This window comes from Pinus tabuliformis, chromosome 4_2, assembly GCF_031772625.1.
Source record: "Pinus tabuliformis cultivar Carrire ecotype Pingquan chromosome 4_2, CPIR1, whole genome shotgun sequence".
In the NCBI taxonomy this organism is placed as follows: domain Eukaryota; kingdom Viridiplantae; phylum Streptophyta; class Pinopsida; order Pinales; family Pinaceae; genus Pinus; species Pinus tabuliformis.
This window is the reverse complement of record NC_142304.1, coordinates 851,182,999-851,255,087: the sequence shown is the minus strand read 5'-3', so window position 1 is coordinate 851,255,087 and position 72,089 is coordinate 851,182,999.

The window sequence follows — 72,089 nt, the reverse complement described above, 5'->3', positions numbered from 1 at the left end:
TGGCAAGTAACCAAAACAAGCTTCAAACGGTGAGGTGTTTGTGGAAGAGTGCTTGGCACGATTGTAAGCATGCTGTATGTAGTGCAAATGTTCATCCCAAATCTTGGGATGCTTGCTGCAATAACCTCTCAAGAGGTGCACAATGGTTCTGTTCACAACTTCGGTTTGTCCATCTGTTTGCGGATGGAAAGCAGTACTTTTCTTCAACTTTGTGTCCATCTTCTCCCATAGGTTGGACCAAAAATTCCCCACAAATCTGCAATCCCTGTCACTAATAATGGAAGTAGGCAAACCAAAGTGAATCCATACATGATGAAAAAATAATTCAGTAGTTTGTTCAGTAGTTATAGTTTTCTTACAAGGCATAAGTATACACATTTTGCTGAAACAATCAACTACTACATATAAATAATCATGCTGCTTTCGAGATTTTGGCAAACCTCCTACAAAATCCATAGAGATGCTCTCCCATGGTCTATAAGGTACCGGAAAAGGAGTATACAAACCAAGCTTCCTGTTGCTAGGCTTGCTTGTAGCACATAATGAACAACCTCTTATGAACCTTGAAACAGAATCTACCATGCGAGGCCAATAGCAATACCTCTATAGATGTGCAACTATTTTGCTCACACCAAAATGGGCAGCAATAAGAGAAGAATGAGCTTCTCTTATTGCATTTATCCTCTCCCCCTGTGGTATACACAACTTGCCCAAATGAAACAGCAAATTGTTATGCATGTGATAGTCATTTTCCTCTACATGATTTCCTTTACTCAAGTTAGCATACACATCTTTAAAGTCATCATCAGATGCATATTGTTCTATGTAACTATCATGTACAATGGAATCATTCTTAAGTAAAGTAACAGCACCAATAATAGGCCTTGAAAGCATATCAACAACCTTATTCAAAGTACCTTTCTTATACCTTATTACCAAATGGAACTGTTGCAAGAAGCCCATCCATCTGAAGTGTTGTGACTGTTGTAACTTGCTTTGTGATTGCAAGTACTGTAAGGGTTGATGGTCGGTATGTATAACAGTTTCTTTGCCCATCAAGTAGTGTTTCCACTTTTTGACGCTTTGTACCAATGCATACAACTCCATATCATATGTAGGATAATTTACAATAGCACCATTAAAAGTTTCAGAATGAAAAGCAATAGGCTTACCATGCTGTAGAAGAACTGCACCCATAGCATAATCACTAGCATCAGTTTGTATCTCAAATGGCTGTCTCAAATCCGTTAATGCAAGGACTGGAGCTAAACTAATCTTCTCTTTCAAAGATTCGAAAGCTTTTTGCTGCTTTCCTCCCCAATGGAAAGCATGCTTCACACTTGTCACTGCATGCATAGGAGCTGCTATAGAAGAGAAGTTAGAGATAAACTTCCTCCAATATTGAGCTACACCCAAAAAACTTCTTACCTCTGTTATGGATTTGGGAGTAGGCCACTTCACAATAGCCTCAATCTTACCAGGATCAATTCTCAAAGCACCTCCTCCTACTATGTGTCCCAAATAAACCAAAGAAGTCTTTCCAAATTCACACTTTGACATTTTAAGAAATAACTGATTCTTCTTCAAAACATCAAGTACTTTTCTAACATGCATGACATGATCTTCTCTAGACTTGCTGAAAATTAAGATGTCATCTAAGTAGACAATAACGAAATCATCAAGAAAAGGATGCAAGACATCATCCATTACCTGCATGAAAGTTGCAGGTGCATTGCACAAACCAAACGGCATCACAAGCCACTCAAAGAGTCCTTGTTTGGTTTTAAAGGCTATCTTCCAAATGTCACTTTCTTCAATTCTTACTTGATGATATCCACTGCGCAAGTCTAGCTTAGTGAAATATCGAGCATCTTTCAGCTGATCTAGCAAATCATCTATCCTTGGGAGTGGGTAACGATTCTTGACCGTTATCTTGTTCAAGGCCCTGAAATCAACACACATACGCCAAGTGCCATCTTTCTTTGGAATCAATACAATCGGTGACCCACATGGCGAAGTACTTGGCCTTATGAAACCCTTGTCCAACAAGTCCTTGATTTGCTTCTTTATTTCAGCATTCTCCATAATAGACATGCGGTACATGCCTATGTTTGGAAGAGGACAATCTGGATGCAAATGGATTTCATGCTGAATCTCCCTCTTAGGAGGCAAACCTGTTGGCTCCTGAAACATCTCATGATATGCATCAACTACATCATACAGATCTGATTTAAGTTTTGGATCACAATTGTCAAATGACTCATGATTCACATCAACCTTGGGCTTAATCATAAGAAGAACAAAATTCTTACTTGAATTGACCAGCCTTTTTACCTGTCCTGCATTCACCATCGCTATATTTGTCTTCTTGCGATGAGCTCTAACAATGAACTCCTTGCCATCTTTGAACAGATGATATTTGTTTTCATGGCGATGAAAGATAGCTTTCCTATCAAACAAGTAAGGACTTCCCAAAACAATTCCTGCTATATCAAAAGGTACCACATCAAGTTCAACTGTGTCAATAAAATGTGCAGTAATTGCAAAGCGCAATGTGCACTTTCTTGAAACTTGTAAATTTGCATCCTTGCAAATCCATCCAAGTGGATATGGCTTCAGATGTGGAACAGTCTCAAGTTTAAGCTGCTTGACCAAGTCCTCTGATATAAGGTTTGCTTGTGACCCACTATCAAAAAGTGTGTCAATTTTAGTATGTTTTGAAATCGCCCTCACATGAAACAGTTCAATTCTTTCTTCCTCATTAGGAGCTTGTACATGGCAGTTTGAGGTACTAGTGCTGGCTTGAGTTTCAATTTCTTTTTCCTTCAATTTTTTCAAACCCATGGCTGTAATTTTGGTTTCATCACCTGAATCTTCCCCTAAATCTTGTGGTGTAGATGTAGTAGCAGCAGTTTTCTGTTTCCCTTTGGATTTGTTAAATTGAGGTCTTTTTTCAGGATATAATTTCCAACAGTTTTTCTCCTCATGACCTGGTTTAGAACAGTTTTTACAGATCACTTTCTCACTCTCCTGTTTGACAGATGCATTCTTTTTGCTCTTTCCCTTGGAGGTTTTCTCTTTGTTTTTCCCCTTGGGGGGCTTGTTTCTACCCTCTTCAAATGTGTTTTTTCCCCTTGCCTCTAAATGGATAGCTTGGACACAAACCTCGTCTAGGCTAGTAGGGTTAAACATCAAGATGGTGTGTCTAAGGTAGCTATGCAAGCCACCGATGTATTTCAGCAAGGTTTCTTAGGTCTGTAAATCTACCCCTAACAAGAGAGCTCTTCTCCTAAATTCTTAGGTGTAGTCTTGGACACTCTGACCCTTAAGTTGTCTGAAATTTTGCCAATTCATAATGGCCTTCTGCATGTGAGCAAGAGGATAAAACTATTTTTTAATGGCTAACAGAAATTCAGGCCATGTTAAGGTAACCTTACCAAATTTCTTGATCTCCTCTTTAGTCTTGGCCTCCCACCAGACCAATGCTGCTCCATCCATTCTCAAAGAAGCCAACTGAATCTTTGTGGCATCATCATGCATATTCTGGATCCTCAAGTAAACTTCCAACTGCCTAACCCAGTTGTCAAGCTTTTCTGCATTCACTTCACCATTAAACATAGGTAATTCGAATTTTACATCAAGCTTCAAAAAAGGACTTTTTCCAGAGGATCTATGCTTATGAACAGAAGAAGAAGAGGATGAAGAGGAAGAAGGTGAAGATGGGGGTGGTGGATCACCATTTCCTCCATGTCCTTTCTTGGAATGATCATCATCCTTCTTACCTCCTGAAGATCCCTCTCCTTCATGTGGATGTTTGGACCCTTCTCCAGCCAATTTCTCATTTCTTTCTTGGTACAATATCCTCACCATTTCAGTGAGGTCCAAGAAAGCCTTTCTGAAGACTCTTTCTTCTTCTCTTGGATCTGTCTCTGTAGGAATTTCTCCTTCATGTTCAGACATCCTTGAAGCTTCTGCTGAGACTCTTGAGGGTGAAATTGAAGGTGGAGGTGATGGCTCTCTGGCCTTCCTTGACTGAGGATTCTCTCGTTCTCTAGTCAACTGTCATTCCCTCTTTTAAGTTTCAACCTGGTAAGCATCAATACTTTGCAAGACAGTTAGAAGATCTTTGGACAAAACCCTGAGCTCTGATACCAACTTGATCTGAATTTGAAACTACTTGAAATTTGTTTGCAAGGTATTCAATTCAGAATTAAACAGGTTTAAAAGATTTCCATGTCTTGCAGAAAGAAAACACATGAAATTTTCAGCTGTTCATGACCCATTTAAGCATAGCAGAGTTATTTCCTTTTACTGTTTAACACATTAAAACGAATTTGATCTGCAAAGTAAATCAACCACAAATGCAAAAGAAGTTGATAAAGCAGTTCACCCCCTCCAGGGCTACGTCTGCTGGGTCCAAAGCTCCCAACCGGGCTTGTCCTTGTTTTTATTAAATGCTCAAATTGAAAATACAGCTGAATAGAAGCATCTACAAGAGAAATAGATGGTAAAAATGGATTTAGAACACTTGAATCCTTCAGGATTGACTATTGGATCACCTCCAATGGATACCTGCAACCCTATCCAGTCTTCACAAAACTGGGCCCTAATGGCTCCTAGAACTTTCACGGCTCCAAAACCTTTGCAAATGACCTCAGATGGACGTAAGACCTACACCAATGGCTTCAGAAGGTCGAAAATACCCAAAAAAAAAAAAAAAAAAAAAAATCATCCAAAACTGACTTTCCTAGCCAAAGTTATGGCCATTTAAAGTTTCTCCAGTTTGCCCCTAGAAAAACTCCAGCTAACTTTAGTTAACTCCAGATAGCTCCGCCAATTATGGCGGGTCCGCCAAATTTGGCACTCCTGCAAAAATTCCACCAACTTAACTGCAGTTACATTTAATGTTTGGTGGTTGCCTCGGATTTCGTGCCCGACGGAATATTCATTTTTTAATTTTTTTTGAAAAATTAAAATTTCTAATGTTATGGACAAATTCTTCTTTTTGCCATAACTTCCTCATACGGCGACCGTTTTTCGAACCGTTTGTGGTGCCGGAATCAGGAAGACGAGAAATTTCCAGTCATTCAACTTTGAACCAGTTCTAAGCACTTTAAATTTTGAGCATTTTACGACACTTAGGACATGAGCACCTGATCATCACATATCCAAAGTCTTGCTTCTTATCCTTAAACTTTTGCTCGATCTTGAAGACGTATCGGTACATTGTGCCAAACAAGGAAATGTATAGGAACTCCATCTCATCCTAGATGTATCTATGTAGGCAGCCACGGTACTTGAGTACCAAATGTTTCTCAGAATCCTTGATACCCAACTTTGTGCGAAGGGTATGAAAAACATTGGTAAACTCTGGCACATCTTGGTCCCTTCCCTTCCGCAGCATGGTCCACTTTATGTATTCGTCCTCATAACTCCCAACAAGGTAGTATTGCTCCTCGATGTTGTCTCGGAACGAATTCCAAGTGGAAGCGGCTAAAAACAATTAGGTCATACTTTCATCCTTCTACTCACAGTAGGTTTCCCACCTGTCCTTGACGTGGAGGGCAGCTTTGAGAAGAGAAAAAGTAATATTTTTTCCTTCTAGTAGATTTAACCATTAATCTATGTTGTCTACATCTATTTGGCCCTCAAATATGGGAATTTCAAAGTTTACTTGTACCTTAAAAGGTGTGTAGCCTCCAGAGTGGCTGCCGAATGTGGATGCACCGCTGGTGGGCAACTATTGAAGGATTTGGGAAAAGTTATCCATCATCCCGTTCCTTTGTTTGTCGTGGACCTGCTTGAGAAATATTTTGATAGGATCTCCTGCTCCCTCATCTTTCTTTTCTTTCCCCATGGGCGGACGTCGGGCTTTGCAAGGCTAATCTTACAAAGGTTCAACCAGATCGAGCCCTAACTCCTTATATCTCAATCTCATTGGGGACATGCAAAGAAAAACAGAGAAAGAGAAGACCGCTTTGATACCACTGATACATATTTAAACAGGAACACAACAAATTACAAATATAACCATAAATACAGATATTCAGTAGAAATAACACTTCATTTCATTAATATCGAATACTGAAATATGCTTATAACCATAATGTAAATAAGACTAGCTCGGGAAATGGTAGATTATCTCTAAGAAGAGATGAGGCGGCTACATGCCTCTGAATTGTATTACAACGAGGCTCAAGGTCCTTTTTATTATTGAACAATAAGAGAAAACCATAAACAACCAAAACCTTAACCCGAGGAGATCTAACACCAAGATTTTATGGTCCTCGTTGGGTTTAGCTAGGCAACAAAATTCTTGGGGTTGTAACTTGGTCATATTATCTTCGTTTGACGCATATGATACCTCAGTATAAAGATCTCTCCGTGGAATACAGCCGAAGTCACGATTTCCACTGAAATCATTGGAGGCATTTTTCCAAAAAAACATCGTTTAGGGTCTCAAAACGGCTACGAAAGTTCAGGTCCCGTAAAACTGCTAAAAATAGTAATTGTGCTACAGTTAGGGAAATTGAAAAAACTGAAAGAGGCAGTCGTGGGGGTCCAAGTGTAATAAGAGGGTGGCCACCAACATCCACCTCGATCACTTATACAGTGAATCCTTTGTACATGAATTCTAAACAGGATGATACAAATGATAAGATGGATGAGGAATAAGATTAATGATATCAAAATGTTGAAAAATACATTGAGGTATGTATTGATATCTTTTCAGTTGGTTTGTTCTCTTTCGTTCACCTTGAATTTTATTTTTATTAGTTTTTATGTTTGAATGCCACTGCATTTCTTTCAAATATATTATAATAGATAAATTGGGTAATGGGGAATCAGGAGTGATGTCAGGGCAGGGAGGGGCCATATGAGCTTCTACCTTCACGTGATTTTCCTTATTAAGTAGATAATATATTATTATTGAAATGAAGAGAAGCTCATTTAAGTTTATACTATAATTTTCAACTTTCACTTTAATGGTCCGTTAAGTAGATTTACTAGAAAAGTTGGACAACTGGTGAACAAATTGACACGACAGTTGGGTAGACATGCGAAGTAAGGTCATCGCATGACTTCCCATGAATTGAGTTCCCACCAGGGTGTATCATAATGATTTTTAGAAAATTGACTAAATTAATTTTTAGGTGTTAAAAGTGGGATTATAATTGATTTATTATGCAGCATGGACATACTAAAATACGATAATATTTTGTTTTCATTGATGATCTAATTATTTGTGTTGACTTATTTACATAGTAGGGTGAATTCCTACACCCTAGATGCACCTGCACGAAGGCGGAGCACCTAGAAAACCCTTAGGGTGTCACGATCTAGGCACGCCAAGACGTCCGCCCAGTAGGGGCACTCGTTCGACAAGCTAGTGGGTCGACCAAACTTGGAAAGGGGTGCCCAAATGAAAGAAGTAATATCGGCCCATGATTGGGTATGAGCAAAGTTCCCACAAAGGGATCTTATAATGATTTTTATAAAATTGACAAAAGTAATGTTTGGGTGTTAAAAGTTGGTTTATAATTGATTGATTATGCAACATGGTACTAACACATTATAATATTTTTTTGTTGATGATGAGTGAACGAAGCAAAGCGCTTGGACACCCATGGGGGCATCATGTGTTGGGCACGCCGGGGCATTGTGTGCTAGGCACGCCAGGGCACCCGCACAAAAGAAGTAATGTCGACCCATGACTTCCAATGAATAGAGTTCCCACAAGGGGGTCTCATAATGATTTTTAGAAAGTTAAGTAAATCAATGTTTAGGTGTTAAAAGTGGTTTGCAATTGATTATTGATCATGCAACATGGAAATAAAAAATGATGATATATTTTTTTCATTGATGAGCTAATGATATTTGTTCACTGATTTACACAACATGGTGAACACTCACACCTTGGGTGCGCTTGCACGAAGGCGGGGTTCCCGGGCACCCATGGGGGTGTCGCATTCTTGGCACACCAAGCGGCCCAATGCTCATGGGGGCATCGCGTGTTGGGTATGCCATGACGCCCAACGCCTATGGAGGTGTCTTGTGCTGGGAAAACTATGGTGCCCGATGCCCATGGGGGCATCACGTGTTGGGCACATTAGAGTGCTCAACGCCCATGGGGGCATCATGTGTTGGGCATGCTAAGGCACACTCCCAATAGGGGTGCCAATGTGATGTTTTGGTGGGTCAACCTAGCTTGGAAAGTGGCACCCGCATAAAAAAAGTAAGGTCACACCATAACTTCCCATGAACATAGTTCCCACCAAGGGGTCTCGTAATGATTTTTGAAAATTGACTAAAATATTTTTGGGTGTTGTTGACAGTGTTGGACCCATTCAAGGGATATCCCTGGTATGATGTCACAACTAGACCTCACACCGTTTGATGTAGGATTCCCATCCGGTACGATGGCCCGTTTCCATTATCTTAGAGATTTTCCTTAGCTCTTGTTGTTCAACACATGAGAGTGTGATGCTTGTAACTTCAAGAAAGCGAGGTGAGCTTTCCTAGTGAGTGTGTAATGTAACTCTATGTCTAGTTTCTCTTAATGTCAAAAGGGAGAGGTAAAGTGAGCGTCTTGATGAGAGGGAATAGTCTAAACCTAGGAAGAAACATACGTGAACAACAAGAAGGGTTTGTCCAACATCCAGGGGGAATAGTCCACAACGGATGCGGCAGTTGTGAAAACCAAAGTTCAAGGGAAAACACATGCATCATCTAGTGGAATTGTCGACACGGGGGTGTCAGTTGTTAACATCAATTAATATACAATATGGTATGCCTAATGTTCAACAGAGTAGTACACACAGACGAGACAATAGTGATAAAAAATACAACACATCTTCAACAATATGAGTACTAAAATAACCGAAGTAGTTCAACTATCTTAGTATAGTTTAATCAAACATGCATTACAAACACTTAAAGAATAGTCTTAGAAATGGATACAAAACATGCGTGAAAATGTGCTGGCTTGAGACAAGCTTCTGAATTAAGAATAATATCCAAGACACATCTGTACACCATACATCGCTAGTCCCAGTAGTGGGACATTGGAGCCACTCCTCGCTCCTCAAAGTACATACTATAGACTCTCAAGGCTATGTGGGAGAAGCCAAGGTGAAAAGTATTTTTCTTATATAATGAGGGGGTATATACAGCCAAGGGGGTATAACTGACCCTTGTGACTCTTCGACCTCCCTCATGACTGTTTGACTTCCTATGATGTTTTAACTTTACGTGAGTCTTAAACTTCAAATGCGGGTCTCTTGGACTTCCACTTTACATTACATTGATTACAACAATTATGGCCCATATTAATAATGTGGCTGAGAAAAATCATGACACAACTCGACATGACATTGCTCACATGTACTGGTTGACTATGATGTCTGTGTCGAGCTACTGTGCTGCTGAGTGATGGTATGCTATTAGTGTAATATGTCTTCACCTCTGCATGGAAAAGTGCATGGAGTTTTTGATGGTCTTAGTCTTTGCTTGATGGTGCATGTGAATGTGTCCCTTTTTCTCACTTTCTTGATGTGTTTCTTGTGTTCTGTTAGAGTCGGTCTTATCAGTCCTCCATCGGAGATCAAACTCTTTCTTCATTTCATTTTTAGGTGTCTCACTCCATTCGCTCAGCTGCATTTCGCTAGGGGCATGCCATAATCTAACAGAAGGGTCTTGCCAGTCATTACCCTTCATGCTTTGTACCTGCTGACCCAGGTCTGTTCATCAAAGTTCATTAAATGACAGTCAATATTTGGTATTTTAATGGGAAAAAATCATATCAGTCATAGGTCTAGGGTTTCATAAGTCGTGTTTTCAGAGTACCCAAAAGTGCCAGTAGGCCATAGGGAGGTCCAACAAGTTTCATGTCCAGATTTTCATCATCCATGATGCTCAAGGGTGATTCCTCTTCAAAACTCTATTTTGAAGAGGAAATCATCAATTAATGTTTATGATAAATATGTAAAGTTCTCCAACATGAAGCACTTGAAAGGTTGGTTCTGGTCATCCTTTTCCAAATGCCATGACAGCTACTCCTGCAAAAAATTGCCAAAAATTTCATCATTTTAGTCAGAAATCCAAAAAGAGAATGTGAAATACAGAGTTGTATTAAGTTGTGGAAAAAGTGCCAAAATGAAACATTGCAAAGTGGGTTTTGAAGAAACAAAAATCAAAACCATGACTCCATGCCTTTATATATATTTTCTCACAAGAATCAAAGTCATTTTACATGCCAAGGTTGGAGAGAAAACATTTCAAAGGAATGTGGTGAGCCAGCGTGCATTTTGGGTTAGGTTGAAGGTGTCTTGATAGGCGCGGCGCATACAGTAGGTGGCACAACGCACTGGGCCAACGCGGCACATTGGGCGCATTCCTCCAGTGTTAATTTCAATGGGCGCAGCGCACCGGTAGCGCGCGACACATACAATATAACACCCCAAAAATGCCCGAAAATCCTCCAAATCTCCATTGAATTGCTTGGACGTTCCAGGTAGTGTCGATATCTCTGTGGTTCATACATTTTGTGGGTTGTGTGATGGCGGTTTATGGTTCGAAGTATTGAAACAAAAGTTCCCAAACCCTACCTCTAAAAATCATTATGTCAATTGATGTTAAGGATTTCAAATTCATCATTGTGTTACCAAGTTTCCCCTTCCATCCCATCTGTCCCTTTGTCCTCCATTCCCTTTTTCCTTATACCATATCCCTTTGAATGTCATTACCCCCATCCCCTAAATTTACTAAACCCTTATCCCCATTCCCTTTCACCCATTTCCCAATGCAAAAACCCCAAACCCTGCCCTATGCAAAGTTCCCAAACCCTCCTACACTGCCCTAAATAAAATCTATCCTAATACTCCTAATTCCTTCATATTTTCCCTCCCCAACAGTCCCTGTTATATTGCTCCCTTGGTGACAGGTTTCAACATATCACAACAACAGTCCAGCATAGTATTGCGACCAGCATTCATTTCTCCAAGCAGTTTTCATAGCATCAATTATGTCATTTGATCATTCATCCGACTATGAGGAGGAAACTCACAGTGACTCACCCACGGAAGAACGTGCACCTCGGAGGCCTCACAAAAGTGGCAGACATGTTAGAGAAGAACCGACTACCCTCACAGAATTGCAGGCCTGCCCTTTTTCCGTCTCTTGTTTTCGGTTTCATTCATGCTATGAGTTTTGTGAAAAGGTTGCAAATGTTCAATTTCACCATGAGTTGGCACGCCTATTTGTTCTAAATTTACATGGTGCTCAAGTTACTTTGGAAGGGGTTACTTTCACACTTACACCAAACTCTATCTCATCAGCTATCGACATGCCTAATATTGGAGAGCCATGGAACAAGAGATAAAAAGTTGACCAACGACATTATGAGCCATATGTTAAACCTACTTTCTTGAGGCAGCTTAAGAGGGTATTTCCCTTCCGATATCTTAAAGATGAATATGCCCCTCTAATGAAGTTAATTATGAAGTATTTCAGTTGTGAAGGTCGTTTCTCCCGGTTATATGCTTATCACATCAGGTTGCTCATGCATTTCACCCAGGTACGCATGATGAACATCCCATATTTTATATGCCGAAACATAGAGAGGATGACCACCCTTGTGCAACACAAGACCCCTGAGCAGCAGTTCAACAACATTTTTCATTTTGCTGTCATCAAGATTTTGGTGATGCATCAGCTTGATTTACAGGGTATCACTTGGGATGATTTCATCTCTCGTGACTTATTCTGAGCTTCACAGGGACCTTCAGAGACTAGATTTGAGATAGGGGAACCTTCTCATCAGTATGAGCACCATGAGACCGCTAGTGTGCCGGTGTTTGTCATATATCAGAGGGGCACTAGACATTTGTTTGCAGCAGAAAAGCGAGTGTTATCTCCACCTGAGGTGGAAGGGGCCTCGCTTCCGACATTAGCACTACAGGTACATGATAGAGGTAAGGAGCCAATGCATGATGAGGGGCCATCAGGTGAACAAGAGACCGAATTCGTCGTCCTTCATGATGATGATACAGATACAGATCCGCAAAGTGAACAACTTAAAGAGATCATCCAGGAGCAGCAAATAGAGATTCAAGCCTTGTCCCTTGACTTGGAAAGAGCCAAATGGAATATGAAATATCTAGAGCAGAGGAACAAACAAATTGAGGATCGGCAAGCTGAGATAGAGTTGCAACTGATCAAGGAAAACCGACAACACATCATGGCAGCACAAGGTAGACCTATGGAGCAAAGAGATGAGAACTGGGAGTATGTTTTAGAGAAAGTGAACGTTCACTTGGAGCATCTGGTGGAGAAGGCTAATAAGGAAAAAGCAATGTTGAGGTGCATGACTCACCAATACATGGCCCGAAACATGAGCTCCAAAGCGAGAATCAGGAGCCTAAAGGCAAAATTGAGGAAGGTGACAAAAAGACAAAAGAGGAAAAAAGAGAAAGATTAGCTCTGAATCTTGGTCGAGGCTTCATTGGTCTAGCATGACATGTGATAGAGAAGGTACAGCCCAAATTTCAAGAAATTTGAAGCACATTTTTCCATTTTGAAATTTTGTGTACAAAAAACAGGTTTTTTCTCCCTGTGCGCCGCGCCACCTGGCGCACGCTTTCGCTAGGGAGCTTCAAATGAAAAAAAGTTTACATTTCTAGATTTTCCATGAAAAATCATGACTTTTTGTCCATGGCCAAGAAGTTTGGGCAGGTTTTGAGTCCTCAGGAGGTCAAAAACACCCAAAAAATGACCTCTCTGCCCCTATTTTGACACACAGGAAGCAGTCTTGGGAGATTGCAGTTTTGGAGGGGTAAATGGCATCCAAATTTAGAAATTCTACTTGGCTTGGAAATTAGACAGGTAGGGATTTCCAACAAGCACACTTGGTCTCAATGTGGACTTCGGGAAGTGCCTCAAAACCCACTCCAAAGTGGCGCGACACATACATCTTTCAGCGCGGCGCACAGAGATCCAAAGGCCAAAATCACTTCCACTCCGCGAGATTTCGATTTGCAATTTTCTCAAAATGGGCCCGCTCATTAAAAATAAATTTTCTTGGCATCAAAGGCAAATTTTAAAGAAAAAAAAAATATTTTCATTAAAGGTTGGCTTCTATCCAAGTGGCAAAGGAAGGCGAGCAGTCACCCAAAAAACCTACGCTACAGTTTTGTTTTTTTTGTAACGCGGCACCTGTCACTAATGGTTTGCTTTTCATTTCCAGTTTGTAATGATTTAAAAAAATCCCCAACTTTGGGTCAATCCATTTCCTGATGGCAGAGTCTATTTATTGTATGAAAAATCATTTGTAAAGGGTTGGTTGGAGTTTCTGGGAAACGGTGGGAGAGAAACTCAGTTACTCACTGTACATTTTGACAGAGAATTAATGAAAGGTTGCAGCTCTGGTTCATGAGATTCTTGTGGCATGAGTTTAGCAAATGTATTTTCTTTCTGTTTCATATGTATTTCGTTATGTTTCACAGTTCGTTCATATTCATTTCCAGTGAAAGCTTCTAAGTAAGAAAAGGTAGAATTTAGTTTATTGCTCTGCCTTGGGAAAGTTTTCACGTTCTATGTTTTCTTCTGTTGAAAAGGATTCATGTATTTATTCCCTTTTCACCCTTTTAAACAATCTCTCCACTTCATATTATTTCAAATCTAATTGCTAGACTTTTCACCTGTCTTGCCTCACGAAATAATCTGCGTCTTTGAGTTAAATTCTCTGCTCAGGCTATTCCTTGGCCCCATACATCCCAAAAAACTCAGTCATTCATCAAAATACCTCTTTCATATTTATTTACCTAGGTTAAAATCAGTTCTCACTTTTAAGTCATCTCAGACCCTATTGAGTATTTTTATTGAGTTGACCCGGAGAGAGCCCTCTCCTATCCTCGTACAGCTAGCTACGAGGCTGAGCGTGGTATGGTGTTATCTTGAATCCTGCCTTCCTTCATCCTAAGGCAGATTTGAGAACTAACATAGTGGCGACTCCACTGGGGAGGAAATTCTTTGTTTGTTAGTCTTCTTCATTGCGTAAATGAGAGGCTTAACCTACAAACACCCCATACTTCTGATAATTCTAAACTTCCGGATGCTAAGCTTAGGATTCGATAGGCTGAGTGAGTTGTTAAAGTCCTTTTGATTTTTTGAAAATAGCATGCTGGCTTCAAGAAGATATACCAGAGCTAATCTAGACCCACATCCCCCTCATTTCTACGAAAATCCCAATTTGATTCCAAGACTTCTCCATCAAGAGAGCTCTATAACTCCCGTGTTCAAATCCCATTCATGTCCTGACATTTTTGAGTATCTTGAAGAGCTTGATTTTGATGAGCAGTTTGAAATATCATTGTTTGAGACCAAATCCGAAAGGGTTTTTGACTCTACTGTCCCCAATCCACAGTTTCTTGTAGACCTAGAAACTGAAAGGGCTAACCGGTCAATTGATAATTATATTGCGACACAGCTTCAAACTGCAATTGTTAAGTCCCTACAAACTGCACGCATTCCTCCAACTCCTCCAAGACCAAACCCACCAAGAGTGATGGCTGCTCTTTTTACACCTCTTGTGCTGCCTCAAGTTTTAGATGATATGCCCGTAGATTATCAAAGCAAGATCCCTTTGTTTGATGGCGCTCCTAACAGCATTACCGCTTAGCAACATGTGGACAGAATGGCAGATTTATGTGACCTTCATGAGATCGATGCAGAGAGTGTGACAATGAGACTCTTTGTATAGACATTTTCAGGTGAAGTTAGGAAATGGTTCAGAGGTTTTCCGGCTACACGTATCGCTACCTTGGCCGACCTACAAAGACAATTTTTAGACCGCTGGGAAGTGAAAAGAATCCTCTCCAAATTCTGGCTGAATATGAACAAATCAAATGAAACGTTGGTGAGTCGGTCCAAGACTACTGCATTAGACTCAATTCTGTTTATAATGAAATTCCCAATCATCTTAGGCCACCTGTGGGACTAGCCATGATGAAGTTTCTGGACGGTTTTGATGCTAACATGGCTTATCAACTAAGAGAGAGAGCCAGCCACAATGGAATACATGTAGAAAATCGTGGTTATCATTGAAGCAAATTTGTTGACCAAGAGGGCTAGAGCAAAAGCAGAAAAGAAAGTCACAGTAAAGGAAGAGTCTTCCTCGATGGATCAACTACACAGGAAGGTAGAGCAGATGCTTGAAAGGGTGAAACTCGACAAACCTGAGCCACAAGTTAGAAATCCTAACTTCCGTGGCCAGCAGCAGCCACAATATAGAATAAGGCAGAGAGATCATCGAGCCCAAGATCAAACAGCACAGCAGCCAATACAGCCACCTCTGCAGCAAAATTTTGTGTATGGACCAGAGTCTGATCAGGAAGGGAAGGTAATAGGGGAAGAGAACCACTTCTTTGCTCCTGATGATTTTCCTATTTACATTAATGAAGAGGAGGAGTATGCGGAAATTTCAGCTGCACACAAAGACGTAGATTTCATTCTAGCAAGTGACACAGTTTTGGAAGAAGAATAAGATGAGTATCAAAGAGGCTATATGAATGCTATGTCCGCTCAGCAGCGGAAATATTCACTTAGAAACATAGATTTGCCGGTTAACCCAATTCAGAAGAGGAAGAAAGTTTCAACAGAAAATAATGATTCATCCGTTGCACAAAAGAAAGGCAAAGAGGCACTTGATCCTGACAGCAGCAAATCACCATCAGCAGAAAAATAAAATCAGCAAATTGTATCGAGAGAAAAGGAAAAGAAAGAAGTCCCAGTCAAAGAGGTAGAAAATGTTGGAAATAATACTGAGAGGGGGGGTGAATCAGTATTATCATATCAATATAACTTTTCACTTTCCATATTAAGATTCATATGTGATGCAACAAGTATATATCCAGTAAACATATGATTCAGTTAGTTGATCTCAAATGAGTGCATCAGAACATTATTAACCATATGAGCAGTAAACTGGAGCAGTAAAATAGAATAGATCATCACACACAAGAAGCACACATGAACACCATGATGTAAGGTGGAAACCCAATGTGGGCGAAAACCACCTGCTGCAAGTCGTCTCAATCTTCTTTAATAAGAAATACCTTTTACAATAGTTATGTACTAGTGCAGACTTATACCAGTACACGGGCTTCTACTTGCAAAAGGCTACAACCTTCTCTCGTTCTCCAGACTCTCCTGGAAGGGAGCTACAACCCCCTTTGCTCTTGTACTAGCAGATCTATTTACTAGTACACAGGTTGCTACCTGCTGAAATGCTCCAACCTTTACTTGTTTTCCAGCTGCTACTAGAAGGGAGCTATCACCCCCTTGGCTCTTGTACTAGCTGATGTACTAGTATGTAGGTGCCGACCTACCGAAGGCTACAACATTCTCTTTCTTCCTCCAGGTACCACGTTTCATCAATTTTCAGATTGGATACACTGAAACACAACATCATAATCTGAAAGGCCACGTTTCATCCAATTTTCATACTGGACCCAACAAAAACTTTCAAGCACAAGAACAATCACTATTGCAAAACCCATCAACTACACTTGCATCATCAATCTTTGATCTATCCAATACTGTAACACTGTCAATCAACACAGTCACATAACAGACAACAGAACTCTGCAATAATAACCAGATCCAACTGTATCATCAAAAACATGCATCAAAGTGCATACGCTACTTGGAAGTGCTGAACCTGTGTGTATACGCAACTTCACCAAAGTGAACTAGCGTATATGTCATCAATTACTTACTTATAACTTGATGCACTTCCTGACTTCAGACATATCTAGATTATTACTTGTACAAGGATAATATGTGTGTTAGCAACCCGATCTAGTCCATTAGATCACATAAATATGAGTCATTATGATCCTGATCCATTATTAGATCTCATCCATCAACACAATCAATCAAACTGAATATGTAGAATACTGACACCATTAAACAGTCATCAGAACACATCAACAACCTGAACCACCTGTAACTTTAAACATCATAGCTCAAATGGTATACACTACTACAATGAACCAAACCTGCGTACATACTCACTTTCACCAAATCCAACCCGCGTACAGATCTATAAATATTCAATCATGACTTGTAGCGATTTCAAACTTAAGTTATACCCAGTTCAAATCATTACAAGCATCAGTATACAGATCTAGAATAAGCATAATCAACTATATAGATATAGTTCATTTCAAACCATTTGATCCCAATCTATCCTTAGATCTTGTTCTCCATCAACCGGTGAGATCCCTCTTTAGCTCAGATCCAGATCTGCACCATAACCCAATCACAGTATTCCAGATCTAGCACTTTATCAGATATTCAATAATTTAGATTGATTCTTTGCCAAATGATCTCCTTCCTCTTTTATAGTCTTAGGCCTTTCACAATACCACTATCCAAAACCATAATAACACAATACCACGGACCCAATACTTGGGATCAACACTTTTGGATGCAATACCATGGACCAAAACCATAGGATCAAAAAATATCGGACTAATACCATGAACCAACCATGAAAGTGCGTGAGATCAACACTTTTGGATGCAATACCATGGACCAAAACCATAGGATCAAAAACTGTCGGACTAATACCATGAACCAATCATGAAAGTGCGTGAACTTTTCTCTTGCATGAAGGGAACTTTTCTCTACATGAAAGAAACTTATCTCTGCATGAAAGTGCGTGAACTTTTCTCTACATGAAAGAAACTTTTATCTTCATGAAAGTTCGTGAACGTTTCTCTACATGAAAGAAACTTTTATCTTCATGAAATTGTGTGAACTTTTCTCTACATGAAAGAAACTTTTATCTTCATGAAAGTGCGTGAACATTTCTCTACATGAAAGAAACTTTTATCTTCATGAAAGTGTGTGAACTTTGTTGCACTATAATTTATCATCTGAGATGAGTGGGTTGCCATCAAGTACAACATATGTATCATAATGCCAACAATCTCCCCCTTTGGACTTGATGGCAACAACAACCAATCACTCTCCCCCTTTGACATCAAGGGCAAAGGGCAGACCAAGATAATCTCTTTCCTAGATGAACATTCCGCTACCCATACTCCCCCTGAGTACCTGCTAAAATCTCTGAATGAGCTCCCCCTTTGTATATGCCAAGAAGTACCACTCTGTCCATGCTTCCTCTGAGTACCTACTGAAATCTCTGAATGAGCTCCCCCTTTGTATATGCCAAGGTGTACCAATCTGTCCATGCTACATGCTGAAAGCTCTGCTCTTGCTGAGTTGTGCTGTTCATGCTCCCCCTGAAGCTATGTCAGATGGTCTCTGTCAAACCCATATCAGACTCTTTTCATTCAGATCCTAGCCCACAGAATATCTTCAAATCAAAATATATGCGCATGTATCTTCATAAACAAGCGTATGTACGCAGATACCCTTCATTAAAATCGCGTACAACCACATTTCTCTGAAATAGGAAAGATTTAACAGCAGACTTCTGCATAGAAACAATCACATTATATCATATGTGAGAACCACCATAGCCATCAAGATCTGCATGAACCAAGTATCATCAATTGGGAATATCTGCATCAATCAACATATGTACGAAACAACCAACAATGCAACTTTGAATAATCATCCATGTATCCAGCCAACAATCCTCATCCATATATGTGCCAAGAACAATAGGAATCCTGCATCATAACTATAATATGTGATCTTTATGCATATGACGTCAACATCATATGAGTGACTCATCATCAAGTAAAGAAGATGTGAATTCTTATCCTTATGAAGATCACCATGTAAGCACCATTAGAGAATCAACCACAAATATCAACTATGTAACCCCAAGAATCATCTGAACAATTCATAACCATATCATAGCAAGATGAATCATTTATCCATATAAGCATCATCACCAAGGACTATTAACCATAATGCCAACAATGCATTAAAAGCATATGCTCCCCCTAAACCTGTGCCATCTTGGTTATTGTCAGATATGATCATGCATATCAGCAAGAAGACATCATCATTATCAAGTTAGAAACAAAACACTTCTAACCATCAAGTCATTTCCACACATCATCAACAAATTGTAACCATTATCAAACAACGCAAATAATAAACCAAATCATAACTGATCCTTTTCCTGAACCTGTCCCTACTGCCTTTCCTCAAACAATCATATACGCGACTATGCCATAACCAACTCGCGTATATACGTGACTTCTCTTTAAGAAACTTGCGTATGAGATTTAGGACACTGAAGTTTTACACTTCCAGCTCCCTCTGATTCTATTATGTCTGTATGTTGTGCTGTGCCGCCTCTTTCTGACTGTACTTCTTTCTTCTTCCACATCTTCAAGTGTGATGATGATGTTTTCTCCTTTTGGTATGGTGCCCATACTTTGTTCCTACATTCCTTAGCTATATGTCCAAGCTTGTTACATGTGTAACATCTTACATGTCTCATATTTCTTCTATAGCAATCAACAGCTCTGTGACCAAACATATTGCAAGCAAAGAAATATCCATTAAAGTACCTTGAATGTGATGATCTTTCTGCATGATGGTCTTGAACCCTTCTTCTTCTACATCTGGCTGCAACATGTCCAAGATTATGACATACATGACATTCAACATTATTCATAGGAGGAGTAAAAGATTTTCTTTGAAGAATTTATTTCCTTGGTTGATGATGAGATTGACCTTTCATCTCCTTATTGAGCATTTCAGATTTTGCAGTAGAGTCCCTTGTCTTACTTTGTGAACTAGATTCACCTTCAATAGATTCATGAAAACCAAGACTAGTTTTGATAGCAGGAGACCTTTGACTATTAAGAATATCATCCAAGACTTTAGTACTATCTTGAAATCATAAAAGCTTATCCTTTTCTTCTAATTTATCATTTAGAATATTTACCTCAACCTGAAGTTGCTCTTCCCTTTCACGATGTTGCTTCTTCATGTTTTCTTCAACTTTTCTTTCTTCTTCCAACTGATGTCTTAGTTCAAGAACTTCGTTTTCTTGTTTTTCAAGTGCTTGGAGTAGTTCTTTATTCTACTTCTTTGATTCTTCAAGATATTCCTTTAGCGAGCGGATCTTAGCTTCAAGACTTTCATAGTAACTGGATCTATCTCTGAGTTTCTTGATTGTTGTGCTCCTTTCATTGACTTCACTTCTTAAAGATGTCACTTCATCTTGCAGCTTTTGACATTGATTTTCCTTGTCCTTGAATAACTTCCTTACCTTGTTTCCTTCCTCTAATTGAGCTTTAAGTTTGGTAGTTTCTTCTTTGCAGGCACATTCCCTTTTGTTCAATAGATCTTGTTGATCTCTAATTTTATCTGTAAGCCCTTTAAATACTGCCTCTATTCGATATCTTTCTTGTTCACCCATAAGAGAAAATTCAGTTATTTCACCATCACATTCATCATCTTTAGATGGATAGATATCTCCATTCTAAAGTGATTCTGAATCTGAAGTGCTTCTTCCACATAATCCCCAATCGATTCTCCCACTGTCATAGTTCTTCTGAGATGTCTTCTTCTTCTTAGGTGCTTTCTTCTTAAGCTTCTTTCCCATTGTTCCACGGATCTCCTTCCAGCAATCAAGCTTCTACCAAAGGACCTACTCGGATTCCAATTGTTGGAAATAACACTGAGAGGGGGGGAGGGTGAATCAGTATTATCAGATCAATATAACTTTTCACGTTCCATATTAAGATTCATATGTGATGCAACAAGTATATATCCAATAAACATATGATTCAGTTAGTTGATCTCTAATGAGTGCATCAGAACATTATTAACCATATGAGCAGTAAAATAGAACAGATCATCACACACAAGAAGCACACATGAACACCATGATGTAAGGTGGAATCCCAATGTGGGTGAAAACCACCTGCTGCAAGTCATCTCAATCTTCTTTAATAAGAAATACCTTTTACAATAGTTCTGTACTGGTGCAGACTTATACCAGTACATAGACTTCTACTTGCAGAAGCCTACAACCTTCTCTCGTTCTCCAGACTCTCTTGGAAGGGAGCTACAACCCCCTTTGCTCTTGTACTAGCCGATCTATTTACTAGTATGCAGGCTGCTACCTGCTGAAATGCTCCAACCTTTACTTGTTTTCCAGCTGCTACTAGAAGGGAGCTATCACCCCCTTGGCTCTTGTACTAGCTGATGTACTAGTACGTAGGTGCCAACCTACCGAAGGCTACAACCTTCTCTTTCTTCCTCCAGGTACCACGTTTCATCAATTTTCAGACTGGATACACTGAAGCACAACATCATAATCTGAAAGGCCACGTTTCATCCAATTTTCATACTGGACCCAACAACAACATTGAAGCACAAGAACAATCACTATTGCAAAACCCATCAACTACACTTGCATCATCAATCTCTGATTTATCCAATACTGTAACACTGTCAATCAACACAGTCACATAACAGACAATAGAACTCTGCAATAATAACCAGATCCAACTGTATCATCAAAAACATGCATCAGAGTGCATACGCTACTTGGAAGTGCTGAACCTGCGTGTATACGCAACTTCACCAAAGTGAACTAGCGTATATGTCATCAATTACTTACTTATAACTTGATGCACTTCCTGACTTCAGACATATCCAGATTATTACTTGTACAAGGATAATATGTGTGTTAGCAACCCGATCTAGTCCATTAGATCACATAAATATGAGTCATTATGATCCTGATCCATTATTAGATCTCATCCATCAACACAATCAATCAAACTGAATATGTAGAATACTGACACCATTAAACAGTCACCAAAACACATCAACAACCTGAACCACCTGTAACTTTAAACATCATAGCTCAAATGATATACACTACTACAATGAACTAAACCTGCGTACATACGCACTTTCACCAAAGCCAACCCATGCACAGATCTATAAATATTCAATCATGACTTGCAACGATTTCAAACTTAAGTTATACCTAGTTCAGATCATTACAAGCGTCAGTATACAGATCTAGAATAAGCATAATCAACTATATAGAGATAGTTCATTTCAAACCATTTGATCCCAATCTATCCTTAGATCTTGTTCTCCATCAATCGGTGAGATCCCTCTTTAGCTCAGATCCAGATCTGCACCATAACCCAATCACAGTATTCCAGATCTAGCACTTTATCAGATATTCAATAATTCAGATTGATTCTTTGCCAAATGATCTCCTTCCTCTTTTATAGTCTTAGGCCTTTCACAATACCACGGTCCAAAACCATAATAACACAATACCACGGACCCAATACTTGGGATCAACACTTTTGGATGCAATACCACATACCAAAACCATAGGATCAAAAACTGTTGGACTAATACCATGAACCAACCATGAAAGTGCGTGACATCAACACTTGTGGATGCAATACCACGGACCAAAACCATAGGATCAAAAACTGTCGGACTAATACCATGAAGGAATCATGAAAGTGCGTGAACTTTTCTCTTGCATGAAGGGAACTTTTCTCTACATGAAAGTGCGTGAATTTTTCTCTACATGAAAGAAACTTATCTGTGCATGAAAGTGCGTAAACTTTTCTCTACATGAAAGAAAATTTTATCTTCATGAAAGTGCGCGAACTTTTCTCTACATGAAAGAAACTTTTATCTTCATGAAATTGTGTGAACTTTTCTCTACATGAAAGAAACTTTTATCTTCATGAAAGTGCGTGAACTTTTCTCTGCATGAAAGAAACTTTTATCTTCATGAAAGTGCATGAACTTGTTGCACTATAATTTATCATCTGAGATGAGTGGGTTGCCATAAAGTACAACATATGTATCATAATGCCAACAGAAAATACTTCCGCTTTTAGTTTATAGAATGAAATTTCTAAATTGAAGGTATCCATTCCCTTGACTGAAATAATGAAGAACAACAGTTATAGAGGGAAAGTTTCTAAAATTTTGAATTGTGATCCAATGTCTGATATGGTGAACGTCAAAGATGATCAGCCTGAAATGATTTTTGGGCTGCGTTGAATGGTGAGTCTCCAGATAGTGATGTTCCACCTTTTTATATCAGTTTAAGATTGCATGATTTTGTGTTACATAATCCTATTTTCGATTCTGGAGCTTCTCACAATCTCATGCCCAAGGCTATCATGGATAAGCTGGGTTTGGACGTCACCCAGAAATACCATGATCTCTATTCGTTTGATTCCAGCATAGTAAGATGTATCGGGCTCATCAAAGACTTTGTTGTGAGTTTGGATCAAATCCCAACGAAGAATGTTTTGATGGATATTGTTGTAGCAGATATTCCTCCCAGGTTCGGCATGATTCTTTCCAGGTCTTGGGTAGCGAAATTGAAAGGGACACTACAACTAGATTTCTCCTATGCAACAATTCCGGTGTTTGTCCAGATGAGAAAACTGTATTGGGAACAAAAAATGAAATACATGATTACAGGTAAGGAGAAACCCATTAATCATCCAATTAATTATGTACATAGAGATCTAGAGTCTTTTGTTTTGTATTCAGATAGTTTTAATGATGTTGATAGTTAGTTAGTAGAAGCAGAAAGTATTCCAGAAATAGTAGAAAATTTTAGAGAAGTTTTGAAGAAAGAAGGACAAGAACAACAAAGAACTGTTGAGAAATCAGCTGAAGGTAACGGACAGCAAGTAGGAAAAACAGAGCCAGCAGAATTTCGGCACTTGGAAGAAGAGGAAGAAGGTTTGTGGACAATGGATTTCGACGGTGCAGTGGGAAATGATGGTGCTTGAATTCGTATTTGGGTACGCAGTCCGTTCTTTGCCCCGAACAAGGTGCCTAGTAATGTGCGGGTATGCTCTTACAAATTAGCTTTTGATAGTTCAAACAATGAGGCTGAGTATGAAGCTCTGATTGCTGGCCTAAAAATTCTAAGAAAGCTGAATGCTAAGAGGATTGCAGCATATGGCAACTCTGAATTGGTGATTAAGCAGGTCAGAGGCGAATATCAAGCAAAGCATCCTCGGATGCGGGCTTATCGAAATGCAGTCCTAGACATCCTGAAATTATTTTCAGAATATACCTTGACATGTGTGTCGCGTGTTCAAAATAACACTGTTGATGCTCTTGCTAAGGCAACCAGTAGTTTGAAGATTCCAATGAACTCCAGTAATAAATTCGAAATCCATGTCAAGCATCGTCTGACTGTCCCCGACAATCGGAGATGTTGGCAATTTTTCCAAGATGATGAGGAGATCGATGATTTTCTGCAAAACAAAGGTAAGTTCAAAGAGACCTCAATTGATGTAGAAAATGATGATGGCAAAGATGAGGTGTAGATCAATCAAATGGACGTGTTGCAGCTAAAGGATAACATTATTCCTAAAGGCTTGATACCTTTAGAAGAACTCTTTGATCAAGATGACGTAACCCGCAAACCAACATTGCAGCCAATAGAGAAGGGTGTTGAAGAGGTCAATATCGGAACAACTGCTAATCCTAAAATGGTAAATCTGTCTAAAGCATTGCCACAAAAGATGAAAGCCAAATATATTAGTTTTTTGTCTTCATTTGCTAATGTGTTTGCTTGGGACTATTCTGACTTGAAGACATACGATACCAATATAATTCAACACACTATACCCATCAAGCCTAATCAGAAACCTTTCAGATAGAAGTTGAGAAGGCTAAATCAAAAACTGTTGTCATCAATTGAAAAGGAGATAAACAGGTTGTACAAATCAGGAATCATTGTTCCCATCAGATTTTCAGACTGGCTCTCTAATTTGGTGCTCGTACGGAAGAAGACAAGTGAGATTCGCTTGTGCATTGATTTTAGGAATCTCAATAAAGTTTCATTGAAAGATAACTATCCACTGCCCAAAATGGATCATATACTTCAGCGAGTAGTTGGAGCATCTCGTATGTCACTACTCGATGGTTATTTTGGATATAACCAAATTTCTGTCCATGAAGATGATCGAGACAAGACAGCGTTCACCACTTCGTGGGGAACTTTTCATTACGCTAAAATGCCTTTTGGTTTGAAGAACACGGGTGCCACCTTTCAGCGGGCAATGGACTTGGCTTTTGCAAATGAGAAGGATGTCTTTTTGGTTATATACCTTGATGATCTGACGGTGTTTTCCAAATCTGATGAAGAACACATGTATCATCTGAAAACTGTCTTTCAAAAGTGCAGAAAATATGGTCTATCGTTGAATCCGAAAAAGAGCTTGTTTGCCATGGAGGATGGCAAACTACTTGGGCACATTATCTCAAAAGATGGCATTCGTATTGATCCAGCACGTGTACAAGCGATTCAGCAAATTGATCTACCCCGGAATAAGAAGGAGATTCAATCATTCAATGGTAAAATGAATTTTTTCCGCCGCTTTGTACCTAATCTTGTTGAACACCTAAGAGAGATTACAATCATGCTTAAGAAGGACAGCCAAGTAAAGTGGACGGAAGAGGCTGTAAAGTCTTTCAATTTAGTCAATTTGGCTCTTTCTTCAGCGCCAGTTCTAATAAGCCTGGAATACACTCAAGATTTTATATTGTTTTCATTCGCTTCGGAGCATATTATGGCAGCCGTGTTGATGCAGAAAAGAGATGATCACGAGAGAACAATTGCTTTCTTCAGCCGAACTATAAGAGATGCAGCCTTGAAGTACAACATCATTGAGAAGCAAGCCCTCACACTTATGAAAGCATTGAAAGATTTTCGGGTATACATTCTTCATTCTCATATTTTGGCTTATGTTCCTAATGCTACAGAAGATATTTTAGTACAGACAAATCCAGAAGGAAGATGAGGCAAGTGGATTGCAGCTTTGTTGGAGTATGATGTGGAAATAAAGCCCACAAAGCTTGTTAAAGGATAGGGATTGGAAAAGTTAATGGCCGAATCAAACTTGCACGCTTTAGACATAAATCTGATCGCTGCTATGTCTGATGAGAATGAGGAAGGTTCGTCAATTCAGGTATCTGAAATGTTTGCTCTTTCTCCGTGGTATTCAGATATCATATATGTGCTTCAAAATTTGTCACCACCACCTGACATGACTAGAAACAAAGCTAGAACTCTCAAATTAAAGGCTTCCAAGTTTTGCATTCTAAATTCTGCACTTTATTAGAAAGATCTCAGTGGCGTTCTTTTGAATTGTTTGGTGGAAGAAGAAGCAAAGCAGGTCATGGAGGATTTCCACGAAGGAGATTGTGATGGTCACCCTTTTTGGAAAACAACAGCAAATAAATTTCTGAGAGCGAGATACTATTGGCCGACATTGTTTGTTGATGTATATAAGGTTGTCAAGAGCTGTCATAAATGTCGGATTTTTGAAGGAAGGCAGAAATTACAGCATTTTCCGCTTAAGCCCATTGAGGTGAGTGCCCCTTTTCAGCAATGGGGGTTGGATTTCATTGGTGAAATTCATCCCGCTTCTTCCGATCAGCATTGGTGGATTCTCACGGCAACGGATTATTTCATGAAATGGATCGAAGAAATTCCCACCAGACAAGCTACAGATGCAGTAATTATTTCATTCCTTGAAAATAACATCTTGTCTCGCTTTGGTTGCCCGAATAAGTTAATCACTGATAACGCAGCAGCTTTCAAATCAAAAAGGATGGTAGAGTTTTGTCATAAATACCACATCATTTTGGGTCACTCAACTACCTATCATCTGCAAGGCAATGGATTGGCGGAGTCTTCTAATAAATCTTTAGTCAACATCATTAAGAAGCTGCTGGAAATCAACAAGAAGAGCTAGCATAAGAAGTTGGTCAATGCACTTTGGGCAGATCGGGTCAGTCAGAAGAAATCCATTGGTATGTCCCCCTTTGAGCTTGTGTATGGAGTTGATACATTGTTTTCTACCTCTCTCGTAGCCCCAGTATTCAAACTTCTTCAGGAAGCTGGTAGTGAAGATGATCCTATAAAGAGAAGATTCAATCAAATGATCCATTTGCAACAGACAAGAGAATAAGTTTTCCACAACACATCCAAGTTGCAGGAGAAGATTAAGAAAATTTATGACAGAAAAGAAAAGGCAGACAAATTTCAGTTGGATGATGTGGTGCTGAAGTGGGATGCAAGGAATGAGGAAAAGGGTAAGCACGGTAATTCGAGAATCTCTGGAAAGGTCCCTTCAAGATTGCAGCATATCGTGGGCAAAATGATTTTCTTCTGAAGGAAATGAATGGGGAAGATTGCCTAGGAGGGCCAATCAATGGTCGGCTGCTCAAGTGGTACCATTTCTGAAAAGTTTTATGTTGATTCCATTGTCATTATAAATGCCATTTTATTTCTGTTTTGGTTTGAGTTCCTCAAGTCAGTCTTTGAGTCATGTTAAGTTCAAATTTTAGTCAGTTTGAGTCAAGTTGTAGTCAATAAATGAGTCAAGAGTTCCGTGTCATTTGTCAAAATAATGACTCCATAGCCCAATGGACGAAGGCACTGTCTAACTCGTCTAGAGATCTGTTGTTCTTGGCACCTCTGAGGAGCTACAATCCCCCATTGGAGCCAATGTTAGAGTCGGTCTTGTCAGTCCTCTATTGGAGATCAAAACTCTTTCTTCATTTCATTTTTAGATGTCTCGCTCCATTTGCTCAACTGCATTTTGCTAGGGGCATGCCATAATCTGACGGAAGGGTCTTTCCAGTCATTACCCCACATGCTTTGTACCTACTGGCTCAAGTCTGTTCATCAAAGTTCATTAAATGAAAATCAATATTTGGTATTTTAATGGGCAAAAAATCATATCAGTCATAGGTCTATGGTTTCATAAGTCGTGTTTTCAGAGTACCCAAAAGTGCCAGCAAGCCAAAGGGAGGTCCAACAAGTTTCATCTCCAGATTTTCATCATCCATGATGCTCAAGGGTGATTCCTCTTCAAAACTCTGTTTTGAAGAGGAAATTGTCAATTAATGTTTATGATAAATATGTAAAGTTCTCCAACATGAAGCACTTGAAACGTTGGTTCTAGTCATCCTTTGCCAAATGCCATGACAGCTACTCCTGCAAAAAATTGCCAAAAATTTCATCATTTTAGTCAGAAATCCAAAAAGAGAATGTGAAATACAGAGTTGTATTAAGTTGTGGAAAAAGTGCCAAAATGAAACATTGCAAAGTGGGTTTTGAAGAAACAAAAATCAAAACCATGACTCCATGCCTTTATATAGATTTTCTCACAAGAATCAAAGTCATTTTACATGCCAAGGTCGGAGAGAAAACATTTCAAAGGAATGTGGTAAGCCAGCGCGCGTTTTGGGTTAGGTTGAAGGTGTCTTGATAGGCGCGGCGCATACATTAGGTGGCATGGTGCACTGGGCCAGTGCGACACATTGGGCGCATTCCTCCAGTGTGAATTTCAATGGGCGCAGCGCATCGGTAGCACGCAGCGCATAGAAAGAGCGGTGCGGCGCATACAGTATAACACCCCAAAAACACCCGAAAATCGTCCAAATCGCCATTGAATTTCTTGGACGTTCCAGGTAGGGTCGATATCTCTGTGGTTAATACACTTTGTAGGTTGTGTGATGGTGGTTTATGGTTCCAAGTATTGAAACAAAAGTTCCCAAACCCTACCTCTAAAAATTATTATGTCAATTGATGTTAAGGATTGCAAATTCATCGTTGTGTTACCAAGTTTCCCCTTCCATCCCATCTGTCCCTTTGTCCTCCATTCCCTTTTTCCTTATACCACATCCCTTTGAATGTCATTTCCCCCATCCCCTAAATTTACTAAACCCTTATCCCCATTCCCTTTCACCCATTGCCCAACGCAAAAACCCCAAACCCTGCCCTAGGCAAAGTTCCCAAACCCTCCTACACTTCCCTAAATAAAATCTATCCTAATACTCCCAATCCCTTCATATTTTCCCTCCCTAACACTCCCTGTTACATTGCTCCCTTGGTGACAGATTTCAACATATCACAACAGCAGTCCAGCATAGTCTTGCGACTAGCATTCATTTCTCCAAGCAGTTTTCATAGCATCAATTATGTCATCTGATCATTCATTCGACTATGAGGAGGAAACTCATAGTGACTCACCCACGGAAGAACGTGCACCCCGGAGACCTCACAAAAGTGGCAGACATGTTAGAGAAGAACCGAATACCCTCACAGAATTGCAGGCCTGCCCTTTTGCCGTCTCTTGTTTTTGGTTTCAGTCATGCTATAAGTTTTGTGAAAAGGTTTCAAATGTTCAATTTCACCATGAGTTGGCTCGCCTATTTGTTCTACATTTACATGGTGCTCAAGTTACTTTGGAAGGGGTTACTTTCACACTTACACTGGACTCTATCTCATCAGCTACTGGAATGCCTAATATTGGAGAGCCATGGAACAAGAGACAAAAAGTTGACCGACAACATTATGAGCCATATGTTAAACCTGATTTCTTGAGGCAGCTTAAGAGGGTATTTCCCTTCCGATATCTTAAAGATGAATATGCCCCTCTAATGAAGTTAATTATGAAGTATTTCAGTTGTGAAGGCCGTTTCTCCCAGTTATATGCTTATCACATCAGGTTGCTCATGCATTTCACCCGGGTACGCATGATGAACATCCCATATTTTATATGCCGAAACATAGAGAGGATGACCACCCTTGTGGAACACAAGACCCCTGAGCAGCAGTTCAACAGCATTTGTCATTTTTCTCTCATCAAGATTTTGGTGATGCATCAGCTTGATTTACAGGGTAGTAGTTGGGATGATTTCATCTCTCGTGACTTCTTCCGAGCTTCACAGGGACCTTCAGAGACTAAATTTGAGACAGGGGAACCTTCTCATCACTATGAGCACCATGAGACCGCTATTGTGCCGATGTTCGTCACATATCAGAGGGGCACTAGACATTTGCTTGCAGCAACAAAGCGAGTGTTATCTCCACCCGGGGTGGAAGGGGCCTCACTTCCGACATCAGCACTACAGGTACAGGACAGAGGTAAGGAGCCAATGCATGATGAAGGCCCATCAGGTGAACGAGAGACCGAATTCGTCCTCCTTCATGATGATGATACAGATATAGATCCGCAAAGTGCACAGCTTAAAGAGATCATCCAGGAGCAGAAAACAGAGATTCAAGCCTTTTCCCTTGACTTGGAAAGAGCCAAATGGAATATGAAATATCTGGAGTAGAGGAACAAACAACTTGAGGATTGGCAAGCTAAGATAGAGTTGCAACTGATCAAGGAAAACCGGCAACACATCATGGCAGCACAAGGTAGACCTATGGAGCAAATAGATGAGGACCGGGAGTATGTTTTAGAGAAAGTGAACGTTCACTTGGAGAAGTTGGTGGAGAAGGCTAATAGGGAAAAATCAATGCTGAGGAGCATGACTCACCATTACATGGCCCGAAACATGAGCTCCAAAGTGAGAATCAGGAGCCTAAAGGCGAAATTGAGGAAGGTGACAAAAAGACAAAAGAGGAAAAAAGAGCAAGATCGGCTCTGAATCTTGGCCAAGGCTTCATTGGTCCAGCATGAGATGTGATAAAGAAGGTATAGCCCAAATTTCAAGAAATTTGGAGAACATTTTTGCGTTTTGAAATTTTGTGTACAAAAAACAGGTTTTTTCTCCCTGTGCGCCGCACCACCTAGCGTGTGCTTTCGATAGGGAGTTCTAAATGACAAGAATTTTACATTTTTGGATTTTTCATGGAAAATCATGACTACTAGTGCATGTCCAAGACGTTTGGGCGGGTTTTGAGTCCTCAGGAGGTCAAAAACACCCAAAAAATGACCTCTCTGCCCCTATTTTGACACACAGGAAGAAGTCTTGGGAGATTGCAGTTTTGGAGGGGTAAATGGCATCCAAATTTAGAAATTATACTTGAGTTGGAAAGTAGACAGGCAAGGATTTCCAAAAAGCACACTTGGGCTCAATTTGGACTTCGGGAAGTGCCTCAAAACCTACTCCAAAGTGGCGCAACGCATACATCTTGCGGCGCAGCGCACAGAGACCCAAAGGCCAAAATCACTTCCGCTCTGCGAGATTTCGATTTGAAATTTTCTCCAAATGGGCTCGCTCATTAAAAATACATTTTCCCAGCATCAATGGCAAAGTTTAAAGAAAAAAAAAAAACATTTTCATTAAAGGTTGGCTTCTATCCATGTGGCAAAGGAAGGCGAGCAGTCACCCAAAAAACCTACGCTACAGTTTTGTTTTTTTTGTAACGCAGCACCTGTCACTAATGGTTGGCTTTTCATTTCCAGTTTGTAATGATTTAGAAAACACCCCAACTTTGGGTCGATCCATTTCCTGATGGCAGAGTCTATTTATTGTATGAAAAATCATTTGTAAAGGGTTGGTTGGAGTTTCTAGGAAACGGTGGGGGAGAAACTCAGTTACTCACTATACATTTTGATATAGAATTAATGAAAGGTTGCAGCTCTAGTTCATGAGGTTCCTATGGTGTGAGTTTAGCAAATGTATTTTCTTTCTGTTTCATATGTATTTCGTTATGTTTCACAGTTCGTTCATATTCATTTCCAGTGAAAGCTTCTAAGTAAGAAAAGGTAGAATTCAGTTTATTGCTCTGCCTTGGGAAATTTTTCACGTTCTATGTTTTCTTCTATTGAAAAGGATTCATGTATTTATGCCCTTTTCACCCTCTTAAACAATCTCTCCACTTCATATTATTTCAAATCTAATTGCTATACTTTTCCCCTGTCTTGCCTCACGAAATAATATGCGTCTTTGAGTTAAATTCTCTGCTCAGGCTGTTCTCTGGCCCCATACATCCCAGAAAACTTAGTCATTCATCAAAATGCCTCTTTCATATTTATTTACCTAGCCTAAAATCAGTTCTCATTTTTAAGTCATCTCAAACCCTATTGAGTATTTTTCTTGAGTTGACTCGGAGAGAGCCCTCTCCTGTCCTTGTAGGGCTAGCTATGAGGCTGAGCATGGTATGGTGTTATCTTGAATCCTACCTTCCTTTAGCCTAAGGCAGATTTGAGCACTAACATGTTCATTAGACTATGAGCAAGTCTTATAGCATGCGCCTCCTTTCCATCTTGTTTGTCACCGTGCCATGTTTCATCGATGTAGATGTTCCTACAATCACTCATGACGAGACAACATCAAATCCAAAATTCTCCTTGTCTATCATGATGCATTGTTTTCCACTTTGGTGCAGGTGACCGGAAGAGAGACAAGGCACTAAGACTATGGAGAGAAAAACACATGTCAAGATGTGAGGCTCTAAAGCATTGTTGGTAAAAACTATGCATATGTCACTGGGAGACATATTTTCACAATCTGAGACAACAGTGACAACTACGAGGCAAAACCTAGCTGGGAGGAATAATTGCGCAGTTTCTGGGAGGAAGGCTAGGCCGGGTGTTAGGGAGCTATTGTGCTAGTCTGCGCAATTTTCTAGGGGAGCACTAGGTAGGTAATCCAGCTAGGATCTACGCAATTTCTCTACGGAGGAAAATGCAGGCAGTAGGAGGCACTGGCAAAAAAAATTGCACAGTTTCCCAGAGGAGAGAAATATCGGGCTACAAGAGCTGCTAGTCAAAATTGCGCAATCCTGGGAGACAGTAAAGGCTGAGAAAATTTTGTGCAATTTCTGAGCTGGTTGCAGAGTGGGAAAGAAGGGCAGAGCAGGAAAGCTCTATGCAATTCCTGAGCTGGCTGCAGAGTGGGAAGAAGGGCTGTGCAGGACATTTCTACGCAATTCCTGAGCTGGTTCAATAGCGGGGAAGAAGGGATGGTCAGATAGCTCCATGCAATTTTGGAGATCCGTAAAACTTTGGGTCATAGCTCAAGTCATTTCTTCCGGTTGGCTAGAGGGAGGCTTGATCAAAGGTCTTGCAAGAAACACAGAGTGGATGAGCTTCTAGGGAAACTTTTGCATAGTTCTGGGAGTCAATCAGGTGGCTCATTTTTAGAATTGCACAAAGAAGTCTGACTGGAGGACAACCTCAAGCTCTGTGTAGTTCTAGGCAATTCTTGGTAGCAGTGCAAGATCATTGAGATTGAGTCTAGTTTACGGAGGGTTTTCCGGATGACATATCTTTAGGAAAATTGACTAAGTGTGAAAGCAAGTGTACTTGTGTATACATGAAAATGTGATCACACACTTAGTACGACTCTACGACAAGACACCTTAAACGAACAAGATAACACGTTCTCTATGAGACTGGCTCGAAGGTTAAGAGTAGCAAGTGCGACACTTCAGATAGATCTTCGAACAACTGTGATGACACTTGCATGACAGTGTTTGCAACTTTTTGTGTGAGTTTGATCGATGTTCACAAAGTGAAAGAAACTCATGCTCACAAAGACAAACCTTCAAATTTTCCAGAACAAACTCGCAAGCATGAGATAGCAATCAACATGCCAAAGAAGACAGTTAGTCAAACAAGCTAAAAGGAAACAAGACATGTAGAGGAAACACATGAAATGATTTTGTGCTTGCAAACATGCATGTTATCGAAGAAAAAATGATATTACAATGACAAGCAGTCCTTCAGGCTTCATTAAGATATGTACTTCAAAATATATTATTTACTTACCATACTTACCCTTGAGATGATCATGCATCTGACGGAGTTTGCATGAGGTCCCAATCGTAACCTAGTTCCTTGTTCCTTCTCCTCAACTCCATGACAGTGATGCAGCATGTCACCTCTTCCTGTAGTCACTAAGAGATAGATCAACGCAATTTCAGCGGATAGTGACTGCTGCCGGGATGATCTATGTATTTTTCAAGACCAAGGTTGGGCTGCCTTCTCTGTGCAATTTTTGAGAGCAAGGTTGTTGGCCTGCTCTGTGCAGTTTTCTAGAGCAAGGCTAGGCTGATTTGCCCAATTTCTAGGAACAAGGTTACTAGCTAGTTAGGAAAACACTACACAGTTTTGAGATGCAAGAAACCGCTATGGGATGGGGTCCTAGAAGGGCACCTCTACATATTTTCTTAATGCAGGGTAGTCGGATTACTCTGCACATTTATGGAGAGTAGTGCTGCTTGGGCAGCTGAGGGACAACACTATGTAGTTTCAGATGCCAAGGGAGGCTGGGGTCTCTATGCATTGTGTAGTTCCAATAGGTAAGGGATAAACCTTGAGGGTTGCAGAAGCAAAGTGTGTAGTTCCAAAAAGCTGGGTGAGGCTAGGTTGCTCGGGAAATTGGGCTAAGTGTGAGATCAATGACACTGATGCAAATAGTGTTAGAACTTGACTATGATCACACATGAACACTTAGTGATAAAACGTAGACCATCCATAACATAAAATACATACTCTGCTTGATGCAACAACCTTTGTGACAAGAGTGCATGAAGTGAGTGTGAAACATGTCTATGTAATGAGAACAACCCACACGCACAAGATTTCCCCTCGAAGTAGAACAACATTCCCTTTGCATGGAAAACAATAATCCTGATGCCCAAATATGACACATACTGCATAAATATGAGAACATGAACAAATATTAAGATCAAGTAGGGGGCTTGAGATCATTAGCTTACCAACAAGTGACCAAGGAACGATCGATCACAAGATCAAAGGTAGGCTTCAAAATTTGCATGCGAGCCAAAATTTTAGAGGGTGGTTGTAACCACTACAACAGGTGTTAAAATTCGATTTATAATTGATTGATTATGCAACATGGTACTAATAAATTATAATATTTTGTTGTCATTAATGAGTGAACAAAAGTGTGGCACCTGTGAAAGGGGTTTCTACAAAAAAGAAGTAATGTCGACCCATGACTTCCCATGAACAATGTTCCCACAAGGGGGTCTCGTAATTATTTTTAGAAAATTAATTAAATTAATGTTTAGGTGTTAAAATTTAGTTTATAATTGAACATTGATCATGAAGCATGGAAATAACAAATGATAATATTTTGTTTTCATTGATTAGTAAATGATTTTTTTTCACTAATTTGCTCAGCAAGGCGAACGTCTGCACCTTGTGCACGCTCACACGAAGGTGGGGCACCCAGGCACCCATGGAGGCATCGCATACTGGGCACGCCAGTGCACCCTTGCAACAATTTGGTGGGTCGACCTGACTTGGCAAGGGGCGCCCGCAAAAAATAAGTAATCTCGGCCCATGACTTCCCATGATGCTAGTTAGTTCTTATCCGATAATGGAAGTATTGGCTTCATAGGAAAAGCTCTAAGGTAAGGCTCTAAGATATGACCTACGAGATATGTTGGTCTCCTCAAGTCTAATAAAAATACATAGTATCAAGGCTACTAAATCCATTCCCGCTAGCTTGGGTGAATATATAATTATAGAATAGGTTTCTAAGGTATTTTGTTCAAGTTGACCTAGATCCTCTCCTAGGCATCTTCTTCTAACTGGAACATAGAACTATATCTTATGATGGATTGTTATTTCCCTTTTGATGATAATGATATATTATTTCACAAGTTTTATACTTCCTATAATATTGTATGTAGTAAAGTTTCCAAAGTGCTAAGTTAGGAAGCTCTACTCAAGGTGATAGACTAACCCTATTCTTGAGTTCACGTTAGAGTTCTATACTTGTTCAAGACTTACATATAATTTATCCCTTTTCTACCTTTAACAATAGGTTTAGTCCCTTGAGATATATGTAGTGTTATATTGCGAGTTTGTCGCTTTAGGGCTTTCAATAGTCCCAAAGGATGTGAAATTGATATTCCTTCAAAGTGTCACAACTCGAGGGAGTGAGAGGTTTCTATTTGGCAAGAATTGTATAAATCTCAAATTTTTTGAAGATAATTGTGGTCCTTTAGGGTGAATGGTCTTTGGATTAGACCTTCAAAATGAGCCTACAATGGCTCTATATAGTTCGGTCCTGGTCCTTCTTAAAAGTAGTTTTCGGATGATTGAATGGGAAGTGCTCATCCATGGGAATTTTAATGAGTTTTAGGATAATTCCAAAATGCATTGTAGGGTTCAATGACAAGGTATATTTGAGGGCTACTATGTTGATCTTTGCCAACAAATGTAGAGGTTGATAGATCAAATCACAAGACAATACATGAATATATTCATATTATGAGTCATGGATGCTTATGGTTAACTAACACCTTCTATTGAGTATTGAATTGCATGAATTGACATTATTTGTTTTAAGATTCTCTTCTACTCACCAAAACATGGATTGAATGCGTACTAATGATAGTTATTTAAGACATCCTATAACAATTGATAAAATTATCAACTAAATTCTACCTCTACTAATTCAAATTACATGAATTTTTTTTTTAAATGTAACTGTTAGTGTAAATTGATTATTAATTAATAAAATTAATCACTATTTTCTATCACATAGTTATTGATTTTATTTTTTTAAATTAAGAATTAAATTATAAATATTATTATTAAATAAAAAAACATATTATATTAATTATTATATTATTAAATCAAAACCATATACCAATTATTATATTATTAAATTATCAATATTAATTCCTAGCTCGTATATATGTTTTTGGCAGTCATTGCATATGGTTTTTGCATAGACTATGAGTTTTCTCAGTGGCTTCGCTCCCTTGTACATTCGATTCTTGCTACAAACTCATGGGTTTCTCAGTGGCTCCGCTCACCACATTCAATTCTTGCAGCAGACCTCAAGGTTTACATGTGGCTTCGCTCTGTTATACATTTGATTCTTGTAGCAGACTCGAGGGTTTCTCAGTGGCTCCACTCCCCACATTCAATTCTTGCAGCAAACCTCAAATTTTATTTGCGACTTCGCTCCCCACATTTCATTCTTGCAGCAAACCTCAGGGTTTCTCGGTGGCTCCACTCCCTACATTTGATTCTTGCAACAGACCTGATGGTTTCTTAGTGGCTCTGCTCCCCACATTCGATTCTTGTATTATACCTCAGGCTTTCTCGGTGGCTTTGCTCCCCACATTTGATTCTTGCAGTAGACTTCAACGTTTCTTAGTGGCTCTGATCCCTACATTCAATTCTTGTAGCAGACACAAGGGGTTCTTTGTGGCTCCGCTCCCCATATTTGATTCTTGCAACAAACCTCAAGTTTCTTGGTGGCTTCACTCCCCATATTCACTAATATAAAACTTGTTTAGCTTTACTAATGTGTATATTGTATCTTTTTCTAGCCTCCGAGTATATTAAAAACTTCTGTATTCAAGCTTCTATGATCCATAATGAATTAAGAAAAGTCTTTCGGTAGAAATCACATAAGAGAAATTTTTGGCCGACGCGTTTCAAACCAACAAGTGTAGTTCATTCCAGAAATATTTTGCTTAATATTAAAAACTTGTCTGGTTGCACTAATGTGTATATTGTATTCTTTTTTCCTGAATACAACTAGTATAATATTTAAAAAATAATAATGATATTTAGTTATCTTCTTCAAAGATTTCAAATATTGCAATTTTTATAATATTTGGATCGGTTGTCAAAGTTTTAGTGCTTCCATACTAAATATTTATCATTTTTCATAATCAATATATATTGTGCTAACTTTTGATATATTATTTTAGCTTTAGTATATAATCTTTCATTTTAATCATCAAATTGGAAATTCAATCTTCACAACACAATTCAAGCACTAAGTTATTTATTTATTGCATCGAGAGTCGCATTCTACAACATAATATGACCCCGATGTGTATGTACGTCACGTGATCAAAAAAATAAAAATAAAAATTCACTAATGTTGGCCAAAATATTCACATGAATCTTAAATTTTATATAACTTGAATCTTTAGATTATATATAACGTTTTAATCTTATTAATGGATTAATAGTAATTATTAAAACAAAATTGTGTTATTATATATAATTTGAATGGATAATAAATCATCTCATGTGTTTAATAGCTCTTTTATCATATTAGTGAATTTGAATGGATCATAAATTGCATTTAACAAAAAAATTTACCACATTAAACTTCCAAATTAGGTAAAATTTTAAACATTTTTACTCTTTACTAAAGCCAATACCATTTATTAAATCAAAGGAAAAAGGTTAATTCAACAGAAATAATCTAAAATCCTACTCCAAAATCTTTTAATATTTCTTTTAATTAAATATTTGTAAAATTAATCTTTAAAAGGAAAAGCCATATATATTAATTTGATGAAGTTTTATTATACATTTTGTTACCATGCTATGTAAAAAACATCATTGAATATAATATTTATATTAAAAGATTAATATTAATATTAATATATTATAATATTAGTATTATTAAATTTAATAACTTTGGATTATTACAATACTAAATTTAATATAATATTGAATTTGTTATATTATAATATATATATATTAATATATCATGATATATAATTAGCTCTAGATATATATGGAGGGAAGAACAAAGACATAGAGTGATAGAGGTGGAGAGATAGAGGGAGTGACAAGGGAGAGATGGAGATAATATGAAGGAGCGAGGAGAGGAGGAATGAAGAGATAGAGAAAGAGAGGAGTGAGAGAGTGTGAGAAGTGTAAGAGAGAGAGAGAGATAGGGATACCTAAAGATAGATGGGTGAGAGAGGGAGGGAGATAGTGACAAGGTTGGAGGGCATAGAGAGAGAGAGAGAGAGAGTGAAGAGTGAAGTAGGAGAGAAGCAGAGAGAAGGGAAGGGCCAGAGAGAGGACTTGAGAGGGAGGTACAAAGAGATGGAGTTGGAAGGGGAGAGAAGGAGTGAAGTAGAAATACATAGAGAGAGAAAAGTGGAGAGAGATTGTGTTATTTTTTATGGTGAGATAGAAAGACAAATAAGGAGAGATGGAAGGAAGGGGGGGGAGAAGTAAAGAGGGAGGAAGATAGTGACTAAGTTGAATGGGAAAGAGAGAGAGAGAGAGAGAGAGGTGGGATAGAGAGGGAGAGAGAGGAAGGAAGAGAGAGAGGACATGAGAGAGAGAAGGAGAGAGGGAGGTAAGAAGAAAGACATAAAGAGAAAGGTGGAGAGATAGAGGGGGAGTGATAAGGGAGATAGAGAGAGGGGGAGAGGAGAGTAGGAGGTAAGAGAGATAGAAGGGGGAGAGGAGGAGAGAAGGGGAAGAGAGAGGGAGAGGGCTATGAAGAGGGAGGGAGAGATAGATAGGTATGGAGAAAGAGTGTTTATGTTTTGGGGGTGATATAAAGAGACAAAGGGGAGGTAGAGGGAGTTAGAGATATAGATGGGAGGTGAATAGAGGGAAGAAGTGAGAAATAGAGAGAGGGAGGGAGAGATAGATGGATATGGAGAGAGAGAGTGCGTGTATGTGTGTTTGCGAGGGTGAGATAGAGAGACAAATAAGGAGAGATGGAGGGGGGAGAGAGGGAAGATTATTTATTGCACTAGATGCATTGATTTCAGTGTAGATGACGATTTCTAATCCTATTTGGTTTCTTGCACTAAATGCAATGATTTCAGTGTAGATGATCATTTCTAATCCTATTTGATTTCTTACACTAGATGCATTGATTTTAAGTGTAGATGTTGATTTCTAATCCTATTTTATTGCATGCTCTAGATGCATTAATTTTTGTGTAGATGGTGTTTCATGATCCTATATGATTGTTTGCACAAGATGCAGTGATAACAATGTAGATGTGTATTTCTAATTATATTTGATTGTTTGCACTAGATGCATGGATTTCAGTGTAGATGTTGATTTATAGGCTTATTTGATTGCTTGCATTAGATGCATTGATATCAGCGTAGATGTTGTTTTCTAATCCTATTTGATTGTTTTCATTAAATGGATTAGATATTGTTAATCTTGAGGCTATACATTATTAAAAATATTTTCCAAGATTAGATGGAAGGGGGAGAAAGGGAAGAAGATTTCTTACACTAGATGCATTTATTTATGTGCAGATGGTGATTTCTAATCCTATTTGATTGCTTGCACTAGATGCATTGATTTCAGTGTAGATGTTGATTTCTAATTATATTTGATTTCTTGCACTATATGTATTGATTTCAATGTAGATGTTGATTTCTAATCCTATTTGATTTCTTGCGCCAAATGCATTTGATTTTAGTGTAGATGTGGATTTCTAATCCTATTTGATTGTATGCATTAGATGCATTGATTTCAGTGTAGATTTTGATTTCTAATCTCATTTGATTTCTTGCATTAGATGCATTGATTTCAGTGTAGATTTTGTTTTCTAATCATATTTGATTGCTTGCATTAGATGCATTAGATGTTAATCTTGAGGCTATAGATTATTTCAAAAATATTCTTTTCAAGATATATGTAGTAATACCTAGAGGGACACTACTAAGAAATGATTAGCTATAAAAAGTTGTGATGCCTAGAATTAAAACGAAATAGATGTGCATAATCAATCCTCCTTCAAACTGCAAATTAATCCTTAACAAGATCGTCTCCCTTTTTCATCACCAAATTATTACTAATAGGGTGTTACATATATTCAAAATTACTAATAGATAATTGTGTACAACAATGTATTCAAAATATTTATAAGAGGAAAATATATATTTATAAACATTCAAAACAAATCAAAATATTCTTGAAAGAGATGTGATAATTGTTTGGACGTAAAGATTTATAAATCTAGCCACTCATTAAAACAAATTGAAAAATACATTATTTATTGACTTTGAAAAATATATTATAGATAAAAAAAGTCATCAAATCATTCTTGAAGGAAATAAATTATTTCAAACATTAACAAAGAAACAAATGATATCAAGAGTAATCTTGACGATGTAAATTATTAAAACTACTCATCAAGATATCTTGACGTTGTAAATTATTAAAACTACTCATCAAGATATAATTAGTATTAGTAATACCTAGATGGACACTATTAATAATTAATTAGCTGTCAAAAGATGTGATAACTAAACTTAAATGAAATACATGTGTAGTATCAATCCTCCTGCAAACTATTGAAAATGTTGTCTCTCTTCTTCATCACCAACTAATTATTAATAGACAATTATATACACATAAAAATATAACACAACAATTGTAACATTCACAAACACTACCATCCAAATCCAAACACGTAAACACACAAACCACTCAAAGCATCCAAACACATATGTACAAACCATTCAAGACAAGCAACATAGACTAAATTAAAGAAGAGAATGATATGGTCATGCCAAGAAAAGAAAACATTATGTGAATTTTGAAGTTAATCTCAAACATATACATAATAATGATAATATAAAAATGTGATATTGTTGCCCTCAACTAGAACTATCTTATATCCATCTAACATGAGATCTATCAGGTGCTGAGAGAGATCAAATCCCTCGAGGGGAAAACCTTTCCTCAAGTTCTACACCCCAAAATTAAGGTTTTCACCTCGAAGGATTAAAGAAGGTTTGCACCTCCAGGGATTTGATCCATCTCGACACATGATAGATCCGATGTTAGATGGATCTAAGCTAGTATTTAATTTAAATTTGAATTAACATTAATATTAGATTTACTAATATTTATATTAATAACAATATCAATATTAAGATTTGATAATAAAATTATAATTAAAGTTTAATCATTTTTTTGATAATATTAATATTGATATCAATATAATATCAAAATTTAATAATAATTTTATTAATAATATTAATAACTAAATAATAATATTTAACCATAATATATTAATAAATATATATTGGTCCATTAATTTATAAATTAGCATAGTAAAAATATATTTATTTACATATAACACATTAATAATATATTAATTTATACATTAAAATATGAAGAAATACATTAATATATTAATATAAACATTAAAACACATCAGTCGTGATTGACATGGTCAACTATAGTCAACATGGACATATTAACTATACAATAACCATATTAACAATGCATTAATACATGTTAACTATGGTTGACTATAATTGACATGGTCAGCCATAGTCAACATGGACATTAGTAGTTAACATGATTGTCTTGTTCAACCATACTTACCATGGGCATTATGGCCTATTTGTATGTGACCCATAGTGAACTATATTGAACCATAGTGGATGGTGATGGCTGACAATGGTGGCCTATAGTGGATGGTCAAGGTTGACCATGTTTCACTATGTTGACCTATAATTGATGGGCATCATTGGCCATGCTTGAACTATAGTGATCCATCACAAACGATAGTTGCATATAAGATTTATCAAGTTCATATATGATAGTTACAAATAAACCATAGGGTTTAAGAATATGGTTAACCATCAACAACCACCATTGCAATAATAACCATAGTCAAGGCATGGTCAACTGTAGAAAATCCATAGTTAAAATATGGTCAGACATAGTCAAATCCTATTCAAACCATGGTCAAGTATAGTCATATAATCATTAACCATAGCCATTCATAATTAAAGGTTAAAACATAATCAACGATGTTTAAACATGGACAACTATAATTAATTGTGGTTAACCATAGTCAAACAATTGTTAACCATAGTCACTCATAGTCAAAACATAGTAATCGATGTTTAAATAAGGTGAACATGGAAAACCATAGTCAACCATGGTCAACCAGTGCCAAAAAATCACTAACCATAGTCAAAACATAGTTAGTGATGTTTAAAAATAGTCACATGTGATCAAACATACTCTAACCTTAATAAACCATCATCAACTATCATCAACATGGTTGACTATGGTTAACTATGATTGACCATAGTTAACTATGGTCACCATGGCCAACCATTGTCAACCATAGTTGACTATAGTCAACATGGTTTACCATTGTCAAACATAGTCAATCATGTTTAACCATGGAAACCTAAGTCAAGCATAGTCACCATAATCAACCTTTGAAAATCATGGTTAACCCATGCTCAACATGGCCAACAATAGTTAATATGGTCAAACATGCTCAACCTAGGTGACCGTGATAAAACATGGTCGACTGTAGCTATTTATTATTAATATAGACATCCAAAATCTATCATGAAAAACTATGGTCAACCATGGTCAAATTTGAACTTGGTTAAGCCATATTCACCCATGGTTAAACCATGCTCACCCATAGTCAATATTTAAAATATTTAATAATATTAATACGGCTCCCCATAAAATGTGAGAATGTGTGATTCTCGTTTTTATTTGCTCCCTATGAAATTTGATCCTATAACCCAATTGGGAACCATCCCACAAACTAATTTACCTACCTCTCATAATTATAATCACAATTATGTTATATATGGAAGCTATTGCATGGAACTTAATATAGCAATAAAACATAAAAAAAATATTCTTAAATCTACATAATTGTGCTTAAATTTTCGCTTAACGCGTAGAAGAAATTTTAAATTCCAGCCCTCCTTGCTGGTCAACGATGTTTCTTAGAGCGTGTGGAATTATTTTCCTTCGAGACCTTTATTTCTACAATTTGAAATTCAACCCCTGCTTTGTAGTCAATGATGGTTCTTAGAGCGCGTGGAATTATTTATGCAATTTGAAATTCCAGTGCTGATTTCTAGTCAACGATGGTTCTTAGATCGCGTGGAATTATTGTCTTATTAAACCATTATTACTTCAAAATAGTCAACGATGGTTCTTAGAGCATGTGGAATTATAGGACTTTATTTATGAAAAATAGTGTATGTGGCTTTCAAAGTTGGAATTTCGAAACAGACACACCTCCCCATGAGTATTCACAGTTTCAACAAAAAACATGACGGTTTTGCAAATTTCTTACTTTTATTTGACGAGAAAATCACCCCATGACAGGCAATTTTCCCGTCAAATTCCATCCTTGGTTGCAATAATGTACAGTTGGCAAATTGGAACTCAACTTTATTATTCTATTCTTATCAGGAGTCAGCGAAGAAATGAATTTTGTGATGAGTTCATTTCAGTTTAGTACTTCACACACGGGGATGGTTGCTAGAGCTCGCAAATTAGTCACGATGGATGTTAGAATGCATGGAATTATCGTCCTTCAAAGCCCTGTTTCGACAAATACATATATTTGAGCTCAATGTACAGTTGGCGAACACAAACTCAACTTTGTTTTATTCTAATGAAGGATGGTCGGTGGAACCGTGAAGTATCTAGAAACAAAAATTCATCACCTAATTTTCATAAGAGAATTTATCGTTTTATTTATACAAATCGTGTCCGGTTTACTTATAATTGATTTTTCTTTTAAAATCTAAAAGAAATTCTATCTCCATCGGTAATATAAACATAAAATTGTTAGAACATTAATCACGACTGCGGCCAATGGTGCCACCCACTGTTCCCATGTCATCAAGTCATCAATGTCAGTCAGCCAGTGTTGGTGAAAAAAAATGACCATAGGACTGAATCTATGTACAAATCTATGTGTTTTTGAATATAATGATCAATCTCTTTTCAAAGAGTCTTTAGTGTTTCTGTCATGGTATTGGAGCCATAGTAAGGAGGGCTCGGTGGTGTGAAGGTCTGAGGGAGTGAGATCCCATCTGTGTGTGAAGAGTGGTGGATTGTGTGCCACCTGGGAGCTTTGTGAAGTTGTTTGTTGCAGTTCGCTGGACGGAGAGTGTTGTTCATTGCTGGATCCATTAAGGAAATTGTTGGAAGAGGAGTGGAGGAGCCACCTTGAGATGCAGCAAGAAAAGGCTGTATTAAGATCTAGTTGTGGGTTTCATCGCTCTGGGTGCAGTGGAAAATCAGAGAGCACATGGGCTAACCCTGTAGTCGACCAGGTCATAATCCACGTTGTAACCGATTGTGAGCATTGTCTATTTCCTCGTGAAAGATAAGGGCCAAAGAGGGTTTCCGATTGTTAAGTCGAAGATTGGTCAAAAGGGGCCACAGAAGCAACGCGCGGGAGATTCATTTTCTTAGCAAAGCCATGCACAATGAAATTGTATATCGGGGTTGCTAGTTGCTTGTAGGGTACCATGGTGCTCAGCTTGTTTCCACCACGACCCTTTGTGCTTATTCATAACTTCTCTACGTCGATTGCAAGGGGGAAACCATTGATATCGATTCTCTGAACACCAATGTAAAAGCTGTTTGTGTAGATGGTATTCTTGATCAACGGAGTGAAGTGTTCTATTGACCGTGGATTGTTCTCCTACTTGTTGGCATTATGATTCAGGTGTTGTCCTTGATGGCAAACCCTTTCAGGTGATAAATCAAGAAGGACGCAGGAAATATGTTCAGCCAGTGCGTCCCCGCAGGTATACCATACAGAACCCGTGTCCAGGGACGCAGGCCAGCCGTTCAGGAGGTGCGTCCACCCAGTGCACACATTTCAAGGCAGAGAAAAGCACGTGGGGGTTTCTTGTGTGGTATCTAGCCGACGGTTTTGTGTTTCTATGGTGTCGGCTCGTGGTTTTGTTCCATGTTTTGGGGTGAAGCTTGCCTATATAAAGCAAAGGAGTTCATTTGGATTATGAATCATCTTGGTTGAATATCTTTTGGTGAGATCTAGTCCAGATCTATGAAGGCGAATCTTCTAATGGACTGTGATCGCTATGGCGCATGATCAGATCTGTGGATCTGAGTGTTTGGGTTTGTTCTGAAGTCCTCATATCTTTTATATCTGAAGGGACGCAGGTTCAGTGAAGGGAAAGTGCGCCGGGACGCAGTACAGTAAAGGCTCAGGTGCGTCTCTGAGGCAAAGGACGCGGCGCGACTGTGTTATTGGGTGCGTCTCTGAAGCAAAAGACGCGGCGCGATAGTGTTTCTGGGTGCGCCGGTCGCAGCAAAGCATAGAGGAACAGTGCGTCGGCACGCAGAACTGTGGAAGGTAGACTGCGTCCAGTCGCAGGTCACAGAAAGAAAATATGCGTCCCTGCCTTGAGATGATCTGTTAACTGTATATTTCTATTCGTAAGGTGTTCTGGGTTATTTCTGTAATTACTGATCTGATATCTGTAGTGGACTGTATCTGTTGTATACTTGTTGATCATTTATGAAAAGAAGTAGGGGGTTGTAGCTCCCTTCCAGGAGAGACTGGAAAACGAGAGAGAGTTGTAGCTCTCTGCAGGTTGCAGCCTGCGTGCTGGTAAAAGACTGCACCAGTACAAAATCATTGTAAAAAGAATTTCTTGAAAGAAGATAGAGACATATTGCAGCAGGTGGTTTTTCTCCCGCATTGGGTTTCCACCTTACATCTTGTGTTCTTTGGTGTGACTGTCTATTTTCTTTATTCATGCTCATTGTTTTATGGTACTGATATGCAAGAATATTTCAAAAGATCAAATAAGGAAGATTTGGTAAATTGCTAGATAATACTGATTCACCCCCCCTCTCAGTATTATTTCCAACAATTGGTATCGGAGCAGGTCCTTCAGAAAAGCTTGATCGCTTGAAGGTAGATCGTTCATCATGAGCAACTACGAGAGAGAAGCATCAATCAGGCCACCCGTCTTCGATGGGACAAACTTCAATTATTGGAAGGTAAGAGTTACTGCATATCTTCAATCTCTTGGTACAGAAGTTTGGAACATTGTAGAATCAAGCTATGCCTTTCCTTCAGCTACTCCTACAGATCCAGCTGAGAAAAAGCAGTATGAAACAAATGCAAAAGCAGTCAGTACTCTATTAGGAAGTATATCTCAAACAGAGTTCATGAAGGTCATGCACTTCAAATCAGCAAAAGAGATATGGGACAAAATGATCACTAGCTATGAAGGAGATGAACAGGTAAAAGAAGCTAAACTTCAAACTCTCAGGATTCAATATGAGACTCTCAAGATGTATAATGATGAAAGTGTGGCTAATTATTTTCTTCGGGTAGATGAGATTGTTAATTGTATGAAAAATTTGGGTGAAGAAATAAAAGAGACTATAGTAGTTCAAAAGATTCTAAGATCTTTATCCCCCAAGTTTGAATCTAAAGTATCTGCAGTAGAAGAAAAGGAAAATCTCCGTGTTCTCACTATGTCTCAGCTGCATGGAATTCTAACTGCTTATGAAATGAGAAAGGGAGGTCCATCAGACAGAAGGGAAGCTGCTTTTAAAGCATCAGGCAAAGAAGATCACTATGAAGCAAGTCATGTTCCAGAAGAAGAGGAAGAAGAATCAAATTTTGTCAGAGATCTTCAAAGAGGTTCTGGAAGGTTCAGAGGTAAGCTACCTTTCAAATGTTTTGCTTGTGGAAGAGTAGGTCATTATGCTGCAAAATGCTCTTATAAGGATAAAGGAAAGGAACCAGTTAGATGGAACAAGAAACAAAGTGCAAATAAGAAAAGCTACTACACCCATGAAGATAGTGATGGCTTATCAAACAGTGATGAAGATGAACAAGGTAACAAATATCGATTGTTAATGGCATTTGAAGATGATGATTATGAGGATGCTGTAGATGTGGATAACCTTTATGATGAAATTACTAGACTCAAGAGATGTATAGAAGAAAAGAACATGATTATTGATACTCTACAATTTCAGATTGATGAAAAGGAAAAACATCTTGAAAAATTAGAAGGTGAAATTGTTGGTCTTAGAAAAGAAATTGAGAAAACAAAAACTATTAATCTCAAGTTTGTCAAAGGATCTGAAACTTTGAATGAGATTATCAGTGTGCAGCGGTCTCCACTAAATAAGACAGGTCTGGGCTATAATGGAGAAACTTCTCAAGCATCCACTTCAAAAAGTTATCTTGATGCAGCAAGAAGAAATGAGCAAGAGCACAAGGAAGATCATCAGGTAAAGCAGGGACAAACGTCAAACAGAAACTATCAGGGGCAATCCAGCTTAAGGGTGAACAAAAGCCACAACCAGCCACAGGTAAAATCTTCCCAATTTGGTTCAAGAATAGATGAAAATAGAAATTACAATCAGTTGGCTGGTAGATTCAATAATCGCAGAAACTTCTTCAATGGACAATGCTTTTCTTGCCATAACTTTGGTCACAAAGCAGCTCAATGTGTTGCGTATAAAACAATCATGACTAGGGAAGCTCAAAAACAAAGAAGTATGACAGGGATTACAAAAAGGACCTATAACAATTTTTCAGCTCTTGAAAATGAAGTTGAATGCTCTATTTGCAATAATTTTGGACATGAAGATTTTGAATGCAGAAGCAGGTTTCCGGAAAGAAAGGTACAAGAACAAAAAAGGGAACAAACCTCAGGTACCAAAACATGGAAAATAAAGGAACCTCAAACAGAAAGATGTGGGATAGCATTCTATGCAGAAGGACAAGAAAATCTATGGTACATTGACAGTGGATGTTCAAAGCATATGACAGGTGATAAAGAAAAACTTGAATCTTATTCTAATTTAGAAAAGGGAAAGAAAGTCTCTTTTGGAAATGATACTCCTGCAACTATAAAAGGAAAAGGTATTGCTCCTTTAAAAGAAGATGTTAAGGCTGGAAATGTTTTGTTTGTTGATGGACTAAAGCATAATCTTCTAAGTGTAAGCCAGATGTGTGATCAAAGAACCGAGGTTATATTCAGATCAAATGGATGTCTTGTTCGTGATCTTGATACAGGTAAAACAGTTCTCAAAGGTAAAAGAACTCCAAATAATCTATACATATTTGATGAAGGACAACAACAATGCTATCTAAGCAAGGATGAAGAGCACTGGTTATGGCATCGAAGGTTGGGACATCTAAGCTTCTCACAAATAAGGAAAGCTTGCAAATATCAGGCAGTTCGCGATCTTCCAGATATCAAAATTCCTGACAACACCATATGCAGATCATGTCAGTTTGGAAAACAAACCAGAACTAACTTTCCAGAGAAAGAAGGATCAGCCAGCATGCCTCTTGAGCTAGTACATACAGATGTATGTGGACCATTCAGAAAAAGAACACCTAGAGGAGAGGAATACTTGATATTATTTATTGACGATTTCTCCAGGTTTGTTTGGTTAGGTCTTATGAAGCACAAAGATGAAGCATTCGAAAAATTCAAAACCTTCAAAGCCTTGGCTGAAAATGAATCAGGTCACAAAATTAAGTGCCTCAGATCTGACAGAGGTGGGGAATTTACTTCAAATGAATTTTTCGATTTCTGTGATGAACATGGGATAAGGAGAGAATTTTCTACAGCTAGAACTCCTCAGCAAAATGGAGTAGTGGAAAGAATGAACAGAACAATCCAGCAAATGGCTCGTGCTATGCTTGATGAATCAGGAACTCCTGCAACCTTCTGGGGTGAAGCTGCACATGCGGCAGTTATTATTCTCAACAAGACAAATGTCCGAGTGAACAGCACTCAAACTCCTCATGAGCTCTGGAGTGGTAAAACTCCTTCGGTAAAGCACTTCAAAATCTTTGGGAGCAAATGCTATATCAAGAATACTGAGGAGCAGCTTGGCAAACTTGATCCTAGAGCAGATGAAGGAATTCTTCTTGGCTACTCTCCACATAGCAAAGCATACAAATGCTACAATAAAAGACTTGGCAGAATTGTTGACAGCATTGATGTAGTGGTTGATGAGAAGGGATACATTCCTAGGCAAATACATCGTGAAGACATTGAAGAAGATGAAAGCTACCCTCAAAGACAGAATGATGAAGAAGAAGAACCACAAGAACAATCTCAAGAAGGACCTCATGAAGAAGCAGAAGAAAGAACAAGAATAGAAGAAAAGACTCCATCCAGATATGTTCAAAAGAACCATCCAGAATCTCAGATCATGGGACAAAAAGAAGCAGGTATACAAACTAGAAGAACAGTTGCAGAAGCTTCAAGTTATTTGGCATTACTCTCCTCTACTGAACCACAAAATGTGAAAGAGGCATGCAAAGATGAATGTTGGGTGAAAGCAATGGATGAAGAACTTGAGCAAATCGAAAAGAACAACACTTGGGAGCTGGTTCCTAGACCAAAGGATAAGAATGTTATCGGAACAAAATGGGTTTTCAAAAATAAATTGAATGAAAATGGAGAAGTAATTAGAAACAAAGCCAGACTTGTTTGTAAAGGGTATGCGCAGCAAGAAGGAATAGACTTTGAAGAAACTTTTGCTCCTGTTGCAAGACTTGAGGCCATCCGAATGTTCCTTGCTCTCTCAAGTTTTCAGAACTTCAAAGTATTTCAAATGGATGTGAAATCAGCCTTTTTGAATGGAGACTTGGAAGAAGAAGTGTACATTGAACAGCCAGATGGGTTCATTCTTGGAAATGATCCAAATCTTGTATGCCGATTGAAAAAGGCTCTCTATGGTCTCAAACAAGCTCCAAGGGCTTGGTACTACCGGTTGGACAAATATCTTCATCAACAAGGTTTCTTAAAAGGTTCAGCAGATAGCAATCTGTATATAAAAGTTGAAAATGACAAATTGCTAATACTTGTTGTGTATGTAGATGACATTATTTTTGGCAGCAATGAAGAAGCTATGAGTCAAAGCTTTGCCTCAGTCATGCAGAAAGAATTTGAAATGTCCTTGCTAGGAGAACTGACATATTTCCTTGGTTTGCAAATCCAACAGAAGGAAGGAGGAATCTTTTTATCTCAAACCAAGTATCTCAAGCAGATTTTGAAGAAATATGGCATGGAAGATGCAAAACCAGTATGTACACCCATGGTCACAGGATGTAGTCTCAGTGCAAATGATGAATCTGCAGCAGTACATCAACCAACCTACAGATCTATGATTGGAAGTTTACTATATTTGACAGGTACCCGACCAGACATCATGCATGCAGTTGGAATAGTTGGAAGATTTCAGGCAAATCCGAAGGAGACTCATCTTCAAGCAGTGAAGAGAATTTTCAAATATCTTCAAGGGACTCAAAATTATGGCTTATGGTATCCTAGAGATACAGATCTTACTCTTCATGCCTATACAGATGCAGATTGGGCCGGAAGCGTGGATGACAGGAAAAGCACAAGTGGTGGTGCGTTCTTTATGGGTCCCAGACTGGTCTCTTGGTTCAGCAAGAAACAGAGTTCAATTGCCTTGTCTACAGCTGAAGCAGAATATGTTGCTGCTGCATCTTGTTGCACCCAACTCCTTTGGATGATGCAGAATTTGCAGGATTATCAAATCACTTGTACTCCTCCAATCCCTATCTTATGTGACAACACAAGTGCAATCAGCATCTCAAAGAATCCGGTTATGCATTCAAAAACCAAGCACATACCAATCAAGTACCATTTTCTCCGGGAACAAGTACTTGAACAGAAGGTCAAGTTGGAGTATGTTCCTTCTAAGGAACAAGTTGCTGATATTTTCACCAAACCGTTGCCCAGGGACACTTTTGAATACCTCAGGCAAAAGCTGGGGGTTGTTGATGCATCATCTTACTATTGATCATCTTCCTATTGGTGGTATAGGCTCAGGGGGAGCACATAATGCATTGTTGGCATTATGGAAAAGGAGATCTTGGAAATAGCTGCAATATGTCTCTATCTCCTTCATGATGGATTTCTGGTTACAGATCTGGAGATGCATGAGCATAGGGGGAGCATACCCTTTGCCCTTGATGTCAAAGGGGGAGAATGAAGCTGAAGATTATGTGGTTGCCATCAAGTCCAAAGGGGGAGATTGTTGGCATTATGATTCAGGTGTTGTCCTTGATGGCAAACCCTTTCAGGTGATAAATCAAGAAGGACGCAGGAAATATGTTCAGCAAGTGCGTCCCCGCAGGTATACCATACAGAACCCGCGTCCAGGGACGCAGGCCAGCCGTTCAGGAGGTGCGTCCGCCCAGTGCACACATTTCAAGGCAGAGAAAAGCACGTGGGGGTTTCTTGTGTGGTATCTAGCCGACGGTTTTGTGTTTCTATGGTGTCGGCTCGTGGTTTTGTTCCATGTTTTGGGGAGAAGCTTGCCTATATAAAGCAAAGGAGTTCATTTGGATTATGCATCATCTTGGTTGAATATCTTTTGGTGAGATCTAGTCCAGATCTATGAAGGCGAATCTTCTAATGGACTGTGATCTCTATGGCGCATGATCAGATCTGTGGATCTGAGTGTTTGGGTTTGTTCTGAAGTCCTCATATCTTTTATATCTGAAGGGACGCAGGTTCAGTGAAGGGAAAGTGCGCCGGGACGCAGTACAGTAAAGGCTCAGGTGCGTCTCTGAGGCAAAGGACGCGGCGCGACTGTGTTATTGGGTGCGTCTCTGAAGCAAAAGACGCGGCGCGATAGTGTTTCTGGGTGCGCCGGTCGCAACAAAGCATAGAGGAACAGTGCGTCGGCACGCAGAACAGTGGAAGGTAGACTGCGTCCAGTCGCAGGTCACAGAAAGAAAATATGCGTCCCTGTCTTAAGATGATCTGTTGACTGTATATTTCTGTTCATAAGGTGTTCTGGGTTATTTCTGTAATTACTGATCTGATATCTGTAGTGGACTGTATCTGTTGTATACTTGTTGATCATTTATGAAAAGAAGTAGGGGGTTGTAGCTCCCTTCCAGGAGAGACTGGAAAACGAGAGAGAGTTGTAGCTCTCTGCAGGTTGCAGCCTGCGTGCTGGTAAAGGACTGCACCAGTACAAAATCATTGTAAAAAGAATTTCTTGAAAGAAGATAGAGACATATTGCAGCAGGTGGTTTTTCTCCCGCATTGGGTTTCCACCTTACATCTTGTGTTCTTTGGTGTGACTGTCTATTTTCTTTATTCATGCTCATTGTTTTATGGTACTGATATGCAAGAATAATTCAAAAGATCAAATAAGGAAGATTTGGTAAATTGCTAGATAATACTGATTCACCCCCCCTCTCAGTATTATTTCCAACAATTGGTATCAGAGCAGGTCCTTCAGAAAAGCTTGATCGCTTGAAGGTAGATCGTTCATCATGAGCAACTACGAGAGAGAAGCATCAATCAGGCCACCCGTCTTCGATGGGACAAACTTCAATTATTGGAAGGTAAGAGTTACTGCATATCTTCAATCTCTTGGTACAGAAGTTTGGAACATTGTAGAATCAGGCTATGCCTTTCCTTCAGCTACTCCTACAGATCCAGCTGAGAAAAAGCAGTATGAAACAAATGCAAAAGCAGTCAGTACTCTATTAGGAAGTATATCTCAAACAGAGTTCATGAAGGTCATGCACTTCAAATCAGCAAAAGAGATATGGGACAAAATGATCACTAGCTATGAAGGAGATGAACAGGTAAAAGAAGCTAAACTTCAAACTCTCAGGATTCAATATGAGACTCTCAAGATGTATAATGATGAAAGTGTGGCTAATTATTTTCTTCGGGTAGATGAGATTGTTAATTGTATGAAAAATTTGGGTGAAGAAATAAAAGAGACTATAGTAGTTCAAAAGATTCTAAGATCTTTATCCCCCAAGTTTGAATCTAAAGTATCTGCAGTAGAAGAAAAGGAAAATCTCCGTGTTCTCACTATGTCTCAGCTGCATGGAATTCTAACTGCTTATGAAATGAGAAAGGGAGGTCCATCAGACAGAAGGGAAGCTGCTTTTAAAGCATCAGGCAAAGAAGATCACTATGAAGCAAGTCATGTTCCAGAAGAAGAGGAAGAAGAATCAAATTTTGTCAGAAATCTTCAAAGAGGTTCTGGAAGGTTCAGAGGTAAGCTACCTTTCAAATGTTTTGCTTGTGGAAGAGTAGGTCATTATGCTGCAAAATGCTCTTATAAGGATAAAGGAAAGGAACCAGTTAGATGGAACAAGAAACAAAGTGCAAATAAGAAAAGCTACTACACCCATGAAGATAGTGATGGCTTATCAAACAGTGATGAAGATGAACAAGGTAACAAATATAGATTGTTAATGGCATTTGAAGATGATGATTATGAGGATGCTGTAGATGTGGATAACCTTTATGATGAAATTACTAGACTCAAGAGATGTATAGAAGAAAAGAACATGATTATTGATACTCTACAATTTCAGATTGATGAAAAGGAAAAACATCTTGAAAAATTAGAAGGTGAAATTGTTGGTCTTAGAAAAGAAATTGAGAAAACAAAAACTATTAATCTCAAGTTTGTCAAAGGATCTGAAACGTTGAATGAGATTATCAGTGTGCAGCGGTCTCCACTAAATAAGACAGGTCTGGGCTATAATGGAGAAACTTCTCAAGCCTCCACTTCAAAAAGTTATCTTGATGCAGCAAGAAGAAATGAGCAAGAGCACAAGGAAGATCATCAGGTAAAGCAGGGACAAACGTCAAACAGAAACTATCAGGGGCAATCCAGCTTAAGGGTGAACAAAAGCCACAACCAGCCACAGGTAAAATCTTCTCAATTTGGTTCAAGAATAGATGAAAATAGAAATTACAATCAGTTGGCTGGTAGATTCAATAATCGCAGAAACTTCTTCAATGGACAATGCTTTTCTTGCCATAACTTTGGTCACAAAGCAGCTCAATGTGTTGCGTATAAAACAATCATGACTAGGGAAGCTCAAAAACAAAGAAGTATGACAGGGATTACAAAAAGGACCTATAACAATTTTCAGCTCTTGAAAATGAAGTTGAATGCTCTATTTGCAATAATTTTGGACATGAAGACTTTGAATGCAGAAGCAGGTTTCCGGAAAGAAAGGTACAAGAACAAAAAAGGAACAAGCCTCAGGCACCAAAACATGGAAAATAAAGGAACCTCAAACAGAAAGATGTGGGATAGCATTCTATGCAGAAGGACAAGAAAATCTATGGTACATTGACAGTGGATGTTCAAAGCATATGACAGGTGATAAAGAAAAACTTGAATCTTATTCTAATTTAGAAAAGGGAAAGAAAGTCTCTTTTGGAAATGATACTCCTGCAACTATAAAAGGAAAAGGTATTGCTCCTTTAAAAGAAGATGTTAAGGCTGGAAATGTTTTGTTTGTTGATGGACTAAAGCATAATCTTCTAAGTGTAAGCCAGATGTGTGATCAAAGAACCGAGGTTATATTCAGATCAAATGGATGTCTTGTTCGTGATCTTGATACAGGTAAAACAGTTCTCAAAGGTAAAAGAACTCCAAATAATCTATACATATTTGATGAAGGACAACAACAATGCTATCTAAGCAAGGATGAAGAGCACTGGTTATGGCATCGAAGGTTGGGACATCTAAGCTTCTCACAAATAAGGAAAGCTTGCAAATATCAGGCAGTTCGCGATCTTCCAGATATCAAAATTCCTGACAACACCATATGCAGATCATGTCAGTTTGGAAAACAAACCAGAACTAACTTTCCAGAGAAAGAAGGATCAGCCAGCATGCCTCTTGAGCTAGTACATACAGATGTATGTGGACCATTCAGAAAAAGAACACCTAGAGGAGAGGAATACTTGATATTATTTATTGACGATTTCTCCAGGTTTGTTTGGTTAGGACTTATGAAGCACAAAGATGAAGCATTCGAAAAATTCAAAACCTTCAAAGCCTTGGCTGAAAATGAATCAGGTCACAAAATTAAGTGCCTCAGATCTGACAGAGGTGGGGAATTTACTTCAAATGAATTTTTCGATTTCTGTGATGAACATGGGATAAGGAGAGAATTTTCTACAGCTAGAACTCCTCAGCAAAATGGAGTAGTGGAAAGAATGAACAGAACAATCCAGCAAATGGCTCGTGCTATGCTTGATGAATCAGGAACTCCTGCAACCTTCTGGGGTGAAGCTGCACATGCGGCAGTTATTATTCTCAACAAGACAAATGTCCGAGTGAACAGCACTCAAACTCCTCATGAGCTCTGGAGTGGTAAAACTCCTTCGGTAAAGCACTTCAAAATCTTTGGGAGCAAATGCTATATCAAGAATACTGAGGAGCAGCTTGGCAAACTTGATCCTAGAGCAGATGAAGGAATTCTTCTTGGCTACTCTCCACATAGCAAAGCATACAAATGCTACAATAAAAGACTTGGCAGAATTGTTGACAGCATTGATGTAGTGGTTGATGAGAAGGGATACATTCCTAGGCAAATACATCGTGAAGACATTGAAGAAGATGAAAGCTACCCTCAAAGACAGAATGATGAAGAAGAAGAACCGCAAGAACAATCTCAAGAAGGACCTCACGAAGAAGCAGAAGAAAGAACAAGAATAGAAGAAAAGACTCCATCCAGATATGTTCAAAAGAACCATCCAGAATCTCAGATCATGGGACAAAAAGAAGCAGGTATACAAACTAGAAGAACAGTTGCAGAAGCTTCAAGTTATTTGGCATTACTCTCCTCTACTGAACCACAAAATGTGAAAGAGGCATGCAAAGATGAATGTTGGGTGAAAGCAATGGATGAAGAACTTGAGCAAATCGAAAAGAACAACACTTGGGAGCTGGTTCCTAGACCAAAGGATAAGAATGTTATCGGAACAAAATGGGTTTTCAAAAATAAATTGAATGAAAATGGAGAAGTAATTAGAAACAAAGCCAGACTTGTTTGTAAAGGGTATGCGCAGCAAGAAGGAATAGACTTTGAAGAAACTTTTGCTCCTGTTGCAAGACTTGAGGCCATCCGAATGTTCCTTGCTCTCTCAAGTTTTCAGAACTTCAAAGTATTTCAAATGGATGTGAAATCAGCCTTTTTGAATGGAGACTTGGAAGAAGAAGTGTACATTGAACAGCCAGATGGGTTCATTCTTGGAAATGATCCAAATCTTGTATGCCGATTGAAAAAGGCTCTCTATGGTCTCAAACAAGCTCCAAGGGCTTGGTACTACCGGTTGGACAAATATCTTCATCAACAAGGTTTCTTAAAAGGTTCAGCAGATAGCAATCTGTATATAAAAGTTGAAAATGACAAATTACTAATACTTGTTGTGTATGTAGATGACATTATTTTTGGCAGCAATGAAGAAGCTATGAGTCAAAGCTTTGCCTCAGTCATGCAGAAAGAATTTGAAATGTCCTTGCTAGGAGAACTGACATATTTCCTTGGTTTGCAAATCCAACAGAAGGAAGGAGGAATCTTTTTATCTCAAACCAAGTATCTCAAGCAGATTTTGAAGAAATATGGCATGGAAGATGCAAAACCAGTATGTACACCCATGGTCACAGGATGTAGTCTCAGTGCAAATGATGAATCTGCAGCAGTACATCAACCAACCTACAGATCTATGATTGGAAGTTTACTATATTTGACAGGTACCCGACCAGACATCATGCATGCAGTTGGAATAGTTGGAAGATTTCAGGCAAATCCGAAGGAGACTCATCTTCAAGCAGTGAAGAGAATTTTCAAATATCTTCAAGGGACTCAAAATTATGGCTTATGGTATCCTAGAGATACAGATCTTACTCTTCATGCCTATACAGATGCAGATTGGGCCGGAAGCGTGGATGACAGGAAAAGCACAAGTGGTGGTGCGTTCTTTATGGGTCCCAGACTGGTCTCTTGGTTCAGCAAGAAACAGAGTTCAATTGCCTTGTCTACAGCTGAAGCAGAATATGTTGCTGCTGCATCTTGTTGCACCCAACTCCTTTGGATGATGCAGAATTTGCAGGATTATCAAATCACTTGTACTCCTCCAATCCCTATCTTATGTGACAACACAAGTGCAATCAGCATCTCAAAGAATCCGGTTATGCATTCAAAAACCAAGCACATACCAATCAAGTACCATTTTCTCCGGGAACAAGTACTTGAACAGAAGGTCAAGTTGGAGTATGTTCCTTCTAAGGAACAAGTTGCTGATATTTTCACCAAACCGTTGCCCAGGGACACTTTTGAATACCTCAGGCAAAAGCTGGGGGTTGTTGATGCATCATCTTACTGTTGATCATCTTGGTGGTATAGGCTCAGGGGGAGCACATAATGCATTGTTGGCATTATGGAAAAGGAGATCTTGGAAATAGCTGCAATATGTCTCTATCTCCTTCATGATGGATTTCTGGTTACAGATCTGGAGATGCATGAGCATAGGGGGAGCATACCCTTTGCCCTTGATGTCAAAGGGGGAGAATGAAGCTGAAGATTATGTGGTTGCCATCAAGTCCAAAGGGGGAGATTGTTGGCATTATGATTCAGGTGTTGTCCTTGATGGCAAACCCTTTCAGGTGATAAATCAAGAAGGACGCAGGAAATATGTTCAGCCAGTGCGTCCCCGCAGGTATACCATACAGAACCCGCGTCCAGGGACGCAGGCCAGCCGTTCAGGAGGTGCGTCCGCCCAGTGCACACATTTCAAGGCAGAGAAAAGCACGTGGGGGTTTCTTGTGTGGTATCTAGCCGACGGTTTTGTGTTTCTATGGTGTCGGCTCGTGGTTTTGTTCCATGTTTTGGGGAGAAGCTTGCCTATATAAAGCAAAGGAGTTCATTTGGATTATGAATCATCTTGGTTGAATATCTTTTGGTGAGATCTAGTCCAGATCTATGAAGGCGAATCTTCTAATGGACTGTGATCTCTATGGCGCATGATCAGATCTGTGGATCTGAGTGTTTGGGTTGGTTCTGAAGTCCTCATATCTTTTATATCTGAAGGGACGCAGGTTCAGTGAAGGGAAAGTGCGCCGGGACGCAGTACAGTAAAGGCTCAGGTGCGTCTCTGAGGCAAAGGACGCGGCGCGACTGTGTTATTGGGTGCGTCTCTGAAGCAAAAGACGCGGCGCGATAGTGTTTCTGGGTGCGCCGGTCGCAGCAAAGCATAGAGGAACAGTGCGTCGGCACGCAGAACTGTGGAAGGTAGACTGCGTCCAGTCGCAGGTCACAGAAAGAAAATATGCGTCCCTGCCTTGAGATGATCTGTTAACTGTATATTTCTATTCGTAAGGTGTTCTGGGTTATTTCTGTAATTACTGATCTGATATCTGTAGTGGACTGTATCTGTTGTATACTTGTTGATCATTTATGAAAAGAAGTAGGGGGTTGTAGCTCCCTTCCAGGAGAGACTGGAAAACGAGAGAGAGTTGTAGCTCTCTGCAGGTTGCAGCCTGCGTGCTGGTAAAAGACTGCACCAGTACAAAATCATTGTAAAAAGAATTTCTTGAAAGAAGATAGAGACATATTGCAGCAGGTGGTTTTTCTCCCGCATTGGGTTTCCACCTTACATCTTGTGTTCTTTGGTGTGACTGTCTATTTTCTTTATTCATGCTCATTGTTTTATGGTACTGATATGCAAGAATATTTCAAAAGATCAAATAAGGAAGATTTGGTAAATTGCTAGATAATACTGATTCACCCCCCCTCTCAGTATTATTTCCAACACTACTGGCTACTGAGAGGAAGCAAGCTGAAGAGGTGTGGAGCTAGCGTGAATGAGCCTAGCATGCCTAGGAATGTTTTCTGCTCAAAGCCATCACCCATGAGACATTTTGTTGTCTTTTTGTTGTAAAAATGTCTTGGCAATTGTGCTATCAGTGTTGACTAGTAGACAAGTGGAATCCAATGCCTCAACGATCTCAATGTGGATCGATTTCAACTTCAGCGGTGAATGCGGAGCTGCCTAGAGCATTGTGGAGCTCTGCAAAATGCTGCTCAGAAGAGTGAAAGAGGTGTTGAAAAGCTTGGTAGAAGGGCTGAAGCCACAAAGAGCTGGGATATATGCCGATTGTTGTGCTTGAAAGATTAGATCCACAAACAACGACATTTGCACGAATCGAAATAGAAAAATCCCTAATGTCCAGAAGAGAAACACCATTGGAGTGGGCGTGTTGAATGTGTTATGAGTTTGTACTGCTCGGAGTCTTGCCCAGCACATCATGGAGGAATTGGTCTTCACATTGTCACAGAGGAGATATATCAGAGGCAGAGCCATCAGGGTTCGGTGGATAGAGCACTCCAAGCTCGGTGGTTTGTAGTGTGAAGACTGCTGAAGAGCACAGGTTGACGCGCTATAAGAGAGTGCCATCATTGAGAGCATGAGCCCAGATATTGTGAGCCTACGTGAACATGATGTAAAGCATTGCGTGGAGGTGATTATGGTGTTGTCAATTGCTTGAAGCCCATTGCAGATCATGTTTGGTGCATATGCCGGGATTTGAACCCGAGCTTATTGCCTGTAGGCTTAAGTAGACGTACCTAGGGCATGAGAAGAGAAGCTGACCATGGAGGCTTCAGAGTAAATTGTGTGTTGAGCCTGGAGGAGCTAGAGAGTTGGTCGTGCAATCTATGATTGGTGCATGTGTAGTAGAGTGAGCATTGGTGCCCCATTTTAGAGTGAGTGGAAACATCTCTATGCCTATTTCCAATTTGAAGCTGAGTTTGTCAGTGCTCAATCCCGAGAGGAGAAGATAAAGGTTAAATATTGTTTGTGTAAAGATGTGGCTGCCATAGTCAGTGGAGAGGCCCAGTAGAAGGTCACTGATATGATTTGAGTGGGATAATGTTGGATAGTGATCTTTGATGTCTTTTTAGAGGGTCCATTTGGAAGTTATTTTGGGCCTGGTAATATTTTTTATTCAGGTGGTATTTTTTAGTCAGAAGAACTATTAGATCAACATAATGATTTTATTGATGACCATAAATATCTAGAGCTAGAGTCCATTCCACATGAATGAAAAACTTGCTTGTCCCTGAACCTAATGGCTAGTAATGTGATTCGATCCAGTTCTAAAATGGCTCAGACAGTGGAGGATACTACCATGGATGTTGTTCTGAGGCTGCTAATGTTTGAAAATGAATGCATTTTGGTGGCTCCTGATGGAAAGTGGGGAGAGCATGAATTGGATTACCTAGCTCGGGATCTTGCCTTTCATCCCAATCCGTAAGAGGTTGCTAATGTTAATTACATAAGAAAAGAGCAGTTGAATGAGCTCATAAGGAAAGCCAGAAAGGTGAAGATGAAACTGCACCAGCAAATGAACAAGCATGGAACCTTTAGCAAGAAGGAAAAAATGAATTGTTTTGTTGTAAGCCTAGCTGAGACTTAGACCAGTAGGCAAGTTAAAGTTTAGGTTGTCGTGATTAAGGGGAGGTGTTAGAACATTAATCATGATTGTGGCCAATGGCACCGCCCACTGTTCCCATGTCATCAAGTCATCAATGTCAGTTAGTGGGAGTCGGCAAGTGTTGGTGAAAAATAAATGACCATAGGACTGAATCTATGTATAAATCTATGTGTTTGTGAATATAATGATCAAGCTCTTTTCAAAGAGTCTTTAGTGTTTCTGTAAAAAATGATGTAATAAAGAGCCAACTACAAATTCTAGCAGCAAAATAAGTTCACAAATAATTTGACCTGCAAGAATTTGTAATTGGAAGGGAACTTGTAATTTATTTTTGATATAATTAGCTATTGTAATATTGTGTGATTTCCCAAATTTATGTCAATATAAACCAGGCGTCTATTAAGAAGCAGTTCTACAAACTCTTATTCATATTCATATAATATTTATGTTTTGTATTCACATTAAATATGGATGCATCCCATCCATGAAAGCATATCCATTTTAACTTCATGCTATGCTGTATAATTTATTAGGTTTGTTTAGCTTCCGCATAAAATAATTTAGTTTGACTGTTATTTATCATTATGTTATTACTAAAGCTTGTGTAATGCTCGATGAGTTGATTATAGATTTTTTTATATATGCCCAACGAACTTTTTCTATCAGAAATGAAGACTCATCACAAGAGTTTAGATTTTTTTATATATGCCCAACGAACTTTTTCTATTGGAAATGAAGACTCGTCGCAAGAATATCGGAAATGAAGACTCATCAAAAGAGTTCGATAATTGTTTTTCAGTGGTTGAAATTTATACATCATCATAAGAGTTTGGTGGTTGAAATTTATCTAAGCTAGGCTTTCTAGTATGGTCTCAGTCTCAGCTAGGCTTACAACAATATATTAAATAAACTTGATAAAAGATCTTTCATTTTTTTCCTTCTTGCTAAAGGGTCATGCTTGTTCATTTGCTGGTGTATTTTCAATAAAATATTATAAATGGTGGTAAAACCAAAATATATTCCACTTTTATTTCATTTCGTTTACCACTAGTAATATTTTTTTTGTAAATTTAATGAATATGATTTTCATTGTTGAACTTAGATTAAAATTAAGGTAATTTGTTGAGAAGAAATGTCTATGAATAATAGACCTACAAAACATAGAAAACAAATAGCACTTTGTTGAAGTGTTCAAATTGAAGCCAAATGATCCAATTATTGAAGAAAATATTGATTTTGAGGTTGAGATTGAGGTGAATAATGAAGAAAAAGATATTGAAAAAATAAAGGAAATGGGGTCACTCTTAAAATATCATTTAAATATGGATGAAAGTAAATATGAAAATAGAAATATTCTATAATAGGTTCAGAGGGTGAAAGTGTTGATTCTATATCAAATTCAAACAACATACACCATATGCTAGGGAAAGTAGTAGTACAATTCAATCAAGCGGATTAAATGGTCATGGTTTAGGAGGTTCATAAAAATTAATTCAAATATTGGAAAGTGAATAAAGGAAATCATATTTATCCATGACTAAACCTGTTAAAATTCTGTTGGAAACTATATATTTTGTGGCTATAAAAGATTTTCCTTTAGATTTGTACAAAGCCTTATGTGACTCATAAGTACAGGGAAACACCTAATATGTATTTAGCCAATGAATATATTATCCATGTGCCAATATTATATGTGGAAAAAAGTCCTTATTAGGAGCAAAGATAGTTTATCTAGAAAGGTTGAATGCAAAAAAATGTTTTACTTCTTTTTATTTTATTTTGGTGGATGAAAAGATTGATAAAACAATGGAGCAACACCTTATTGTATATATTACATATTTAATGGATGGAGAAAGAATTCAACATTAAAATTTATTTGTCTTTTGAAAATCAAGGCTAGTACTTCACTATCAATGTATGAATCCTTATTGTGATTACTATCATAAATAGATTTATGAAAATATATAATGGTAGGATTTGGGTTAGATGGAGCTTCATTTATGAGAGATATTCATGAACGTTTGACCTCTAAGTTGTTGTGAGAAGTATCTCATTTGTTATGCATTCATTCTATAGCACATTGTGAGACACTAGCTATAATTGATACTTTAAATCATGTTTTGAAGTTTAATTATATTGATAAGTTGGCCAATAAAGTATATTCTTGATTGGGAAAATATGCAAAGAGACATGGACAACTTACAAGTTTAATTGACATATTTCAAGTTGATAAGTTACAACTACTTCAAATTCATCAAATCCAATGGCTTTCTAGCGTATAGATGATGAACAAGGTTGTGAGAATCATTATAATGCCAAATAATATAATGATTAGTTATAATTCAATAAATTTATTACCTTTTAAAAATAATTAAAAATTTCATTTCTTTTTAAAAGACACCAAATTTAAATATATAAATGATTTAAAATAAATTTCCAATTTCCATAATATTTTTTCCAAATCGTTGATTGAGATTTAATTCAAACTTATTAAAACTCAAAATATTACTTAATACTGTATTCTCATTTATAATTGAAAATCATTGATGTGCTTTATATTACTGAATATTGTATTCTCATTTATAATTGAAAATCTTTGATGTCTAAATAAAGCAGGGATGGTTGAGACCTGAGTCAAATCCATTGCTACCTACTTTGGTTTGGTCCTAGTAATTGAGAATCATTAATAATTTACATGGGAGTAGTCTATAGTACGACTTTTTTGAAAACCAGGTGATCTGAAAACCGCTTTTTTTGGGCTAATGTGACATCCGCCCCCCATCTATCAATGTCTGTCTTTGTCACAACCTCTCTGATGTTCCATTATGTCGACCCCCCGCCGCATTAACTCACTCCACCAACTTCCTGCATTAACTCACTCCACATATTCAAATTGTTCAAATCAAATCCCGTGTGTGCCATATTCTGATGTGAAACAGAGTCCCCTATTACAGCAATCAGAGCAAATTTTCATTCAATATAACACCAAATAGAGGGTATGAAGTAATTCTTTGTTTACAAAATCATTGTACAGAATTTGGATTAATGAAATTGGTGTATTTTATTCATAGTTTTATGAGTTCAATGTCTCTGTTTTCATGTGCCAAGTACGTATGGTGGTAATCTGTGTGTGTATGAGTTGAAATTGAACCTCTTTGGTTTTTAATAAAATCTCGTTGAGGGTAGCTTTCTCTGATCTCATTATTGTTCAAGTTCCCTTAAAATAAATCTAGCTCTCTGACGCAACACTTCATCATAGCGAAAATGGGAATAAAAGAATGAGTACCTTCTAGGAGGATATGCGTTGTAGTTCGAGTTCCATTTAAAATTGTTATTGGTACTTCTTATAGATCTATTGTATAATATATATTATCCATTCTACCTGTCAATTATAAGCAAAATGAGGTCGAGTGGCATCCAAATCAAAGTGCAGCATTAAAGTATTTTTTGGAATATGGAAAAGGAATTATGTTCGAGATCAGGTTTGGGGGAACCATTCTCTATATAGTGAGTTATTCATCTAAATTGATGTTGTAAATTCTACCTAGTCCATCCTTTATATGAAGCCAATGGTAAAGCCTCTGTCCAACACATCATTCATTAAAAATTAAGTTTAAATTTGATGCATATCAACTTGATTCATTGAAACAAAAGTACAAATTAGTATCCAATGAGTATAAACAATTAATTGAGGATGAAAACTGTATAGTAATTTGTGTTGATTGGAATAGATGGTAAAATCAGCTTAGTAGGTTATGGACACAAAATCATGGTTGTAGCACGTTTGCATCAAATCTTCATGGAATATGATCATACATATACAAAAATTGGTTGCAGAGACAAATGATTGTTGGTTCAAAGGTTATAAAAATATTGCAGGCCTAAACACCAAATTTCTTGGTTAGAGAGACAGTTGGTGCTGAATTCTTGTGGTCATGGGCTTGAAATTTTATTCCTCATAGAATAAAACATAAAAACCCCTTGCCATAGTTTATAAAGAATACATAAATTATCAAATTGAAAATTGTCTTTCTATCCTTTATCTAGAAAGATTGAATCAACTATTAATCCTTACAATAAAGATGGGTTTGAGAAGTAGAGTGCATTCAACTACCTTAAAGATAATTTGGTGTGACTTCTCGAAATAATATAGTAGATTTAATTGATTGAAATTATTACTAATGTGTAATGGTCTTCATTGAATGAACTCATTGGAGCACTTTTAAGGCTCCAGATTCTTGCATTGAAATAATTCTAATCACACTCTCTAAACCAAATTCTCATTACTTCACTATGCAATCATATGTGTTGCAGTTCAAATCTCATGGTTATGTTTAGATACCGCTGATATACTCACCTCCTAATCTGAATGAGCTCACTATACATGCTAATTGGCCGAACACCAAATATTTACATAATGTTTGAATTACTTTAATGGTTTGTTGTAATGGGAGCGTATATAATGCATTCAAGAAATTGGACCACCACAATTGAACTGTGGCATATGACATTTATAGCCATTCAAGCTATTAAGTTAGATTCCTTCATGGTTTGAAGTAGTTTTGATTTTCATGGCTAAAATATGACTCCATGCTTATTAGGCTTGCACATTCTGGTTGACACTTGGGAGGGCCAGCATGGTTTATTCGTTGTACCTAATTGGTGATTTTGTGAGTAGTCTAACATATTGTCGTATTTCATGCTACGAAAGTGACAATTCATAGACATATAATAAACACAATCATTCTAGGAAGTTAATAATTTGATCTTAACAAATTTCTTGAAAGTGCTATCTTTGTTGATTCTATTCTTTTTTTTCATTTCATGTGTCGGTGTCCATTTTACTGTCAAAATATATGTGATTTTCTTATGATGATTGCGAGTGTACCTGGTTGTCTGGTGCAAAGAGACCTAGATAGGTGAACAACAGGTGAGACGACACTGGGACCAGGAGAACAATGATTGTATTGTGCTCTAGTTGCTGCAACAAGGGAAACAAGGGGGCTCCATTTCACATCAGAATATGGTGCGCGATGGATTTGATTTGAACAACTTGAATAGGCGGAGTGAGTTAATGCAAGAAGGGGTTGCCATAATGGAATGTTAGAGAGGAGGTGACAAAGACCGACACTGACAGATGGGGGCAAATGTCACATCAGCTAGAAAAAAAAAGTACAAAAAATACAAAAAAATACAAAACAAAACAAAACAAAACAAAACAAAAACAAAAACAAAAACAAAAACAAAAAACAAAAAACAAAAAACAAAAAACAAAAAAACAAAAACAAAAACAAAAAAAACAAAAACAAAAACAAAAAACAAAAAACAAAAAAATGCTTTTCAGGTCACTAGGTTTTCCAAAAAGTCACACTATAGACTACTCCATTTACATGAACTCTGCAATTTTATTTTGCTTTATCCTTTTAATAACCATTGATCCTCGTTCTTGAAAATATGCTAAATAACCTTCGATCCCCATTATTGACAAGATGTTGAATAACATTTGATCCTCGTTATTGTCAAAATCTTGTGCTCGAATTATTTTTCATCACTCGTGTCTAGATTTAGAATTGTTTTCATCACCGAAATTAGGTTAAAAAAATACATGAATATATTTATTAAAAACGATTAATATATTTTCTAAACTTTCTATTTTTGTCCATGTTCTATACTAGGGTGATGAAAGTTTACACCCTACCGTAATTCTCAACGAAAAGCTATGTATGACTGGCATAGATTTGAAATTTGTGGGAATTGATTTAGATGAGACAAAATGAACCCAAAGATACTTTTAGTAATTAAAACCATGTACCTAAGGACAAAGTGTTATAGGAGGTTTGTTACCTCCTAGGCTACATGTGGACCTCTGGGCCAATGTCTTTAGGCTCTGATATTCTGAGTGGTTGGATTTAGGAAAACCCACCGTTCAGAGGAAGAGGAGTTTAGGAATATCCACCATCCAAAGAGATAAATAAGGAGATCTCAAACCAACTAGACATCTACAAGATTTCTCTATCAAAGAGTAATGGATGAAAGGGGATCTGACTCTACCCTAAAGCGAACAATGCTAACATATGCAGATAAAAGAAGTAGAAGAATTTCATCATTAAGACTTTGGATTGGAGGAGAATGAGGAATCTAAAAACAAATTAGAGAGAAATACAAAAAAACAAATAATGAGGAATCTGAAAGCAAATTAGAAAGAAATAAAAAAAATAGAGGAATCTGTAAGCAACATTGATTCAGATTCCCATTATAAAGAAATACAAAAAACAGAGGAATCTCAAAGCAACACTGATTCATATGCTCATTATAAGGAAATATAGGTAAAAGAGGAAACTGAAGGCAACATCGATTCAGAAGCCTTGGTTGAATACATTTTCACAACTTACTTCCTTCAAAATAAAGGTAGGGACTTTTAGGTTGGAAGCTCTTGCACATAGATGCTAAAAGAACACATGGATATGGATCTTTAGTCAAGATAGCTACCCTTCATCAAGGTACACATCCAATCAACCCTAAACTACCAGGCTGAGGATGAGAAAGCCTTATTCCAATCATATCCCGTGGTTAAATGCAAACCATGAAAATTATTTCTTGGGACTGAAGTATGTGTGAATTACTACTACCTGGCACATAGTAGGTCTTTAGACACTCTGCATTACTACTACAGAGCAGAGCCACTAAGAATATATACAGGGCTTCCTCCACTGGGACATTGATAAGTTTGGGATCAATAATCTTCATAACTTCTTCACTGTTCCAGTTGGTCATCTTCTTCACCCACCCTGTCATGTTCATTTCCTCTTCAAATTCGCTTTCACCCGCTGCCTTTCTCCCCATGATCAGCTCAAGCAGAACCACTCCAAAGTTGTATACATCACTCTCCTTGTCCACTTTCATGGTGCATGCATACTCTGTATTCAACATCCAATCTTAAATGGTATGCTACAGCAAAGGCCAATGGAAAAACCACCGCAAAAGAAGTAATATGCATACTATGAAGCACTTTTGACTTCTATATAATTTCTTTTATTTATAATGTAGTGTTGCTCTGCCTTAGCATAATATGTTTATAATTGGCAATAATAGATCATGGACTTCAATAACAGACCATAAAATTTTGGAAATCTAGTAGCTCAGTTAAACATTCCGACGACCCTCTACTAAAATCAGAATCGACAACTTCAAAATTGAAAGATGAAACAACCACTTACCTAGAGCTACATACCATATTGATGCAAGAGTTTGGCTAGGCCGAAATATGCAAGACGAGCTACAAATTTTGATTACAAAAGAATATTGTTGGAATTCACGTCGTGATGAAGGATGGCTAGCCGACAATCATGATGAAGATAGGTCAACCCCTGTGTAGTTTCCATTGCAATTTTGTATCTGGTGTTCTAATCCAGAGGTGCGGAATTGTTTCCATGAAGCAACTTCGCTAGGATTCCATTCGGCATGTACTCATACACCAGAAGGTTGGTGTCATGGTTGAAGAAAAATGCCATCAATCTAACAACATATCGATGGCAGATTCTGCCCAAAGTTTTGATCTCTGCAGAGAATCCATGAGCATTTGAAGAGCTTATCTGCGTAGTTTTTTTCACTGCAACTACTTCCCCATTGGTCATGATTCCTTTATACACAACACCCTCTCCTCCTTTTCCAATGAAATTATCTTCTTTAATGCATTTCACCACGTCATCGATTCCAAAGCTGAGTGTTTGGAAGGTAGTCATCTTCCATGGCCTGCCCTCGCTATCTTCCTTCTTTATTGTGACTACTTGAATTACCAACATCAGCAAATAGAAGAAGAGAATTCCAAACATTAAGAGAGGCAAGAGAAGTTCAAGCCTGATGTGTACTCCGACCGACGACCCTTTGACACTAGAATTACAGTTTTGCCAATTGTTCTCCACACAAGTAGAGATTCCTTGCAAAGAAGCTTATTTTTAAATGAGATAATAGACCACCCTCTGGAAAAAGACCAGAGAAGCTATTGAAAGAGAAATCCGTGGAGATCAAGCTTGTCATTGCATCAAATTCTTTGGAAATGCTCGTCGTTGAAGAGTTTTCAATAGGTTTAGAGAGTAGAGATATCTTATCCTGGTGATTTCCACTAGGAGTGGACTGCTAAATTCATTCTGACTAAAATCAATTTATGTCAGATCAATACAGTTACCAATATCCTTAGGAATCATACTAGAAAGTTTGTTTTTGCTGAAGTGGGCAATTTCAATCTGGCTTAGGCCACAAATGTCTAAGGGAACTTCCCCAGAAAATATATTTCCCGATAGTTTTAAAGAAGTTATAATGGGAATCCTTGTGATTTCCAGTGGGATGGGACCATTGAATTCGTTCTGGCTAAGATCATTGTGTTTGAGTTGAGATCAATGTATCTCAGAGCACAGAAGTTGCTTATCTCCCTAGGAATCTTACCAAAAAGCATGTTCTTGCCAAAATTGATATGTTCAAGTTTACCATACAACCTGTTTGCACTGATATTAATGTATCTCAGAGCACTACAATTACTTATCTCCCTGGGGATCATCCCTAAAAACTTGTTCTTGTTGAAATCCATCTCTTCAATTTTACTCAGTTGGCCAATATTTGGTGGCACATTTCCTATTAATTTATTTCCATCGATCAAGAGGTGCCGCAAAGTAGATAATTTCCACATGGACGAAGGAATAAAGCAACTTAAGCTATTGTTGGAAATTCTCATTGTCTGTAGCTTAGATGATACATTATTACTTACGTCCCATATGCTCCCACTGAGATTATTATTGTTCAATTCGATCACAATCAGCATGGGTAAGTATAGAAAGCCTGCAAGAATCGAACCATTCAAATAATATTTCCCCATGTAGACTTTAGCCAACGAATCGCATATGCCCAGGCACTCAGGAATCGGACCGACAAATGAATTATTTGTTATATCTAATTTCTCTAGCCCTCTACCCTTGTAGAGATTTGGAGGGATAGAATGATTGAGTCTATTGGAAGTAAGATACAGTTCCAGTAGCTTTCCACTTACTCCCAGTTGTTGAGGCACGAGACCTATGAAATTGTTTCCCGAAAGCCACAAAACCTCCAAATTTGGCCAGTCCCTAATGGAAGATGGAATCCTGCCATGTAATCTATTATAGGATAGCTCCAACTCCCTCAACTCTCTTAGCTCTAAGAGTTCCATGGGTATTTCACCAGAGAGATTTTTATTATATAGATACAGGGATTTTAAGGTCACAAGCTGGACTAGTTGAGGAATAGGGCCTGTAAGGTGACAAGAGGACAGATGGAGTTCTACAAGGTTGCTCAAATTTCCTATCTCATGAGGAATCCCACCATCAAGTGAATTTTCTGAAAAATAAAGTGTTTTCAAGTTCCTCAATTTTTCAAGCTCTCTGATTCCCATACTCACCAGGAATGTTTCCGGTGAAGGAATTAGCTCCAAGATCAAGATGGTTGAGCTTTAGGAGATAGGTCAAATCCAGTGGCAATGCCCCTGAGAAAGAATTTTCAAAGATGTCAAGGACCTCCAGGTTCCTTAATTTTGATATCTTTGAGGGAAGACTTCGAGTGAGGGAGTTATAGGAGATGCCAAACACCTTTAGATTCCTCAAGTTTGATATGTTTGAGGGAAGACTTGCAGTGAGGAGGATGTTATAGGAGACATTGAACACCTTTAGATTCCTCAAGTTTGATAGATTGGAGGGGAGACTTCCATTGAGGGCATTATAGGAGAGGTTGAGCAATCAAAGCGATGGAAAATTTGTGACATGAGTGGGGAATGGGCCTAAAATACCCATTTAATTTAATTATAGGAATTAAATTAAATTAATTCTTTATAGTCAAAAGAAAAACTTGATTACCTAGATCAAGGTGCGAGCTAACAATTGGGCATTTGAACAAGGGATTAATGGTCTGTACCTCCGAGTACAGTACCACTTCCCCCCACACGCTCAAGGCGATGGGTGCGGTGACCCCTTGCATGATGGCATGCAGTGAATATGGGAAAGATGGCAATGGGAGTTATGAGAGTTTTGGTATTAACAACATTGAAGGAGGGAAGTGTGGTGTTGTTCAGATTGTTCGCGGATGGAGAGACTGGTGCAGCAGATGGGTTATGCGACGCCATCCACAACAACAAGCATATCTACCGGGTGTGGAATTTAATGGGTAGGTACTCAGATATCTTTCCGCTCTTGTAATGTTGACCTGTTCTGGTTTTTGTTTGAGGGAGAGGGGAGGAATTATGGGTGTGAATTGCAAAATTGAGCAGCATTGGAAGAACTGGGAGCAGAGGCAAGTGGCATATGCTTAGTCTTGTGTATGTTTCTCGCACCCATTTGGTATTCTATCCATTTCTATTTTCTTTGAAGTCCTTTTCCGTATGGGAATTCTGGTGATACTGGACAAAAGGCCTAGTTGTGCAGTTGTTATGAAACCAGCTCACAAAAATATAGGAAAGATATATCAACGACCTAAAAATCAACCTCTTTGAGGGGGGGGCTCCTTTACATTACACAAATGAACAATTCTTGGATGATACAAATGACAAGACCTCCTTTCTATATAAAGGAGTCTAAGGGGTCATAATATAATCAGAGTCGACCTAAAAATAATATTATAAGGGCACAACAAAACAATAGTGGGCTTTATGTGGCACAATAATAATAATAATATGGGGACTACATGGGCATAAGAATATAAAAAGTGGGTTGCACTAATAACAATAAGGGTTTACACTAGTAGTATAGGGAACTAACATGCCCCTCTCCTTCAAAAAGTTTTGTCATCAACGCTTGAGTAGTTTTGGATGCTTTTGTATAAAATTCTCGTCCTCCCATGCGGAATCTTCAGTGGGTAAGTTCTTACACTTGATGAGATACTTTGAAATTGATCGATTTCATAGCTGTTGGGTTCTTGTTTCCATGACTCCTTCAGGTTCCAATATGATTTTCCCTTCCTTGTCAAGTTTTGACAATATTGTTTGAACTGGGAGCTTGTTACCTATAACCTTCTTTAAGCATGAAACATGGAAAAATGGGGGCACTCGGGAAGATGCAGGAAGCTCCAATTTGTATTCCATAGTACCAATCTTTTGCATCACCTTGTAAGCACCATAGTAATTTGGTGATAATTTCTTATCCTTCTTAGCTTGCTTGAGGGACATTTGTTTGTATGGATGTAGCCGTAAAAATACCCAATCACCTACATCAAAACTTCTTTCACCCTGATTTTGATCTGTTTGTTGTTTCATTTGATTCTACACCAAAGTGGGGTTATCCTTTAAAAGTTGGAGAACTTGTTGTTGTTGCTCGATGTGATCTTTCACTGCTTGAACATTTTTCTTCTTGATATACCCTTCTATCTTGAGAGTTTGAGGAATGTTAATTCCTGCCAATGCATTACATGATATGATCGAATTCATTTCTTGATGATCGATGTGATCTTTCACTT